This window comes from Amphibalanus amphitrite, unplaced genomic scaffold, assembly GCF_019059575.1.
Source record: "Amphibalanus amphitrite isolate SeventyFive unplaced genomic scaffold, NRLGWU_Aamphi_draft 000726F_arrow, whole genome shotgun sequence".
Lineage (NCBI taxonomy): Eukaryota > Metazoa > Arthropoda > Thecostraca > Balanomorpha > Balanidae > Amphibalanus > Amphibalanus amphitrite.
The window spans coordinates 216,629-288,717 of NW_024882220.1; the positions used below are offsets into that span (position 1 = coordinate 216,629).

General features: G+C 47.3%; 3 protein-coding genes across 3 annotated transcripts; 2 read left to right on the top strand and 1 right to left on the bottom strand.

Moving 5' to 3' along the window:
• Positions 1 to 34,807: 34,807 nt before the first annotated feature.
• LOC122365268 (chondroitin sulfate N-acetylgalactosaminyltransferase 2-like) lies at positions 34,808 to 37,869 on the top strand. Its single transcript, XM_043336307.1, has 3 exons — positions 34,808 to 35,572; positions 35,798 to 35,948; positions 36,415 to 37,869. Exons 1-3 carry the CDS (start codon positions 35,452 to 35,454, stop codon positions 37,742 to 37,744), a joined length of 1,602 nt encoding a protein of 533 aa, XP_043192242.1. The 5' UTR covers positions 34,808 to 35,451; the 3' UTR covers positions 37,745 to 37,869.
• A 249-nt stretch (positions 37,870 to 38,118) lies between these two features.
• LOC122365266 lies at positions 38,119 to 53,541 on the bottom strand. Its single transcript, XM_043336305.1, has 2 exons — positions 52,516 to 53,541; positions 38,119 to 38,157 (listed from the first exon to the last, which is right to left on the bottom strand). Exons 1-2 carry the CDS (start codon positions 53,539 to 53,541, stop codon positions 38,119 to 38,121), a joined length of 1,065 nt encoding a protein of 354 aa, XP_043192240.1.
• Positions 53,542 to 54,619: 1,078 nt separating this feature from the next.
• Positions 54,620 to 57,034, top strand: LOC122365267. Its single transcript, XM_043336306.1, has 2 exons — positions 54,620 to 55,645; positions 57,005 to 57,034. Exons 1-2 carry the CDS (start codon positions 54,620 to 54,622, stop codon positions 57,032 to 57,034), a joined length of 1,056 nt encoding a protein of 351 aa, XP_043192241.1.
• The last annotated feature ends 15,055 nt before the right edge of the window (positions 57,035 to 72,089 follow it).

Below are 72,089 nucleotides of genomic sequence, written 5' to 3' on the forward strand. Positions count from 1 at the left end.
AAACATGCAGACTCCTACCACCGTCTTTGCACAGGTCTCGCTCTTCAGGATCTTGCCCCATTACGATTTTGGCCCCCAAAGGAGATGCCACCTCGTCATTCGTAAGAACTCAATGAACTGCTTCTGCTTCTTTGTTCAATTTTCATTTCTTTCGTGTGCTTATGCATACACGTCTTCTCCCCTTGGAAATGACCAATTCCATGGATCTTTACTTAAATTTGGAACAATGTGGTTCTTAGTAAATGTGAGAATTTGAAAAGTATATTGACGATTCATTCCCGTAGCCTTATGAGCACTGCACATTGGTATCATTTATCTCCCGTATCCATTTCATCAGCCCCACTTTCGTCATTGTCGATTAAACATGGACTACCTTAAACAAACGACACCGACCCCACCTCAAAGTGAGTCAGTCTCTCTCATCCGCGTCTGCGGTAGCCGGCGGAACCAGCGGCTCAATTAATCCGACCGCCTATCTCTGTCGGTGACACGGTCTACTTCACTATCACATCGGAGTGCCGTCTGCCGCTGACGCACGGACCACCTCTGTTTATTTGCCGGTGTTCTCTGTCGATAAACAGCCTCGCGCGGCGACACCGTCCAACCAGAGACCCTTTCAGCGCGCGGCCGGCCGTATCAGCCGCCGCCGATCGGACCGCGTAGGTCTGTAAACAGACGCCCTGTCGGCTGCGACGGCTGGTGACGTTTTGACAGCTGTCCACCGGCGCTGGATGACGTGCGCCGTGCAGAGGGTGGGCTGATGATGGAGACCAGCCCGACTGACCACCGACCCCCTGGCGCCGCGGCTCGTCATCCCAGTCCGCAAACTCAGAGTACACACACGTGTGCGCGTGCTGGTTTAAGAGGCTTATCGCAAAACAAATATAACAAACTGCGTGAGCTCCAGCCTCTAATGAACCGTTGTGTAACTTTGAAAAGGTGTGTGCTGTGTATTTGTGATAGGCAATAAACAGTGATGTAGTGTAGGCAAATAAATTGAATAAGATGAACAAATAACTAATTCAGTCATGCAAATCGCTAGGTACGAGTATGTCTATGAAAATGAAGCACATTTAAATTTTACCCCGCAATCTATACCCTTACAAGTTACAACCATGTTATGTTTTTAAGAAAGCGCCAATATGCATACATTCAACACTGCAGGAACAAGCCATTGCCAGGGCACCATCAGCTTCTCTATAGCAGCTCAGGCCGATGAACACGGTAGCAGACTTCTTTTCAACACCGTGGGGAGCGTGCGGAGGCAAAATTCCTTCCTCCCAGCAGCGAAGAACTGAAAGCAGCCCTCTTTCATCGGCGCTGCGCCGTGCAGCCTCCCGCCGCGCGGTGGGTCACGTTTTCTACGCGCGCCGTAAAAACCGGCAACTCTCAGCCACCACAGCGGTTCGGCGGCCGAGGACCTCGGCTATATCGAGCTGCAATGGGGAGGATAAACACCCCCCGAGTCGCACCCCTCCCCTTCTCAGTATGGGGAGCTGCACGAAACGTCGCCAAGATTAATGGTCGATCTGTTGGCAAACAGAGGGAGGAAGACACCGGCGCCGGTGGACATATCAAATGCAAACACAACATCGGAGCCGAGAGGCATGGGACCGCAGCGGACGCGAGTTTTCTCAGTGGTGTCGTCTTACGTGCGTTGTTGGAGATGTTTTGGTTTGGAGAGTGTGCGTGGTAAGAACGCTGAATTAAAAAAGTTGAACATGGGCGTGGATATAGGCCCAACGCCCATTCAAAGCATACGTCAAGGCTATGTAACATTCAAAGCATACGTCAAGGCTATGTTAAACCAGGTAGAACGCTCCCGACGAAAAACTGGGGACAACAAAGTAACCGCGACTCTGGGGACCAAACAAACTCAGGTTCCCATGGTAACAGGGCAAACTTGGCATGAGTACGGATCTAATAACTCATTTTTCAACGAATTGTTTTAGAAAAAAGCAAAAAGACTTTTTGGACCACTACTAGAACGAACTGCAGTTTTCATAACCGACCAGAGTTTTTATCAGACTGGACTAAATAATATCAAAATCAAGTCCTAAACGTAGCGCCAGCGGCCCGGGCTGCTATAGGTTACCTCTAACGCTCTGGCCCCCAAAATCGTCACTGGCTTATCATCCAATGAGCGTCGAGTATTGTCGTACGCTGATTGGTGGGATTACTGCAGTTGTTGTTTAGAATGCTTACGATGCTGACAGCGCTAGCGAAGGTGTCTCCACTTTTCGTAATGCTAAAAGCCCGGAGCGCACCCCCCTGGACCAAGTTTTGACGGTGTGCTATAAGTAGTTAAAGTAGTCGCGCGTTTTTTACTATATGTTTTTTTTTAAGACCTTCCACGCCCCCCCCCCCTCTCTCTCTCTCTCTCTCTCTCTATCCATCTATCTATCTATGCATCTAATATCTATCTATATCTCTCTCACAATAATATTTAGAAACCATATAGGCAAACAGTAAGCTCGACTCCGGACAACCACGCACTCACCTTCTCCATCGTTGCAGTCTGACACGCAGCCAGCCTTGTTTCTCCGTCGTGTCCTCTCCTGACGTTGCTACATGTCGCGTCGCAGAGTCGCTCGTACCCCGAACAGACATTCTTAGTCACTTCCTGTAGCGGCCGTCTGCCGGATCAGGCGTGTGACACCGACTCTCACTTTAATCCGACGTGTGGAACGTTGCCGCTTTGATCGCAGTGTTAATAAGTCACCCTTCTAGGTGGTCTCACACGCAGAGCCGGTAACAATAGAGCGCTGCAACACTGAGGTGAGGTGTGTGCCAGGGAGGGGTGGCGGAGGAGGCACGCAGGGGCGTCTGACTCGCCTGTGTTAGGCAACTAAAGGGGTGGGTGCTGTGCGGGTCTGATAGGAACATGGTTATGTTGTGTGCCTATTGTGGTGTGTTATTGTGTGCGTCTGTGCTAAAAAAGCATGTGTGCATGCCTCAAAACAAATAACGTAATTACGATCATAATTTAATGCTATCAAAGGCGCTCGCAGTTGTCGAAGCTGCCAATCAAAGTTGGATGGGCTCGAAAAAAAACTCTGCCTACCTCTCAATTTCTTTGTCAGCATTCCAAGCCGAGAAAGACAAGTTGATCGAATTGTTCTCATCCCTTTTGTTCCCTGTAATAACCCCGAGATTATACGAATTCTTCACCCTTTTACGGTTCAGTGTGTGCATTACATTAAACGTCACTCTTCTCGTGGTCGGAACGCGAGGCATCTCATTTCTGGTGAGTCTGGGACCAGAAGAGGTAGGCATTTGCTCTCCCCGAACACCGCGCTCCCCTTTGACTCTTCTCCCAGACAGCCATCAGTATGATGCTCGTGGTGCGATGAGTTCACCTCATCGCCATTTAATGAAACGCCAAGGTAATTAACTACGCTGTTGTCACCGCAGCCATTCTGTAGCTTCCTGGATTAACGCCTAATCGTGTCGGAAGGCGGCAGCAGAATATGGAATCAGCTGCTGGTGCTGCCAAATGTTCTGCTGAGCTGCGGCATTTGCTGCGCGGCGCAGGCGATCAGCTGGAATTAGAAACATGGCGCAGAAACGAGGTCTGCATGACGAAAATCACCGCGATGGGATAATGTTATCGGCGGCGGGCGGGCGGTTTAGAGCCTCCTCGCTCACGCCTTTTAATGCAAGGGAAACTTCATACAAGCCTTCCGAAATTGCTGTATAAATATTTTACCAGGCCCAGTCGACGTTTCCACGGCGGGCGGTGCTATAACATTAACCAGGTGCTGATATCTCTCAGAGTACGAGTATATCCTCGTATCATGCCGTTCTACCAGCACGTAGGGAGTTTTCATGATCGTTCGCTAAATCTCACTAGGCGAAAAGCACGCCAAAAAGGCTCGCGCCGCGTGCTCACCACACGTGCGAAAACAGCGTCGGTTGCACATGTCGACCATCTATCACTGTTTGGTCGGCAAAATACCCAACTTGGTGACGTCACACGTGCTCAGAGGCCAGCTGGCGTCGTGTGCCGAGAGACGAATGTGACGCAGTGCCGAAAAAGCGGACGGGCAGGCTGGAGAGCGAGACAGTAGTTTGTTGCGGTAAAGAGAGATATATGGGGTTAGTTGTCACAATATGGTGGCTTGTGATGGCATTTCCTAATTTTACCGACGTTCTTATGTCGTTTTGAAGAAGCATTATTAAATTTCCGGAGGACTGCTGCACGTCATTATTATGTGGGCAGTAGTCACTCAGTGTAGTGCCGTTTAGTTCATAATGGCTCAGAGCTTTGCGTAAGAGGTGAGTCTGCTTTCGATCACAAAAGCCACAACTCAGTGAGAAACGCCTCGCCTCAAAATGTCAATAAAAATCAATGGGCTACTTCAATTGGGATAAATGGAAAAGACTAGGTCTTTTGGTCGGTTCAACTGGACCAGATTTTGTGTCGTTGGCGTTTCATGCAAAGATTGACGAAAAAAAGATGCAATTAATGACATGTTTCTGTAAAGAAGGTTTTTATTTATAATTATTCTAACGGCAAATCAATGCATTAGAAAAGCTGGTATATGCCTGCCATTACAGTTGGGACTTGGGAGGTCACGCTAAATAGCTGCAACACGACGCGATATGCTTCATTTGATGTTAATCTGTCTTCATATCTGTTTTTAAACTCAATTCAATAAAACATATTTATAAAATATCGGCCAGACCAAACTTTTCGAACACTCATGAAGTGATGAAGCCTTGTTCATGGTGCCAGAATAATACGAGCCACTCATGAACCATAAAAGGAAGCATAATTTCAGCAAGGTATGAGGGGCAGAAATGTTATACAGAGGGGTTTTGAGAATGGGATAAACGTTTTCCCAAAATAATATCATAAGACGAACGCTCACATTTTATCCAGATTGAAATCTACTTGTGTTTGAATACCCAGCAATACTGTCATCATCAGAAACCCAAAATAGACCGGATATATTTCAAAAGAAAGCGATGGCAAGTGATATCGTCTCCAATTCCATCGCAATATTTCGCCCTAAATCATACATCTTTGGCTAAGTATCTCCGGCTACGGGAGGCTCCGAGCCGCGATTTTCCTCTGGAGACAATGGCGGGCCTTTGGCGATCTATCCGGGTCGGCCAGATGACCCAACGCCTGCCATGGATGTCCCTTTCGGGGGACATTATTCATTGATACTGGATCGCCACCGCCGCGCCGCGAAATGAGTTTAATACACTGGGACGCCGGCTCGGCCAGCGACGGTTACTGGCGACGCTAAATCACGCCGGCATGCACGGGCGTCCCCAGCGCAGAGACAGAGGGAGGACAGGGTCATTCATTTCTCCGGTCAGAGGCGTCGCCAGTACAGATGAAAAGGAAGGCCGGAGTCATTCATTTCTTCGATCAGAGGCGGTACATACAGAGACAGAGGCTAAGGTCTTGCTGCTTTTTGCTGCACATATTGCCCCTTTGTTCTGCCAAATTAGAAAAATGCAGCGTTCATGCGAAGAAGAAAATTTAAATTACCCACTCTATACGTATAAGGGGTTTTAGCAATCCAAGGTGGTATGGCAATGTATGCATTAGTAGCATTTCTCAATTAAATTATATGCATGGGGTGGCATACAGAACACGTCTCGATATGCCGTTGGAGCATATTTTAACGCTGTGGCAGGAAGATTGCTGCTTTATTTAGCGCACACAACCGAATTCATTAGGCTGCTGTTTGGGGCCCGGACATGCATAGTGTATATTTAGGCGGCGCATTTAGCCAGTTCTGTATGCAAAAGGCGGTGCTGTTATAGCCATCCTAGGTACCACGGTAAAGTTAATAGGAATTTCCAACGGTGCCAAGCTAAGATTACTTACAATTTGTAAGGTAGGGTGCACCAGGAATTACAATGGATCCACATAAATGCATCTCTCTTACAGCGCAAGATATTTGGCTAAAGTCGGCACGCCCAGTTTTAAAGGTGAGCTTGGTGCTTCTGGTATTTCAATAGCCTGATTAAGTGTGTAAGTATATTGACATTGGTCTGACTTGAGTGTAAGATTATGTGTGAAGTGCTTTATTGAGGACATCTTTCTCCCTCCAACAACAAAGGATGCACAACGATGAACGAACAGCATCCAGCATCCACCCAATCGTGGTGTGCATCAGCAGGTGCCATTTTTCAAAGCACCAGAATCCTAACTAACGACTGGGGCAACTGCACAAATCAACAGCACATCTTAATCTTTCACGCGACTCCTGGCTGTATAATCCGGCGAGGCAGGGAGTGTTGTGAGTTGCCAATCGGTGGACCGTCCATCACCGGGGAGCAGGGGCGAGTCCAACAATTGACTCACTCGTGACAAGAGCCAACTACAAGACTACTAGCTACTAGACTACTAGTAGCCAACAACAACTAGAGCCAGCTGTCGAGCTGGCGAGCTACTCAAGCTGAGCTCTGAGGGCTGGCGAGCTGTCGAGCTGCGTGAGCTACCGAGATGCCAAGCTGCCTTCTGCCAAGATGCCAGCTGCTGAGCTGTCAAGCTGCCGGCTACCAAGCCGACCTGTCAATTTATCCCAGAGCTGCCGAGTTTCCCTAGAGCTGCTTTAGGTCCTTGGAGCTGCCAGCTGCCGAGACCCTTAGCCGTCGAACTGCCTAGCTTCCAAGCTGTCGAGCCGCAAAGTTGCCAAGCTGCCAAGTTGTCGAGCTTTTCGAGTTTTCCTAGAGCTGCCGAGGTTTCCCAGAGCTGCTTTTGAATCTCGGCGCTGCCAGCTGCCGGCTGCCCTCTCGCGCGCTTCCTCACAGGCGAGAGAAGACGTGCTAAAAGCTCCCCAAAGTTGGCTCGTATAATGGTAGGGCGACGACTAACTTTGATCAGATGCGGCGTGGAACGGCGCGCCGGCGACGATACGCGCGCGTTGCGCCAAGTTAGCCGCCGTAATGAGCCGATGCTTTTAGGCGCGATCGCACCCGAACAGTGATGCTTTTCAGTGACAACGTGAGCTCGGTAAACCAGGTGAATGGTTAAGTTAGAGATCAAGGTATTCGTGAATGTTGAGTATCCATGACAGGTTGGATGATGATGTAAATAATAAAACAAATTATTACAAATGCATTCAAATATATTCAATATATTCAACCTAATTCAATATACTCTGGTTGAAGAATGCTGAGAAGAATAAACACTCTTTTTCTTATATTTGAATTCTCTTTTTGAATATATTTGAATGCATTTGTCGTATTCGTGAATGTGGCTGAGACGGTATAAGGATAAGTATCGCTTTTTGTGAAAACAAAAGGAGAAGGCAGAGAGTGCGGTTAGCAAGCGGGCGTTATGATCAGATGTTGTGGTGGAAGCTAAAGTTACGACAGCTTTTACATAAATGTAATGCTTTCATTTCCATTTCATCCCTAACCGAATGTCAGAACTTTTGGCAATATATAATAAATAATTATAAAAAAGTTAAACAGCGTTGCCCATTCAAACTGCTTCTCAGTCATCGATACAAAGTACCTATCCTGCGTCATGAACATCGCTGTGCTGTTTACTTTTCATAGTAATGGATAGCTCTCTAAATTACCCCGTTCACTGCGTTGCAGCTCGTCAAACCAACAGCAAAGCCAAATCATTCAGGTCTCACCTCCGCACCGTAATCAGATGACGCCGTCGGGACCGACGGCTGTCGGTGGTGACGGTTGGCCGTTCCTGCACCCCTTCTGCCGCTAATCAGCCTGTTTGGGGAGTGAACCAGCGTATTTGTGTGTCTGCGTGTGTGTTAGTCAGCCGGGTTTATGAGGGGTGGGATGCTCCGCTGATTAACGTGAGCTGATTGTTGACGCCAGGCCGAACGGAGTGAAGAGGGGGTGCTTGGGGAGAGCGGCCATCGATGTGAGATAGCAGATACGCAGCTTGGAATTGGGGGTTTGTGGATATCAGCCCCGAATCTGAATCGATAGATGTGGAACAGCTGGCAAACCCAGAGCGTCATCAGTATCTCTATCTACATACAAAATCAGCATCTTAAATGGTATGAGAAAGCTGCATGAGTTTTTGCAGGGCCTCTCGTTACCAAACTTGCGCGAAATGGATTGCACTTAAAAGTGAATGAATTGTTTAACATGTGAATGTAATCACTGACTAAGTCTTGCACTGCATAGCATAGCCACAATCTTTGTCGACATCGACAATGAACAAAGTCGAGTCCAGCTTTCCATTGAGCACCAAGTGCTTCCAGTTGCCGCCCAGCCTTATCAACAGGATAAAACACAGTCCCAGCGTAGGTCGAGGCCATTCGGAAACTTCTGCTTCCTAACTGTTCTGAAGACCAAGCCATTCAGCGGCCAAGTTGCCCGTAATAGGAGCCGTTTCGTAACACTTTACTCAAGGAAGTCGCGGCGCCAAAGCTCCACGTCCTTTCCGTTAATGAAACTTTGGTAATCTGCAGTTTGCTGGGACAAAGCCATGCCATCACACAATGAAATCCTTATCATGACCATGTGTGTGCGCCCACTTCATTAATGAAGACCCCGTATCAGACGGCAGCCTTTCTGACAGCTCCCTCGCCACCACAAATTGCACACACCTGGCACGCACGCCCAGCGGCATTTTCCTTACAAACGGACCGACTATGCTCCACCGCATCCAAATGGCACCTAATCAGGCTCGTTTACCGCCATGCCAAACAGACCAAGAGCAATTTTCTCTATTCGCGTCCGCTGGATGACCTGGGGAGGCGTTTTCTGCCACCTCAGCCTAGTAGTCCCCCAATTGCACGCGATGTCACTGGGCGTCATTACAATTCGGCAAACGTCATGGGGCGTCATTAGGCGCGTCATCAGAGGTCATTAGACGACATCCGCTGCCTCCGAACGTTGTCAGGTGGGCACCAGCGTCATCAGGCGTTCGCCATCTCCGCTTCATGTCCGAGTGTGCAGTTCAAGCTGAAATATCCATCTCATCATCATGAAACCACGAGAATCTGATATTAGGATATAAAAGAAACTAAAAATGAAGAGAGGCAACTGCCACATATCCGGGATGTCGTCTATGATGGTTTCTGAAGTCTTAATGCATCACCGCCATGGCTTGTTGCAGATGAGGTTGATCCCCTGAACCTCAACAAGAGACCCACAGAAGGATTCAGCCGAATTCTGCTTAGCTTTGAAATTAACATCGTCTGGAGTGACACGATCATCATATCTGCACATGAACCAGAACATGATCACATTCGGACCACAATAGGACCAATATCGGACCATGATTGGTTCACTACTGCACACAGCCTTTGAACCACTGTCGAACAATTACTGGACAAACACACACCGCTCAGGTCAACTAACGACCGGCATTGGTCAGCTGTGACCGTTCCAGATTATACGTGACCGTGGTACAGCGCGGCCTCATCACAACACAGAGCAACAGAGTCAGCCCTGAGCCGCCTGAAAAGAGAGACAGGTTCTAGAGGTGACTCCCGACGCCACGCGGGACTGGATTCCACAGAAGGTGGGACGAGAAGGTCAGGTCATGGAGACGTAAGGGAGTGATTCGAAATGTTACGGCTCGCCGATGACATTTGGAGTGGCGTCTGGACAACATCGACATTTTAAAAAGACATCGCCGCTGAAATTACGTCCGGGTGAACTCAGACGTAGTGTGGGCTTTGATACTGGGCGGCAAGATTGGTGTCTTTTGTATGTACACATATCCTTGTCCATCCATAGACCCTCTGTACTACACCGGTATTATACATATGTACATAGGCCAGAGGTGATACTCGTATGGCCCATCACTATTTGCAAGCCTTCAACTGCTACTGCAGATAGTGGTTATCGAATATAGTCACACCGCGCCAACACTGTCCAGTGATAGGCATCCTGCAAAGAGGATACCGACATTGCATTGACCAGCACGAGGCCAGTGCAGCGCTGTTCCACATCATGTACTGAGCAGTATCGTGATGACCACTGATCAGCACCAACATAACGCCAGTTCAGCAATGTCAGGGCTGACTGCAGTACCCATCAGCAGTGACCCGCGCCGGGTCATCGCAGCGACCAGCGTCGCTCTGCCGGCCAATATCCCTGTCCCGATGTTCATTCCTGGCCGGCGGCCCACATATTGGCCAATTACGTCAACTATAGCTGCTATCGCTGGCGCTGATCAGGGACCAGCACCGCTCCGAGCGCGCCGGGTCTGCTGACGGCCACATTGGCCCGAGATGCGCCAAAATGGCCACCGGAAAAAGCGCTGACGCTGCCACCAGATATCGCGGATTAACTAAGACTGATTTGGTGCGGGGGAGATGCCCATCGATATTGATCTTGGTCGGCTCCCAAGGTGGTTTCGGGACTGGATGGCAGCATCAGGCGCGCTGGCACTACGAGGGACGCCCGGGGCTCTGACGGGCTCGGTGAAAAGGTGGGAAGGGTTCATAACAAGGGGAATCAGTTATTTATGAAAGTCGTTATTCTCCTGGGTCCAGTGGGACGACGCAACGCATTTTTCCGAGAGAGGCTTGTTCTAAGTGGATGCCAGCCTGTGGAATATTAACAAGGAAAAATGCACTCGAATATGAGTTTGGACCCTCTTCGGTGTATGGTCTGCGCAGGGGTCGAGATTCGGTCAAATCACTAGGGATTCACCAGGGATCTCTGTCGTCAGTCGTTGTCTCTTCTGTTCTGTCAGATGTGATGATCGACGCTGTTGCTTTGTCGCGACGGTGCGCAGAAAATGTTGAACTGAGCATGACATATGAGATTGTGACAGCGTAGCTTTGGAAGGACATTAAAGTAGCTTCAATTATATGATGACATATGGCTTCATTATCATTGCACATACCTGTTTGCTACAAAATTTGACAAAAGAAAGGCGTTACGTTTTTGCGTTAACCCGCGCCCCGCTGGGCTATTCAGCCATACGCGCCCTGCTGGGGGGGGGGGGCAGATTCTGCCCCCCCCCCTGTCTAACTTCCGAACCGATGGTCGTAGAAAGACGGGGAAAACGGCAATCGAAAGCTCTCAACAAGGCGGATCTTAAGAGCCCAAAATTTTTTGCTTAAGTAGGTCAGAGGTCAGGTCAAGGTCAGGTCAAGGGTACAAAATGCAAGTTTCTACAGTATCGGCCTTGCACCGTAGTTGCCGAAGAATGGACTGAGACTGATTGCCCAAAACGTGTTCTGAGACTACCAAGACAATATTCGTTGCATATAATGTCATTCAAAGGTCAAGGTCAAGGTCAGGTCAGGTCAGGTCAGGTCACCAAAAACAAAATACAGAAAAGGGCATGTGCGACACATGTTTTATGGGTCATTTTACTCATAGAATTCAATAGGCACACTCAATAAGTGATATAGACCACCTCTGGATGAATTTCAGGTCGAGGTCAGGTCAAGGTCAGGTCAAGTGAGGTCAAATTTTGAAGTTGGTTGTTAAGGCCCAAAAAGGTGTCTATCTGATGCAGTTTTTCACGACGAATCGAATGGTGCTATTTTTGTTTCCTTAAGAGGTCTAGAACTTCCAAAAAAATCATTTTTCAAAAATTTTGTGTGTCGTGACGTCATAAAATTTTGAATAACTCCCACATTTTTGAACCGATTCTTCTAAAAATTGGTATGTAGATGCACACTGACCACTTCTCTGACATATATTCCGGTTTTTTCGATACACTCAACATTTTGGATCTTATAACTATTTTCCCAAAAAATCAGTTTTTTGAAAAATTTTGGGCCAAAATCCAAAATTGTCAAAAAACCGAGATAGCCATTTGATAGACAACGTGGAATCACGTATAACCTTTTTTGTTACGTCTTGATTCCTTTAAAAATGAAGATGTTAGCGGCGTTTGAAATTTTGCCGTTTTTGCGGCGAAAATGGCGAACAAGACGTCACTAAAACGTCAATTTCTCAAAAATTTTCCGACGGATTTCGTTCAAATTTTCAGGGAACGTGTCAAATTAATGTATGATAAGGTACTGAAAGTTTGACGTCGCTGGCGTAACGCGTTTAGAAGTTATTGGCGAAAAACGGGAGGGGGGCAGATTCTGCCCCCCCCCCCCCCAGCGGGGCGCGGGTTAAGTTAATGTTTTTGCTAGTCAGCAGGTATATGTAGCTCAGCGTTGGACATGGCTTGTTGCGATTCCTATTACCCGATCCCATCACACCTCCCCGACCACCCTTCATCACCAGACGATCGCTAATACCCTGGACACCAGCCGGCTGCGCAGCTCTCCGCCCCAGGGGTGCCTTTCCGGCCGGCACGTGGGGCCCAGATGAGCGTTTGACCCTCTGCCGCCCTCACTATGATTCAGACACAGACGCGGGGGGAATCTCAATCTAGGAGATCCGAGCGTCACGCCAGGGTAATCTGTATGATGTCCGGGAGGCCGGCAGGGACTAACTAACGCAGCGAGGGTGGCCACCGCGCCGGCCGACTGTAAGGCATTATTTAATGCTACGTTAGGCATGCATCATGAGTTGGGTGCTCCCGGGAGATTCGATGTTATTGTGGCGCTGCAGTCACCATGCTAGAATTAGCAAGACACTGCGCGCAAAAGGCAAAGCACTACTGGTAAACTAAGACCAGGTAGTTAGTGTACTGGTTTTTTACAAGTGAAGAGCACAGGGTGACTTGATTTCCCAATGCCAATCAATCGCGTTGCGCCTTCGGAAAAATCGATAGTTCATTGTAAAAAAATCATGTCGGCTCTGCTCAATAGCCGATTAGTATTCAAGAATCAGCAACAAGGACGAAGAACATGGCACTTGGCAGATGCGCGAAAGAGAGGGAAAATATGGCGCAAAACTGGTCCTCTCCCATATCTTGTTATCCCTCGTGTTATTAGACACCAATCTGACCACACTCACATAATCCCATCCATTCGTCACGCTTGCTGAGACCCCGTGACCCACTGAGGCCGGCAGTGACCACTGGCCGCCCCGTGACACGCCCCCGACACCGCGGCGGTCGTGGTGCGGCAGTGACATGACAGGCGGCAAAAACGGCGCATCTGCCGGCGCCGCACCGACAGCCGAGAAATCGCCAACACGGCGCGTAAGCGGAGCCGCGCCGTGCCGCGACACTCCATGGCGCAGACGCGACAAGAGTGACGCGGCGCGGCGTGGGGCGCCAAAAAACGCCGCAGTCTCGTCGCGTACGTCGGCGTCTCGCAGTAACCGGAGCCGGCAGCGGGCGGCTCGGGGTGTCGGTACACTGACTGCAATTGATCAGTGTGCACCCCGTTTGACGGGAGGATTCATCAGGCCGCCCGACCCACGGCCAGTGACGAACTATGTAGAGGCAGACGGGCCATGAGAACACGCGTCCCGCGTATCCGTCGCTGTCCCACCTGCTGCATGTCTTCCGTCTACCTTTTCGCCCTCGTCTCTTACCTTCATATGTCTTCTCCTTGTCAACGACCGGACCTCAACGCTGGTTTGCGGTCTGCACACTCAGTACTCACTGCTGAGAAAAAAGGACTTGGGACATTGATCTTTGAGTCAAGCCAAACTTTGAGGCATTTATCTATGCTAATTAATTTCACGCATTTATTCATATTTTAGATTATTTCCATTTATTACATTTTTGTGACTTTGGAAATTGGTAACTCCCACATCATTTCCACATCTGACCAACCGTTCAATGGACAGGATACCCTCATTGTCTGCTGAATCTAGATGCAATTTATTAAAACTACAGAACAACCTGGCTGCCTTTCAAGTTGCTGAAACGAGTGAGTTAGTCTTTGCGTGTCCCAGTGTCGTATCTTCTCCTACCAAGGCTCTGCTAAAATGGACCGGTGGTTTATGACACAGGTCGACAGATGAGTACTAATACCCGCCAAATTATCACATGATTAACTCCACTTGTTATTCATACTAACCAACGATTAAGCGAGCAATCAAGCACTAAAGACACGGATCGATAGAAACTATCCCCGCTGGTCGGCGAAAATCTATATGTTGATTTTACTAATGCACTCGGCATGTGGGTGTCGAGCAGTCTCTCGGCTCCCGCTTGGAGCGGCGAATATCGCCCACTCAGTCGACACAAAGCACGGGCGAGCTCCATTTCACCGAGTGACGATCACCAAGAGAGGTGTTCCACCGGATCAGAGTATTGTAATCGGCCATATTTCCAGATTGGGAGCACCTCTGCAGCGCTCAGTGAGGCGGTGCGGTTCTAAAAACCGACCTGCTATGGTCCCATCAGTCAGGCGCTGACGAAGATGCGACGACCTCACAAAGGGGCGCGAATACACCCACCACGCTTCACCAGTACCAAACTCACACAGGCACAGCCTTCACTCACGCGCTGGAAGCTCTTTTGTATGATTGTGCAATGCGCAATCCTGCATCAACAAAATGAAATCTCGACAATACTTTGCGCGAACAGTGATCAACCAGCCTCATTTCACAAAAAGTGCCTTTTCCGGCCCCCTGCCTATAGGTCTATATCCCACAATGCACACAACTCTACACTCTACAGTCTACGGTGCTTCGTCTTACCCTACAATGTCGTTGTCACCAGCCATCACCAGCTGCACCAGTGACGTGCATCTGAGCACCTGCACCAGCTCGCCTGGGCACCAGCCCGCCATGGCGGCTCGTCTCCCCTGACACATTGCTGCTGCCGGCGGCACAATGCACCATTACTCTGAGTTACGGAGACACAGGGTGGACCGAGTGAGACCGTCAGATCGTACGGCGACCCCGGACCGGGACCGCCCACACACCGGAACACACCGGGTACACGCCGGAGCGCCGGGTACACACCGGGACACACCGGAGCACACCGGAACACACCGGAGCACACCGGGCACACTGGGTACACACCGGAACACACCGGAGCACACCGGAACACACCGGAGCACACCGGACACACTCCGGAGTGACCGGATTTTACCCCGCGAACAAAGGTGTACTGGGTGTACTTATACCCTGCACATAATAGTGTCATTGTCCCTGCATCATTTGATCAATGTCTTGCACAATTTGAATCGGAGTTTACGCCAACTTTTGGTCTGTAATCGCCCCTACAACAATAATTTCGTACAGATTCAAGTGAATAAGTCCAACATCACTTCGCTGAAGGGTACAAGGCTTGTGCCGCTGTGCCCTCGGCATGTTTCCTATGATATCGATGGCCTCAAAGCGACGAAGGTCTTAGAATGTCCGTGTGTCATCTCTTTGGTCTCTAAAGTCATTTGTGACTATACAATTTATCTCATATGACAGGCATTTCAGCCTCAAAATGTTACCTCAACATCAACAAACATGAACAAAATATTACCTCTGTCCCAAAGTCCAGTTAATGTAACTACTCAACATAACTGGCATATACTCCAAAAAGCATGGACCGAATTGCAAGCCAATCCAACTCATCGTCTGCGTCCCACACTAATGACCTGTTCGCTGCAGTAATTCTGTGCCCCCGCACCTGACCGACCTCATTTCCCTCCCACGGGTCCACATCGCGCGTTAACCTTATGCACGGGGTGATATCTGTCCGACCCCTGGGGCCACAGGGCCAAACGAGATAGAATGATGATGGAGCTTCCTCTTATAGCTAGTTTGGACGGCCATTTCCTGAACACATTTCTCACATCTGAAAATTCTTTTGACTTCAAACACTTTGTGTAGTTGCATAGCTACGCCTTAGGCATGGATTGTTTTATTTCGTTAATATTCCTAGGAACAGGTATTGCAGGAGGAGTATTTTAAAGAGCACTACATATGCATTCGAAGGAGCTTCCCTAGCATTACAAGAACAAAACGTCGGCCATGATTGGTTGTTCTTATGGCGTTGACGAGATCTGCAAAGAACTGATTTTTAAATATAGAGGCCCTCCTTGTGTTCATCGAAGGCGACGACATTCATCAAATGCTGCCCTTTATTTCCAATGCCGATTGCTCTAGAAGGAAAAGTTTGCTTTGGTCGCATATAATCCGATTGATATAAATAAAGATAAAGTTAGAGATCAGCCCCACACTATTTGGATCAGCCATCTGAATTGATGTCGGTCTCATCTCAAGACTAGCTATTTAATCGACTCGCCGCTTTTTCAACAGGCTGAAATGACCACATTTGTTCAAGCCAAGAAGGAGCCACTGACAACGCCGTTCGCAGTTACCATTAACAATCGTCCGATCTCGCCCACGCAATCATTTATCCGACGGTATGTAGCAGATTGGCTATTTCTCGATGGAAATGTTTTTAGTTTTAACCGGAAAGACAAATGACTTGGCGGGCGGCCAACTTCGGCTATCGGGCTCAGAGTCTGGACTCAGAGTCAATAGTTGCAGTGTCTAGCAGGGGACACGTTCCTGCTCAGAACGGCAGCCTTCCAGCTCAGGGGCAATCGATGGCAGATGCTCAACGGAAACCTTAGGTGACAAATTTATTTTATGTATAGATATAGATCAATATCTACATATAACAAATTACCAAAAATTAGAAATAAAATCAGTTCGAATTATGAGAAAAATAGAATCAAGTCAGAACCAACGTCAAGTGGAGTCTGCAGGCTTTTCAAAAGAACCGCGGCTTTTGCCCCAAACTTGTGTTGTTCATGGCTGGATTCCGCAAAACAAAGACCTCTCTAGGTTCACCCAACCACTAGGCCTAGCTCGTTAACGAAGACAAAACCACTAGTGGCTGTATTGAGTGCTTGAGGAATGGGAGCCACGAAACTGAATGAGCACACTGCAACAGCACAACCGCTAGAAAGAAAGGACTGACAAGTGACTGAAATGTGAAGGAACTTCTGAAGAGTTAAATAGAGAGAGAGAGAGAGAGAGAGAGAGAGAGAGAGAGAGAGAGAGAGAGAGAGAGAGAGAGAGAGAGAGAGAGAGAGAGAGAGAGAGAGAGAGAGAGAGAGAGAGAGAGAAGAGGAAAGAGAGGGGGACACTCAGACAGACAGACAGACAGACAGACAGACAGACAGACAGACAGACAGACAGACAGACAAGTCAAGGAGTAAATAAGGGACAGTAAGTCAAGGAAATAAGCAAGTGAGTTGTCAGCGGAAAATGTCTGTTGCAATAAAATCCAGGTAAATATGTACGCATGCAAAAAGTAGGCATCTGTTCAAGAACACGGGAAGGTGAAGGTATTGCTATTTAGGTGAAGGCATTGCTTATTAGGTACACTTTTTCGGAGACCATCTTGAGTTGAATGAATACCACGATTATTAAAACAATTTTTCCTGCATAAAGAAAGCAAATATGTTGAACGCACGTCATATGCGAACCCGCGTGGCTCCACTTCACTGGTGTGTCTAGGGGGGGGGGAGGAGGGATGGGATGCCAGGAGGGAGTGCTGCTGGAGGGGGGAGGGGATGTTTAGAGTGACAGCTCTCTCACTGAGTTGGTCTGCACAAACACAGAGTCTCTGATCCCGGTAAACAGAGATCGATGATCCATGAAACATCAGCCGGACAGGAGACGTACGGTAAATGTCAGCGGTAGTCGATCTTTCGAGGGTGGGTGGTGGAATGGGGATGGAGTGGGGTGTAGAAGAGAGTTCAGTATTTTGCGAAAGAAAGAAATACACAATGGAGGGGAATATGTAGGAAAAATTAGCTACCGGTAGCCCTGACGCCGAGCAGCAGTCGGAAGGAGATCGAAACAGATGATAAGCTTCAGGTATGAATAGCGATGCTATTTTAGGTTTGCAAACATTGACTAGAGTTCATTTTAGCTTAATCGAAAGAATAAAACCTGAACCCAACAAAGCAAACAAACAAAGCGAAAAAGGACCCCTCTGCATGGCCCTAAGACCTCTCTGATTGTCCCTGCGCTGCTAAGCAGCCATCTGGCTAGCCCTCATCATCCGGGCGACAGTCTGGCCGACACCCGCTGCAGATGAACAGACGTCACCCCGCGTCAGTGACCGCCAAGGTCACTCGAGGTCATCAGGGGTCAGTCACACTCCACTGCTGCAGACGGACACTCGGGTGACAGTAAGTGTTAAAACGTCGCCCTGCCTGGCGCCAGCTCCGCGACACACCATTTATTACACTTGCAGTGCAATGTGTCAGCTGTTTGGCTATCTACCGAGGCAGCTACTGGAAAACTACTGAATCATTAGCACAACTGGGCTGATTGAGATTGTATTTATCAGTTTGGCTACATTCGGTTTCTTTCTTTATGATTTCTCTTTACGCGTAGGCATTCTGCTGAATTTAGCCACTCTTGCTGCAAGTCAGCTTATCTTAATGAAACGAATGTAAAATGTGACAGTCAGTCACATTTTGTGACCGTGACAGTCCATATAATCAGACAGACTCAATCGCATATTTGGCAGGCTGGTGGCCAATGCCAACTTGATGTGTTCAACTTCAGACCTAACTATAGTTAAAACAAACATGACATAATTTTCAATGAAGTCGACTCAAGCATCATTCGCCAATTATCATACTGCCACAAAATTTCAAAAATATACTTGGCTCTGCACCATTGCAACTGCAAGTGACATTCAACTTCTGCGCACACAAAAACAAAGCCAGCAGCAGCAAATGAAGCACCCCTCAACAAGTTTCGCGCTTTCATCTCATATGACCCAGCGGCTCACATTATTCAAATGCAGTTATTGCCCCCATGCATATTTCAATCTTTGCATTTTGATCTCTATTCAAACTGAGTGATATATGCAAATCCGATGAGCATTGTGATGGGATTGTGGCTTTGTCTGGCGTGCTCACTGTACGGAGAATAGAAATACCGCGGCATGAGAACCGTCTGCATTGTCTTTCGCTTGGACCAGGTGAAGTTGAACTTTGGAGCTTACTTCTTTAAATCAAACAGGCGCATTTGAGTTAAAGAATCATATATATATTTTGATTTTTGCACAAATAGTTGACATGATAATATTCATAAAAATGCAAATATTTTTTTAATGATCGGAAATGTTAGCTTAAATCATGAGCTGGATCAAATTCCATGTGCTAATGAAATTTGACGTGCTATCCAAACTTCAAATCACCAGAATAACGCAGCAAGTATATTCAAATAAACTCATATATCCTCTCTTGGGAAGTGCTGGAGGTGCTCACTATATGTAGGGGAAGTTGGGGCAATGCCGGAGTTGGGGCAAAGCCGAAATTCGAGATATTTCGAAAACCGTACGACATGGATGCCACCTGTCAGTGATGCTCTGAAGCTTAAGTGACTACCAATTATCGCATGTTTGTTACCAGTCGTCATTCGGAATACTTCGGCTTTGAGGGCGCCAAGAGCGTTTTCAAGGTACGTTTCCTTTGTACTACATGCATCTTCGAAGCTGCATTTCCTACTCATTATGCTACCGTTTGTCTGGCCAATTCGGTCAAGTAATCTTCAGCACGTCTTTGCATAAGTGTGCTGCCTATTTGAAATTTATACAGCACGTTGAAAAGTTATGGGCCTGCAAATGAAAGTATGGCTGGCTGGGGTAATGCCGAAAACGTGCAATTACGCGTGTTAAAGCACGCTACGTGAACTTTACCGCTGTAGAATAGCAACGCGTATTTTTAGTCACACAAATTACACTTTTAACCGACACAACGGCCTGTTACCATAAGGAATGATTTACCTGGCCTTTTCTTATTATATCACACAATTATAACTTCCAGTGTGCACCAAGCGTCCTCAAGCTCTTAAAACGCTTTGACGAATTCTGGATAAAATTTGAGATAAAATAGCAAAACATCCATTTCGGCATTCCCGTAGATCATTTCTCCTATTTTCGGCTTTCCCCGCAGTCCGGGGCAACGCCGAAAAAGTCACTTCTTTGATATTTTTAGTTTGTGCGCTTAACGGTATGCGAATTCGTCAAAAGCGCTTGGTATGTTTGAAAGGCAAAAGACTGGCCTCTCGAATGACGCCAACAAGAATAGCTTATGTTGTCTACCTTGCGTGCTACAGGCGTCAGAAAAAAAGTATTCGGCGTTCCCCCAACTTCCCCTAATAAGCAATTTTCAGCCAACAAATGCGACGTGCCAGTTTATACATATCTCATTTAAGCGGCAATAAGTCACGTTATCAGTGATGTAACTGAACCAACACATTAAAACCTGGAGCACCGCCGCCACTTGTGTGGACGTTATTTGCTGGCAACGTTTAATAAACTTGGTAATTAACGGATTTAACTGCTTCCAGAAGGGCTTATCAGGAGGCCGGTGCCACCAGCAAATTACTGGGTCGGCGCAATGTCCGCACGAATTACGCACGTGAGTCAGAGTTCCAGCTCTCTCAGGCGTCACCCCTCCACCCACATCCCCCTCATCTGGGGGGGGGGGGGGTGAATGACTCACACACGCAGCGGTGTGCTCTCTCACCGACGCAGTAATGTAAGAACTTCCGCTGTCTTCAGACGTCTCACTCGCCCATTCACCAGGCACTAAATGACAGCCGAACTCAATCTATTGGTACTCCGCTGCGTATGGTTCCAGTAACACACATAACACAGATCGAGTGGGTTCCGGATCCGGATTCCTTGCATAGCGTTGCACATGCCTTTGAAGCGACGCTCGGGCGCTGCGAGCGCCTTGTGCATGCCATGTCTGCGGGAGGGGACACTGCATGGCTCGAATGAGACCCTTGAACGGGAGGCAGACTGGAGACTTTGCGTTTGTCTGAACTTCCGGCAGCGAGTCTTCACCAGCTTAAAAAAAAAAACAAGCAAATTGTATCACATTATCTATTCAAACAGTACACATGTTCAGCATTAGCACCGAAAAACTCTGGCGTTTTCCATTAGTACCATCAGTAGCAGAGAAGCCCATGAGAGCCAGCCAAGAGCCCGAAGAAAAAACGAAGCACAAACAGACCACCGAAATGGTGCATTTGTCTCTGACGCGCCACAAGGCAGGGTAACGTCGCGACTGTTCCACGACGCAAACTCCAACATGGCGTGAGCGCTAGTGTGCACTCCACTCGGACTATTGGAGTGTCGGAGTTGGAGAAGAGCACGATTCTAGAAATTAGGTCGGATCAGCGATGCATCGTCGTTTCGTTTTGGCATCGATGGGCTTATTTTAATTGCCTTTGATCTACAAGCCGATTTTTGTAATAGAAACACTCAGCAACGCATCGCGAGTAAACATCATAAGGTAGAGGCAGGTATCAATATAAACGGGCCGTCATACGTGCATAAACGGCATTCAGTACCGTTTAGGACGGTCAGTCGGCTCGACGTTAGTTCCGGCGCCTGCCGAGAGGTGTCGGGGCAGTCGCCGGCGATAATTACTGATCCACGGTTCCGCAGTAGACGTGGGCACCAGCCGCGGCCTTACCACTGCATTCAAAGTGACACCCAACAAATGAGGTGTCACGCCCCAAATGAAACCGGCAGAAAAGCTGACTGGCAGATGCAGCCTTCCGGAACGGCTGGACCGTGCATTAATGGCGTTTAATGAAGCACTTCAGAGGTGCAGGGGCCGTTCCAGATGGGTGTTATTACTAGAAAATGCTCGAATCTTCGTCAAGAGCGGAAAATGGATGCGGTTTAAAATGCTGGCAGTGACGTAAACTGCAAGTGCAGTTCAACTGCCTTCATGACTAAGAACGTAAATATATCTTCGCATACCTACCATGCATTCCTACTTACTACCTATCTAACTTACTTCTATAGGTCGCTATAGGTAAGTGTGTTGCCTACTTACTGAACATAAGCTTTGAAGCGTTCGTGCGAAGTAATTATACCTATCACGACTCGCGAGCAGTATGGATAAGCTGAATGGTTCAGTCCGTTTGCTTATCGGTCTGCTCGCATTGGCTTCACATACCAATATTTATCTCTTTCTCTTACAATTCGACACTCATTTTATGGCTCATTTAACTAGCATAAACCTCAAAGCAAAGCGGCAGGCACATCTTAAAAAATAAGCGCAGAACATTCGGCCAAATGGGGCCGCTTTTTTGCCGGGGCGAATCCATCAGAGCGTTTACCAATACGCCAGTCCGGCCGGGGGCGGCGAGAACCATCAGTAACGCTCCTCCCGGTGGCAGGTTTATTGGAAGTACAGCTGTCGACAGCCAGGGTGAAACGTCATTATAATGGATCGCCCTCAGTCTGGCGCCACTGATTAAGACGAAGCGAACTGTGACAAATTCGCACGCGCAGTGACAAATTCTTACGTGCAGTGACAAATCTGCCCGGAGAGAGTGCCACGTGGGTGGGGTTCGAAGCAGAAAGTCAGTGAGTTGAGAGTTGGTGTTTTGACACTTCATGATGAATCTATTTTACGTTGCAATTGTCAGGGCATCATTTATTATGGTTGTGCATATTGAAGTGAGATGCAGTCGTTTATTGAAAGAAGGCCAAGATTGTTGACTAAACTATCGTCATTTACCAAAGTAGCTTTTCTTGTTCCTTGCCTTGTACTTCACTGTTGTTGTCTAAAGGCCCTGTCTGGCTGTCTGGGATATTCAATTCTCAGTTCAATCAGTGTGCGTGTGCGTCGTTTGTCTTTCTCCAAGAGGCGGTGGTTCTGCCACGTAGCCGGCACCATCGAGCCCAAACACCCATTGTTAGAGCGTGAGAACATTGACAGCGAGCAAACAGCCCCGAGAACAAATTATCGCCGGCGCTCCGGACGCTCAGCGCTCCGCCGTCCGACACCGACCTTTTATCCGACAGCAGACTGCTCAGTGTTTACGGCGTCCTTCTCAGAGGTGATTGGTTACCACCTCGCCCCGACTTTCTGCTGCCTTTGTACACATGTGTAATTATTCACGGAAATTCCAGAGGATATGCGTACACGTGTTTGCTTCGTTGCACTGCACAATTCGTGTTCAATCGGTGCACGCAACGGTGGTGAGTAGTGATTCAGGCTGCGTGACAAAATCTCTGGCATGTGATTGATTCACCTAGTTATCCATAAATTTCCGTAATAAGCACTGAACTTGCTGGAGCTCCCTTGAACATGAACAGTGATTTTGCTTTAAAAAATATCACCAGATTCAGTTATGTAGGCATGCATATTGCCGTCAAAATAGCCAGACACTTAGGGGTAAAATTCACATTTATCTCTTTCAATTCAAAACTTACTTACAGTCGGAAAATTTTCAGTGTAATGCACTCAATGATGAGGGGGAAAAGGAACTCTGTCTCGTCTCTGTAAATACATGCTACCGAAGAACGTCTATAAGTAAAAGGTTATTATGCACACATGAAATCCCTACAAGTAAAACATCGAATTAAGTAACATTTTATACGTGCAATTTTATAACATTGCCATTTAAAAAGGTAGAAAAAGCGTACAGCAAAAAACGACCACCAAGCATTTATTTCTCAGTGAACCCATTAAAGGTAATATTTTCCATTGAGTAGTGTCTTAGCACTGAAGCAATTAGGGTGTTTCTTAAAACCGTTATGCCTAATACAAAATTCGTGTGGCAGATATCCACATAAGAATATTTTCGAGAAAATCACCGGCGCTGGCACGCCTTCCGGCTGCCGAATCAGGCAAATCTGGGGCTTTTCCACGTGATATGCCGCACAGCGCTCTCCGCCACCAGAATGCCCGCCGATATTTCTATTTCAAATTCAATCACAGCTACCCCGCTTTGTAATACAATAACGTATGAGCGGCAGAAATGCGAACGGAAAAAGCAGAGCTGAGCCACATGGTCTGTGATGTTGGTATGCTTGGCTGGCGATGATCGTGATAGGATGGTGTCGTGAAATGAGAGAGATCAGCGACAATAAATGGCTGGATAAGTGTAAGAAGAGAATGTTTGTCATGGTAAAATGTGCTATTTCAGGAAAAAAAAAGACGTGGAAAAATGAGGCGGATTTGAAAGGAAGCGTGCAGTTGCATCAGTGTTCGAATCAAAGTTTTGCTTTTACGTGCAAGGTTAGCATTTTGGTATGTGCCAGTTGACCAATCAAATCCAAGATTGATAGATAGATAGATAGATACATAGATAGATATGTAGATAGAGAAAAAGAGAGAAAGAGGGGGAGAGACAGAGAGACAGACAGACAGACAGACAGACAGACAGACAGACAGACAGACAGACAGACAGACAGACAGCAGACAGACGGAGACCGAGAGGGGAGGGAGGGAGGGAGCACGAGCGAATGACGTGAAAAGTGGAAGGCGCGGGGAGTCGCCACGGTGACTGGGGGAGGCGACTGGGGAGGCGGCTGGGGGAGGGCCGTACAGCCAGCGGAGACCCACTCCCCGGGGACCGTCGAGTCTGCCGACGGACGGAGACGGACGGCAGCAGATGGGGGCCGTCGGCGGTCTCCGGCGCGTCGGCGACGAAAAATGCCGCACGCGCCTGTTTTACAATCGCGCTATAATGGGAGCGAGGGAACGAACAGAGAGCTCCAACCGCCCTCGGAAGGCGCTGTAAACGATGAACGAAGCTGGAATGGGTGGGCGAGACGGAACCTGGAGGAGTCAGGCCATACGTGTATCGGAATCTTCCATAAATTGAATCGATGAAAGTGGAAGCGCAATGAAGTGATAGAAGTGGGATTGATGATAATATTGCTTATTGTTTGTAATGGTTTCATGCCTTTGCCGACTGGGGTTGTTTATTCAGTCAGCTGATGCCGAAAATCATAGCTCATCAAAACAATCATGCATCTTTCATTCACTCACAATTCATCCTTCTCCGTTTTTAGAACGCTCTGCTCCTAGTTACAGAGCTCGCGGGTCGTTTTCACGCCATCAGCCGGTACAAAGTAGCGCACCGTTCACTGCCATCCAGTGTTGGTCGGACGGGGACGCGCGGCACCCAACAGACCATGTTTACCCGCCCGAGCCGGTGTGGCCATTTGTCGAAACCTCTTCAGTTCATTGCACATAGATTTCGGGAGCGTGTAGCGCCACTCCGTCCATCGCTCAGTGCCTGGCCGGCGCGGTGGGCGCACCCGGCTTATCCGACACAACTTCAAACAATACATCACGGCGCGGTCGGTTATATGCCGGCGGCGAATTATGGCCGTAAAATTGGGGGAGATTGCGAGATGTGCGCTGGCAGCCATCCGTCTCCCGAGTCGCCGCGGAAATACGGCGACGAAATTATATTCACCACCGGAAGACGGAAAACAGCTGGGAGATTGGCGCAGAACGGAACGATGCTGATCGCTCTTTGGTCGTTTGATAACAGCTCTTGGGCGATTTTTTTTTTGCAATATGATAAATGCCAGTAAATGACAATAATAAGGCTCAAGGAAGTATCACGTGCACCAAATTTTACACAATGCTATGGTATGTATAATACCATCGGCCTAAATATGATTTGAAAAGCAACGAGCCACCATGTGAAATTATCGCGTGTGTGCAGTGAATAAATGAATAGTTGATAAGTGAATAGCTGATTATATTCGTGACAATATAGGCACCGGCCTGGAGAGGCTCTCTTTATCTCTTTGCATCATTTTATTCACAGCTCGCTGCACACTTAAGCCATGGAGCAAATGTATGGGATAAATATATGAAGTACCAAAAGTCAAGTCCCTTTATTTCCTCACACAAAGGCGAAACACTTTGGTGTAGTAATAACTGAATCGATTAGACCATAAACATAACTTAGATGGCCGGCCATAAAATACACGGGCTGAATGTAGGCGCAGAGGCGTCCGGGTCCCATCCTGAGCGCTGTAAAGCCAGCCACACAGAGGGTGTCTCCCGGAATACTCACCGTAGGTGTTGATCCCCGGGCTTGGCTTGTTAAAAGCGAAGGTCAACACACAAAGACTAAAACGAATTAACTGTAGTCCGGTGATATATGATGAACTTAGAAGGGCTCGCATGGCCCATGACCGCTTAAATTGGAATATAATTACAATCAAAAAGTAAAACGAACAAAAAGGGGTTTGTATCCATTCAACCAATGCCAAGTGCTGTACCTAGTACCTAACCGACTTGCATGGTTGTTGGCTAGGCTTCACTTACAAACTGTTTGTCAAATGCCTATGCATGTCCTGCAGCAATAAGTAGGCATGCTGACTTTCGCTCTCAGCAAAATACAGCATCATTTTTAAAACCAATTCTTAAAGCACGCATTTTCATGTTGCTCCTGACTCAGTGACATACATATATCTAGCTTTAAGTAAACTCCGGTCTATCACTTCTGCCTATCCACCGACAGAACCTACAGTAAGACCCGAACACCCGAGCACCCGAACAACCATGCTAGGAGGAGGTCTAACCGAAATTACCAACAAACTCGCTCGACCTAATGCTGCACCGAGGAAAGTAGTTTATCGCTCAAGTTGCGTCTTGCGTCCACGTTTTGTGTCCTTATTGCAGTATGACGTTAAAGGGACCCTCCCACCTTAACATTAGATTTGAGTTGAGGTAGCCAAAATGGGGTCCCTGGCTCACAATTACCAGTTTCGGCACTCACAACATCGAGAAATGCCTTAACTCGGAAATATTGAATTTCAAAATTGCAGCATTTTGATTCAGAGGGACTAATGCATAGGAATACCCCTCTGAATGTGTGACGTCAGCGCAGATATCTAACGATTTTAAAATGTTTGACAAAACGTTTTGTAGCACGCGGTGGTATATGCTGCTTTGCGCGCAACAAGTGCCGCACTTTCAGCTGCCAAACTATTGCTTCCAAATAAAGTCGCTAGGAACAGCGGAGATCCCAAAAAGTAAACAAAAGTAAAAGTCTAATATCTTGAAAACCGGTGAATATTTTTCGGTGAAATTTGGTAGATATTCGTTTTCGCTCTTTCTGAACCGAGCGACATCACTTTCATGCCAATTCATAAACTTTTTTGAGTGTGGGAGGGTCCCTTTAAAAGTACAGCGACGGCAGCGGTCAGGATCTGAGGCAGGATAACTGGGTGGTGTAACTTCTGGAAAGCATGTGCGGTTGCAATAATCGTTGAACAATGTTAGCAATTGACCAGGCAATTCTTTAATCACTTTCCACGTCCATAGACAGTAACCAAACGCTCTTCTTATAAGTGAGCAAAACCGCATGCGCAATCGTACTTGCATTTTATTTGGAGTCTCTCTTTTAGCGAAGTCCGATTCTGGGAGGTCCCCGGGTCCCTCACGCCACTCTGCTCAGTCCAGCCAAGTACAGCACAGGTCTGACCGGGCACTGTCGTCACTGCCGGGACCGGGATGGGTCATGCGTCACCACCGGTTGTCACTGGCCGCACCCATTCGTCACCAGGCGCCACCAATACGACAGTCGAGGGGTCGCCCTGACCCATTACCGCTCGGCGGCCCATTTGTGTGTGGAGGTGTCGCGAGCCGGCGACGGCGGCGGGAGGAGGCGAGGGCGGGGCGGGGGCGTCGGAGGGGAGGCGTTAGTTACCCTGATATACCCGGCCATATATTCTGGACGGCGACATGAAATCTGCAGTCTCGCGGCCACATGATCAAGCCCCGTCAGAATTTATGGCACTTCCGGACAGACTGTAAAAGTTATTGTAGGGAGATAGATGTTCTGGGGAGATATGATGAGCTATGAGGCTCCGGACAAAGAATAAAAGCAGCGCCTGCTCCTAAGTTACTCATAGTTTGCCGTCATTGTAAGATAGCGTGAATTGCTCTTTTTACGAAGCTTTATGAAGCAGCTAGGAATTATAATGGAAAGATATGCGGCTATAAATTCGATAGAATTGTAAGCAATATTCACCTCGTATAGATCTCGGAGCATTCCACTGGGAATGGCTTTCGTAAATTATTTTCAGAACCGCTTGTCTATACTATACTGCATCCCAACTGTTTCCCGAATTTCCTGAGACCTAGATTTTGCTAAAGTTACAAGGAAACAAAATTTGATGTAAATTATTCGCCATGCACTATCTGAGAGCTTTCAGTTAGGCATAAAGGCTTCCATCCGATCGTCGAAGCAGGTCGTACCTCTATTCCCTTTCTCTCTCTCTCTCTCTCTCTCTCTCTCTCTCTCTCTCTCTCTCTCTCTCTCTCTCTCTCTCTCTCTCTCTCTCTCTCTCTCTCTCTCTCTCTCTCTCTCTCTCTCTCTCTCTCTCTCTCTCTCTCTCCTCTCTCTCTCTCTCTCTCTCTCTCTCTCTCTCTCTCTCTCTCTCTCTCTCTCTCTCTCTCTTTCTCTTTCCCTTTCTCTTTCTCTTTCTCTCTCTCTCTCTTTCTCTCTCTTTCTCTCTCTCTCTCCCTCTCACTCTCTTATTCCCTTTCACTCATTTCCTCTCTCTCATCTATGATCTCCCGCTCACCACCCTCTGACGTGTCGTCAGACACGTCTTCCCCTCTCCTCTCTCTCTCTCTCTCTCTCCCTCTCCCCTCTCTCCCCCTCTCTCTCTCTATCTCCCTCTCCTCTCTCACTCCCTCTCCCCTCTCTCTCTCCCCTCACCTCTGCGGCGGACCGTCAGCGGGCTCACCGCCGCACCTGTTCTCTGACGTCTAATGATGACCTCTCCACAGCGCCGGTCTACGGCGATTAATCTACGGCCGGCCACCGACCCGGCCATCGCGACTCGACGCTCTCCGGCGACAAGGGACACGTCCGAGGGCACCCAGCGGCAAATTGCCAACACCAGAAGCTACTTAATCTGACGCACGCCGGCCAGAGAAGCTCCACGACGATTGGGGATTAGTCGCGGCCGTGACCTTGAATGAGGTGGCGCAAAAGTGGCGAGGAAGCGTTTTGGGATGATCCATAGGATGATGAGATGGTTGAGCGGTGAGTGGTGGAAGGCTAGGAAGAGAGAGTCTAGGAGTTTCAGTTCAACTGAACCTTAGTGAGAATGGGATGAACTATGCCAAATGATAACCATGTCATAATGTCCCAAAAATGTGTTAATATAGAAAGCAAGTCAGTGAAAATTAACAAGGTGATTCTAAAAACAATCATTGACAGTACACTACCATTCAAAGTATAGCATTTTACACTTCCTTCATCAACATACTGCTAAAAAGCCCACTCACACCAAAACACACTGCCGTTCTCTCCTACGCCACGCTACTCGAGTGGCTAGCTAATGCCCACTTCCCACCGTAAACACGACCATTCGGCGGGCGCGGACTGACCTCGTCGGCCGTCCGTGGTCCCTTTAGGACGCCGGCCGGCCGGGCGGCACCTCCCGGGAGGGGTATAGCACCGGCTCAGTGATGGAACTGCAGGCAGGGGAAGGCGCCGGCCGACCGACAGCAACTTACGAGTCGGGACCTACTCAGAGTTAGTGGAAACTTGAGATTAGCTGGACGCTTCCAGTGGCTGGTCGGTCGGCTAGGTGACGACGGCTTGCTGTAGAGCTTATGACATCAGGTACGCTGTCATGTATGAAGAAAGATTAACAATTACTCTGGTAGCATGCCGTATAAAAAAGCATTTGGAACCTAATTACCCAATCTGTAAAATTTCCAAAACATTTTTTACAAGGGCTGTAATAAGCTGTTCAACTGGCGATACTCTATGCAATATTACGTGAAGATATCGATAAATTATTGTCATGATCGATCTGGACGAAACGGTAAAAGGGTGAAACAGCGCAGAGGATTCCTTAGCTTCCTTAGCATTACAGGGTTGTATACGACTCAATCAATAGCAATCAATTCAATCACGGCAAATTTGGGAAACCAATCAAATCAATCAAGTCAGAGCAGTTTTCGGGAATTGATTCAATCGACTCAAACGCGACAATGAAAGGAATCAATCAACTCAATCAAACGACTCAAACCAAGATATACATTAGGTTTTTTGCCCCACCAACTTGGAAAAGTGTCCATAGCAGTCTGGTGTACCTACCTACCTACCTACCTACCTACCTACAGAAGAAACAAAAATATTGTCATTTAAAATTATAAATTGCCATGCCATTCTAAGTTTCTATGTAATAAGGAAGGATACCTAGTGATGGACAGGTGGATCATGATATTGAGGTTCAATGGGTAGAATTGGAGCAGAAGTTTCATTTAATGGGTGCAAAATAACCCAGTAGTTGACTTCAACAAACGCCCCTTAACCCAAATCACCACCTTTCACCTAAAAGATGTCAATTTACTTTTGGCCATATTCCAGCTAAGTCATCAGGCCATCTACCCCATGTAAAGCCCCCGTCTGTCTCTTATGTGAGTTATGCGGAGCTCTTCTGAATTGAACCCTGAACATAATGAACCTAGCTAGGTTACATGCCACACTGACACCATATTGATATGAAAGTGTTGAAAATGTGCTATAACTTTGACAACTTCATTAGGTATGCTTTATGAAGACAGCAGGAAAGCAGGTAGGTACCTACTTACCTGCCTAGATGTGTCACTGGCTACCAACAGTACCAACGAAGGTAGATAGGTTATATGTGAAGAATTCAAAACATTTTATTGCAATACAATTTGAAACTGTTAGGACTGGGGGATAGGGATGAGCATTAAAAATATATTTAAAAGGAAATGGAAAGGACAGGGACTCTGGAACCACAGGATAAGTTAAGGACAAAGGAAGAAGAACAAGGAAAATTAAATGCCGTTGGTGCGACTGCGAAAAAACAAAGAAAACGTTTTGCCAAGAAGTATGCTAAGCTTTTATAAATCCTTATTCTTCGTCTTTTGATTTTTTGGTAAGATGACGTCATTGATTATCATGTAGTATGGTAGATCATCATAAAATAAATCGGTTGTACAACACCAATTTCGTTTTAATTATTATTTCAATTGAAATAAAACCACTTAATAATATTCGGTAAAATATTTTAAGGAAAATGAAAAATATTAAATATGTTATGCCTAGGCTCTCAGGAGAAAAGGATCAACAAACGTTCTGCTGCAAATTAAACAATGCAGCAAATTAGCTATTAATGTAAACGTAATTAGCGAGACGAAAACGGCGCTTTTGTTTCAGTTATTTTTGTAGGGGTTTCAGATATTTATAGAGTTCAGTGGGTTGTTTCTGAGGAGATTTGGAGATGTGAATTAGTAATTAATCACACTTTATTAGTATACAGGGCCTTGCACTTTATCATCTGGATTAAAAAAAAATTCCTGCTGAGTGCAGAAAGGTAGGTAGGTGCATCGCCAGGTTCTATCACAGGATTGGAGCAGTTATTGCAGTTGAAAGTCAAAGTTGGCTGTTCATGTTTAGGCCCTGTTCTTTATTTGGCCATCTACTCCATATTGCAGTTGTGATGACAAGCAGTTTTCAGTGTAGTTTTGTGATCTTTGATGTCATCAATTGGTGTCATTATTTTTCGTCAACTAAAACTTATTTCAACTTTCCATTCAATCGACTCAATCATACGAGTCACTCTAATTTTCGGGAATCAAATCAGTCAACCAGTCGCTAAAGTCAAACGAGTCAGTCAACCAGTCATCTCGAAAAGTCAATCGACTCAATCCAATCAACTCAAAATACGCGCTGAATCAAATCAATCAATTCAATCGACTTGATTGGTATACAACCCTGCTTAGCAAGTGATGTGTTAGCCACCTGGTAAGGCAGTGGAGTAACTATTACTTCCAGCATCCGCCGCTAGGTGGCCAATCAGCTTGCGCCTGCGGATTAGGCTGTACCGCATGGCACGACTGAATCACTTGTAATCTGTCATTTCAATTTAGACCGAAACGTATACATTCTGAGATAGACACTCCTTACACTCTCCCTGCCATCTCATCCCGGCCATACTACAGCATAAACCTACCTCTCCGTTTCAAGTCTTAGAAGTAAGTAAAACATCCAAGAACAACAGCCTTCCCGCAAAAGATTGGTAACGGGCACAGAAAACGTTTTCGTGAGTGGAGGCACTTCGGCATTTGCGTGCAGTCATACTGTGAGCCATGAATGACAACCCCAGATCTCTCTCAGCTCAGATGTCGTGTCGAGCAGTCAATCTTCGATCTCCAGCTGTGGTTCCAGGCCAACAGTCTAAAGATGAACCAAAACAAAACCTTTATCACTCTCATTGGAACCCAGCAAACTCTAAAAAAGACTGAGTCATTCTACGTCTCACTCTCCGGTAACGACATTCGGCCAAGTCAGACCATCAAAATTTTGGGTGTGCTGCTCGACCGACACCTGACGTGGGATCCCCACATAACCATGGTTGTGCGTCGCTGCAACTCCATCCTCGCATCCCTCCACAAAATCCGGCACCACCTCACTCCTGACGTCCTTAAACTCCTAGTCCAAGCCCACGTGTTCTCACACATTCAGTATTGCCTGTCCGTCTGGGGAGGAGCCGCCAAGTGTCAAATGCAGCGCGTCCAAAAGACGATGAACTTCGCCGCCAGACTTGTGACCGGGACGCGACGGTCCGAGCATATATCGCCGGCGTTGGAGTCGCTTGGTTGGGAGAGAGTGGATGTGATGCTGCGCCGCCGCCGCCATGATCATGTTCACGTCCAGAGAGCCCTGTATAATGACCAATGTCCCCCAGCGATGTCGGCCATGTTCACCCGCCGGGCCGAAGTGTCGTCACGTGACACTCGCGCGGTAGCAGCCTGGAAGTTGCAGCTCCCGAAGTGGCGGCTCGCAAGAACTCAGCGGGAGTTTGCATATAGAGCGGCAGCATCGTGGAATGCGAAGGACACCGCCACAGGCACCTGATTTTAGAATGTCAACCTGCTGATGTCAACTTCCTACATGCGGATGATGCGTTCGCGAGTGTTTTAACCCTCGCACGACCAGGCCATTTCTCATAACACGAACGACCAGGGGGGGGGGGTTGTTACGACCCCCCCCTGGCGTTTCGAAACGGAAGGTCGTAGAGCTTAGCGGAAAAAAACCAACGGATTGCTCTCAACGAGAGCTCGCGATTGGTGGTATATTTTTTGGTCCTAGGTCAATATTTGACCTACTTTTGACCGGTCAAAGGTCAAATTATCGGAAAAATAGACTTTTTTCAATTTTCGGCGGCGATTGCGGCAAAACGGTGGGAGATATCGACTTGAAACCTTCACTATCGTGTTCCTTGATCAATTCTCTATCGTTTGGTATGTATTTCGTTTCCCTAGCTCTAAAGATGGCGCGTTGGGAGCGCCGGAAGTCGGCAAGGTCACAGTCGGCGGCAGAAATTCGAAAAATCAAAATTTAAACTTTTGAAATCTGATTGTATTTTTGGATTTGGGAGGTCCATTTGCTCCCTATAGAAGCTAATATTGCTGCATATTCCCATTGAGGTGACAAGAATTAGCAAAATAGTGGTTTGGGCGCTTTTCAAAAAAAGTACCGGACGCTGTTCCTCTTGTGACGTCATAGCTCCGTGACCTGACCTGACCCGGTCAAATTTCTTATACCATATGATAGCCAATACTTGCCCCAACATGCATGGGAAGTTTCATCACGATCCATCAACCGATGTCCGTACCACCGGCAGGAAACCTCGGGCGTTGGCACTCAGTTTGTGAAAATCCGGCCGGAGGCTGTACCTGTTATGACGTCATAACTCCGTGACCTGACATGACCCGATCAATTTTTTTCGGCAAAAGATGCGCAAAGGTTGCCCCAGAGGGTATTGAAAATTTCAGCCCGCTACGACAAGCCGTTTAGCGTGCACTTCGAAAAAACCTCAGGGGGGGGGTTGATACAACCCCCCCCCCCCCCCTAGGCGTTCTAGGATTAATGTAATCGTGTTTTAACGTAGCTTTTGCCATTGTATCAGTATCATATATTTTTAATTGGGTCTCATTTAGCTCCTATTGTCACCATGACCGGATTCTTAATACCCACCCCGTGGAAGAATTCTAATAAAATGACTTTGATGACTTTGACTTTGACTTTGAATGAGGTGAGAATACCATGTGATTTCTTGGCAATTATCTTACCTAATGGTTTCCCATGTGTGTCAAATGATGTTATTATTCCTTCGGCTCAGAATTTGATAAAAGGGGGCTCATCATTTATGTATTTACTCTAAGCATGGTCGTAGTTCATGCCATTGCATTATTAGTTGTACGAGTACGTACACAATACCTAATTGTCATTAATAATTTGTGATTTATTCCGAGTAATTACTTATTCCTTCGGCAAAAGCTATAGGTACCTAAGCGATGAATATTTGTCTTTTAGCCTTACTGTCACCGAGATGTTTCAGCCAACGGCTGATAGAAAATGTGCTTATATCTGGCTTTATCAGCTGGGCTTAAATCACCTTATTTTGAACTTGTTTCAATAGCATGTTTATTTATGGAAAATTACCAACTTCGATGAACTTCCCAGCGGAAAAATCACGTCTGTGCTGTCAAGGTGTGTCAACATCCACACGCGCTTCTCAGAAACAAAGACATTTTTCAGCCTATTGGCGCCTTTCGTAAACAGTATTGAATGGAACTCCCCTGTCCCGTGCCAATCTATATGTTAATCTCCCTTCCTGCCCTCTCCCCGACGCTAAACAAACCAAATTTGCAAGGTGTTGTGAGACGCGCGCCCTGCCTGCTGTCGCCGCTGCCTCAGAGGGAGGCTACCCCTGACTGCGCCGCCCGCTCGCCCGGGTATCAGTTCCCTGTCCGTCTCCCCCGCTACAGCGCACCAACTCGTGAGGCTGTATCAGAGAGCGGTCAAATTCTGCCCCTGCCGCCGGCCCTGTCACGATACAAGGGCTCGGAGGGTCCGTCTCGGTAAAAGAGCAGATTTCAACAAGTCATGGCCAAAACGAGACTTCATCTGACTTGAACAGCACATAAGGCAGCCTGCTTTTCGTTCCACACACTCATGAACCAACAACGACAACGAATTTAGCATGGCAATATTTTGCACAAGCATATGTGTTCGGCGTCATGACAGTTTTACAAGAACAGCGCACCCAAAGCAATCGGTCACACATACCAAAGTCACACGCACAACACACATAACATTATTTCATTTTGATAATTAAACACAGACATCTCCACAGACGCGCTCATGTTGACACTCCCTTGAGTACACACAGCTGACACCTCCCTCCCTATCTAACCGTAGCTTATCCGGGATGTTATCGGCCTCAGCTGTTGCCGTGACGCCGGCACAGAGCTCACACCTGAAGGAAAGCCTCAGTTCCCATCTGTGGGTGGTCTGAGAACCGCGCGACGGCTCTGCAGAAGGTCTGTGACGCAGAGAAATGACGTGTCGGTGATATGACGTGCGGTGAGTGATGTGGAGAGAGTAAGGTGATGTTAGTGGCTGAAGACGAACAGGATTTCCGTTGAACGACGGACTGAACGTTCTTGAAACGAGAGCCTGTGCGATTTCTTCAAGAAAGGACGAGGAATTATGCCATGGACGCTGAAGTGTTTTCGAGATGACCGGAAGTAATTGATACATAGCTGTTTTAAGACAGTTGGCATCCTCTTGATGGATTTTACAAGCTGTATCACCGAAGTGCTTCTTAGAGAAAAGCATTATCTTGCTTGCCGGGACTGATTCTCAACGAACGAGAGCATCGTGAAAATTTTGAAACATTGATGGGAGAAAAAGTTATCAGTGCCCTTGACGACACACCTACTCGCAACTGAAATCAAGTGACAAGACTGGCAAAAAACTGCACACACCGAAGCATATTGAAGGAGCAAAGAAATCTCATTTCTCAAACCACGTCTGTTGCGGACGAACATATGCTCGTCAGCCAAAATGGTACGCGGCCGGCTGCTGATAGGCTGTTTGCTGGTTCCGATATTCGTCACAACCCTTGTACTGTTTGTACTGATAAGAAGGACCACCTTCTATCGTGAACGAGCCATTGCAGCCAAAGGTAAGAATGCTTATCTTTTGCATTGCTATTCTTTGTAATAACACTTACAAACATGCAATGTCAACAGTAATCATTTGACTTCCGGTTACGATGGCATAAGTAAATTGTGCATCAACGGCTTCGACAATTTTCCACATTTGGAATGCATGACAAAACCAGATACAAATTGATGTCTCGCTATTATATCCACACAGCTAACCAAAACATTTTCTTTCAATGCTGCAGGTGACCACGAATCACCATATTATAAAGAGCTGCAAGAACCTTCTTCTTCTTCTTCGGCGCCAGTGCCGCTTCTGTCTACAGAACAATACATGAGATTATCGAACATCGGACACTCAAAGGAAGCATTTCCAGGCTTCAGTGGAGACATCGAGTAAGTTTTGAGCAGCGCGGTGGACGCTGGCGACGGCGGAATAAAATGGATACAGATCAATGATTAGTGTTTCGTACAAGCATCAAAAATGTTAATTATCAGCTAGGTAACCAGCAACAATTTTGAGCTGAACCACGCTCAACGTGATTTGAAGTGCATTCGTGACCGTTTATATCCCTAGCTTAACGTTACAGGACATTGGTACATTAAGTTCAAATGCTTGAACTTGTGATATGTTCTTATGGCTCATACATATACGCTAAGTTATGCATAGTGACGCAAATGAGACATGTGGTATTTCCTCACGTTTCATTTGTGATCAGTGGCAGAACATTGCATCATATAAATATTGTGCCGGCTCGTAAATTTGTATATCATATGTAAAGTAACATCAGTGCGTATGCTCATTGCTCATGTTCATTTCCGTGTCCTGGTCATAACGTCTCTCCCCGTTTCCTGATCGCAGGCCGTCGCAGTACCCATGGATCCAGCTCCACTATGGTCACTACCGGCGACACCTGCTGGAGGCTGGCTACGGGTGGGTCAGCCGACCGATAGCCGCGGGGTACGAGGCCACTGAGATTCAGCGAGTGGTCCACGAAGCTTCCATGGTGCTACCGAAGTCGCACGGAGCTGCCGGTACCGACTGTATCGGCGGCCGCCTGCGCTATCTGCCAGGTCTAGGAGTCGAGTATGAGGTGTACCTCCGGGATCGAGCGGCACGGAACTTCGGGGATGTGTCCCCATATGACGACGAGTTGACCTCGGAAGAGATCAGCTCTAAGCCAGTGCTGACCCACCACAAAGTGCTCCTGCAGCGACCGATGGGAGAGCTCGAAGTGGAGTACGTTGGCAGGACTTCCAGCCAGCTAGTGCACATTATCCTGCCCTACTACAACCGACTGGAGGCGCTGGAGAGGTTCCTGTCGCGCTTCGTTCAGATGGCGCAGAAGCCGCAGCCGCTAGCACTCACTATCGTCCGGTTTTCCAGTGGCTTTCCGAGGATGGACGCAGATGAGGAGGAAAACGACCGACAAAGAGTTGATAAGCTGGTGGCAAACGCCGCGCGGGAGCTGGGAGGCGCGTTCGTTCCTCCGGTGAGACTCCTGGAGGCCGACGGGATGTTCTCAGCCGGGAGAGGCTGGCTGACAGCCACGGAGGCGACTGTAGAAGACGGGATCGTGATGCTGGCCCATGTCGATCTGCTGTTTGGGGAAAGTTTCCTGCAGCGATGTCGAGCGAACACAGAGTCCGGCCGGAGGGCCTACTACCCAATTACGTTCAGCACCTACAACCCGCGCGTGGTGTACGGCGTGTTCAAGAGGAAGGTGCGCTCGGTGGTGGAAAACTATGACAGCGGGCGGCTGCACCAGCCCGAGCTTGGCTACTGGCTGGACGAGGACTACGGGGTCTCGTGTCAGCACCTGTCCGATTTCCGCAGTTTCAGTGACCCGTTCGGCGGCAGTGTAGATCACGATCTGGACGTTATGTTGTACGAGAGGTATGTGAAGAGCAGGGTGGATGTGATACGAATGCCAGACCCAGACTTGGTTCAGGTGCATCATAGGGTAACCTGTTTTAGGGAGATGGGAAAGACTGAGTACAACGCGTGTCTCAAGGCCAAGGCCATGAACGAGGCATCTAAACTGGAGTGGGGTCTGTGGGTGTATAAGAACCTGGGCGATACGGACGAAATAGAAAAGTTCTTGGAGGTAGTCAACAAATTTGGGTTTACAGTGCCTCCGAAGGAAGGCATTATAGTCCCTGCCAATGCTACCAAGGACACACATGTATGAGAGTTATTCTTTTACATCTAGTTTCATTTTATTTTGAATTTATGCTCAATAGATATTAATTTATAGAGCTGTTTGTAGCATACCGTCAATGCCGTGCATGAAGTGAATATAATGTCGATATTTTACGCCTTTGGATTTTCAAACAAAGACTTCCACGCCGTGAAAACGTAGGTGCCTCCAAATGTCAGCTTCGTCCCTTGGTTCTCTGCCTCAGCGTCTTATTCGGTTATTCCACTACTACCTTTTTGTACCGTCGTCGTAGGGCCCGCTATCTGTAGACAACATGAGGCCAAATTACCCTTCTATGGGACGGAATTTGATTAGGCGATATGCATTAGCCAGCCAGTCAGCAAGGTGCGCCAATGAAGTCAGACTCAACTCCGGGGGATAATCCCATTATCCACCGGCCCCCGCTGGAACAATGAACGGAGGGAGGCGGGTGGCCAGATAGGCCGACACGGCACGGACTAGGAAAAGGTGCCCGGGGTACATCTCGCAGATTTACATCGCTATGGAAAGCGATGCAAATCTCCTTTGTGCCGAATCCTAAGAGAGCACGGAATGGTGAAAATTTTCTGTTTTCCATCAAAATGATATAAATATTGTTTCATCAACTAAATCTTTATTTTTGCAATTCTCGTTTTACGGATATAATCGTCGTTCTTCATTGACTCTGTTAACATCAAACCCCAAACGCGGATGAAGATGCCGTCAAAGGACAAACTAAAAGGATAATTCGATGACCTTTACAGACTCGGTGGTCAGCGCAAAGCCTCGTCGTAATGTCATTCTGAGCAATGAGTCACTTCACGTCCACTGGACTTCAAAAAGGCTTTAAGAAGGTTCTGCGTCTGAAAAAAAGCATTTTACACCTTTCTACTTTACTGTGAGCCGGCCACCGTATACTGAGACACTAGTCGGATCCAAAGACACTTCTGAACCGTCACATTCAAACTGAATGACAAATAGCATCGCCGTAACTTCCCGGGGGATCGGTGCCAATTTCTTCTTAGCTCCCCGCCGGCGGAGACGGCGGCTCGTAAAGGCTGACAGCACGGCGCGGCGTCGAAACAAGGGCGTCCGTCGCGCGTCTATCAGCTCTGTAAACACGACAGTCGTAAAGCGGCACCCGTCGGGGCTGTCGCTGCAATCAGTTCCGCTTCCGGCGTGACGGCCGCCGGGATTCGGGACTGGCCCGATGCTCCGGTGCTCCGGAGATCCGGAGATCTGGAGGTGTCACGCGCTCGGTGAGGCGACGAGGGCGGGTGATGTTTGAGATCTGACCGTCGCAGTGGTAACTAACCCTCCTCGCTGTTACTTCAGGTAGTTAGGTAGTCGGCTGGTCGGGTGGCAGACTGAGATTGTCAAGCACAAATCCTATCGTATACTTCTGGCTTACCGCTACCCGTAGATAGGCGAGGAATAGCGAACGATAGCAGCACTCACTTGATTTGGTACGCAAGCCTCTGCGACTCTATGTGAATCCTTTCTGTGGAATGCGAGTCCCTATCTCAAGTGCGCTAACTCTAGAACAAACACCGGTTCTCAGACTGCGAGAGCTCCGTCTGGCTAACTCGATTGTCTGTCCGGTGAAGGGAGGGCAGCCTGCGCGGTCCCCTGACGACCTGGCGCCATTTGTCGACGCTAATCAGACAGAATCAAGCCAGACTGTTATCCAGTTTGGCCACGGCCAGACGGGGGACTTGTTTTCGTGCGTGTCACGGAGACTGAAGTAGCCGAACGACAGCCGCCCAGACGCTCTAACTCAATCGGCGACGAGTGAAGTTGGTCGTCCGTAAAACGAGAGGAGGATGGCGAGCAGGGGTGACGGCTCTCACACAATCACTGTGTTGGCTTGGTGAGGAGACGGCTTGATTGCAGTGGAGTTAGCAGTCGGTGGATTTCAAAATGTTTTCTTCCTTTTATCACCTGTTTGCATCCGTTTGCTCCAGCCCTGTCTTTTTAGCTTAGCTGTAACTTGAAAGGGACATCACTCATTTTTTTACTGCAATAATTGAATCGTATTAACATGCTACAGCGATTTATCTAAACAAACTTACACTACCTTAGCCAAAATGGAGCAACAGACGACAAATGTGTTATTAGATGGAGACATATCTGATATCCAATTTGCCTTTCTCTGCAGGGCGTGCTTCGTATGGTACGGCCTCCATGCGGAATTTCCCTCACCCGTCCCGGTATCCAATAACGTAACAATGACAAAGTGCCAGCTCCCGTTACCCTTCCCCATCATTAGTGCGAACTTGGCGGGTGAACGTCCTCTCTCGACAGCGAGCCGTGCTGGTGTCGGCACCATCCCCATCCCTGGGGTGTCCCACCACACCAGGCCGCGGAGCCGCGCCGGGAAGTCTGCGGGCCGCGGTCGATTGGCGCACACCACCTCCCCTCGTCTCCCTCGTCTTTTCTCCCCTCTCGGAGACATCCGGCGGCCCGGAACGACCGCCGAGTGGCCCGAGGCGGAATGTTACCGAGTGGGGGTCAATTTCGGCACCCCCGGCCGGCCGACGTCGCAGTCAGGCCGGCCGACGTCGTCTTATTGGGTCTCCTAGGGGACCATTACGGCGACAAGTTGTTTGTTCGTCGTTATTGCGTTTAGCCGTGTCGCCGTGCTGTACGGTATAAATGGGTACAGTGGAGCAGGGGAAGGAGAGACTTGATGAAGGAAAGAGACGTTAGCATAAGATTTTACTACGCTTGTAAGGCCAGATGGAATAAGAAACAACTCGTGAAACAATTTTTTACTTCTCTTGTTGAGGTGACGTAGAAGATGCGCTCTGCTTCCGAACAGCCTGGTGCCACCGAAACGCATAGGTAGGTATAGCAAGCCATTGAGCAATGTCCGTTATATGTATTGCTGTGCTGATTGCTGAACCCTCAAAACCCCGCGAAAGGCTTATCTAGCAAGCGATGTGCGAACTGTGAACCTCAGCCACTCCAAGCTCGATTACCCACTCGCCCCAGGTGAACTTACTTGGAGAGACCGGTGACTCGCAGGTCGCAGCATAGCCGCAGTTTCGCTGCCCCGGTACAGTGGACGACATATCACCCTCGGGTCGACCCCGGCTCGGTGGACAGTAGCCCTGCGGCAAGCACAGTGGCCGGCCTACGTCAGCACTGTCCACCGACTCCATCTTTAATAACCGCCGGCGCCGGTCGGGCCTGTTATGACGACCATTTATCAGGCGGGCCTTTGTTGGTTTTCGGTGCGCCCGGTCGGCCGGACCCTGAATAGATATGTGACCGTTCGCCAGCTGTCGTCTGCTGTAAAAAGACAGCGGCTGGTCAGAGTAGGGCCATCTCCCCATATACCCAGACTTTCCCTAGGGGAAGAGAAGAACGGCGAGGGACTCTTCTCGGGAGTGTGGGGGTGCGGATCCAGCCAAGACGGAGATTGAGCGGCTAGGTCGGATTATAGGTGAAATGAGCAGATCAAAGGTGGGGATTTCCGCTGACGAAAGTGATCTTTTGTGGAAGCGTGCGTGATATTTGCTCGGACGGAAATGGCTGTCAGGTGAGGTCAAGGAATGGAAGCCACTTGGCGTAAAAATTGGTGAATGTAAAGCTATATTGGTTAAAGACGCTTTAGCATTGAAGACCCATTAGTTTTTGGTAAAACAGCATAACATTATAGGAATGATTTCATATTTGCTTGAGATATTAACCATTGTCTCTGGAAACCTAATCCCGATTTATGTGATGTTCTGCACATACCAGACATACAAACATCGTTCATACCGGCCCCCGGTCAACAGACATGGTAGCCCAAATCTAGTCGGATATGAAAATTCTTCTAAATCCATAGACTTTAATGCTAAATTGACTATATTTGAGAGGGTTTTATGAAGATACATGACCAGATACAGAAAAAAGCGAGATGCTATCTTGTAGATTAATTCGTCTACTATCTGCGACTTTTGAAGTGTTTTTCAATCTGAGGTACGGAAATCGTGTTCCCAAGAGACTGAAAGTAGCTATGCTTTACATTCGACCCAATGGCAAAAATTCGGAATCTGACGAAATTGGCCATTTTTACGTCTGATTTATGAAAATTTTAGACAGGATATATAAAAACCCGAGATGCTATCAGGTGGGAAATTTCATCGTCTTTTACCGCTTTTTGAAGTGTTTTTTCGATCCGAGACCGGCAAATCGTGTTCCCAAGAGACTGAAAGTAACCCTGTTCTACAGCAAGGCAATGGCAGAATTATAATATTTGATGGAAAATATCTTAGATGATAATAACCTTACCACTAATTGCAATGCTTCATTGGAAAGCTCAACACTGGCGCTACCATCGGTCTTTGCATTGCTATTTCACAGAACAACAAGAAATAACGTTTTAAAGCCATTGAGGATTGACTTACTTTTCATCGCCGGGCTCGATCCCCATCACCACCAACAATTTTCCGGGAAGTCAGGATTTTGCAGATATTTAAGCAGAATTGCAGAGCTGTGTTAATACTAGGGCACTTAAATACACATTTTAAGAAAACTGCTTTTTTTCTTAGCATGAGTTAGGTCTCAGAAACAGCAACATGTCGATATAATTGGATATAATGAGGAAAAATAAGTGCAAATGATCGCGCAAGAGAGTATCCTTAGCTCCCTAGCAACCACCTAGCAACGTAACGCAAAATAGTAAACAACCCCTGTTGATATCAGGTAGGTACTCAGCCTTGGAAGCACACTAGACGGTCACCAAACTGGGCTCCATACTGAATTTTGCATACCAGAACGGATGTTTCCAACTAAAATTATTTTTTCGCGAAATTTATCTTTGTTGCCCTACTATTTTTCGTAAAACCGAGATATACAAACTTCATGATATCAAAAATAATATTGTGATAATAAAAACCGCCATATAAAACACGATAATTGCTGAGATCATGCCAACTAAACTTGGTCCTACCCCCTAATTCAATATACCCTGGTTCATACATCATTTTGACATTTTATGCGACTGTAATTAATCGTGTTTATATTCTGGGGCATTTTAAATGAAACTATAGTTTGGTTGTGAGACCTGTAGACTTGTAGACTGTCGGCACTTGGAACTCAGTTCCTCCCAGTCCCAATTCCAGCAAAATTTTCTGAAGTCAGAAAACCGTATGGTACCGTTCCGCCCGCGACAGACAGTGAGGGAGAGCTCCAGTCCCTCCTCCTTCCTTCCCTCTGGATGGCCGCCTCTCAATCTCCCGAATCTAAATGGGGCCTAAAATAAGCAATCAATAGCCGTCGGTGCTACTAGCGGTCAGCAAATGGCTGATTTCGCCGCCTGCGGGCAGAGTCCAGTGGCAGCGGAAAGGGGAGGGGAGGGGAGGGTGTGAGGAGGAGGAGCTGAGAGAGTCGAGAGGAGGAGGTGAGAGAGTCGAGAGGAGGAGGAGGTGAGAGAGTCGAGAGGAGGAGGTGAGAGAGTCGAGAGGAGGAGGTGAGAGATTCGAGAGGAAGAGTTGAGAGGTCGGTGAGAGGTGTTGTATGTGTGGGGGGGGAGGGGGGAGGGGAGGGAAGAGTTGTTGAGCGAATTATTGGGCGAGTGTCAGACTTCCTAATCCGTCCTACTGGGTCGCGTTATGTAAGTTTGTAGAAAAAATTACAGTGCCTAACTACTCGTAGCGAATTAACGGAGAGAAGTCGCTCTCATCTCGCTCTCTCAAAAGTGCGGATTTAATCTGCAAAAGGCAATGCTCGTTCACAGAAGTGGCGTGGCAGGTGTGCAAAATTATATGATTGCGCCCAGGTATTGCTTATGTAATGTATTTTCTCCTAGCTCGCGTTGCATTACTGGCACATTGACACTAAGGTTAACACGTACAGAAGGGACGAGAGGTGCGTGCAGCGATTAACTTGCAGTTGGTTTGGGGCTGTGACTGCATCTTATACGGCCCTAACTGTTGCTGTTCCTAATCCGTCGCTCAATGATGTATATGTGATGCGCATGGTGACGGCGCCACTAGGGATCGAGTCCCAGGCCCTCCCACTCGCAGCAACGCGTTTTACCGTTTTTGTCGCCAAAATTTCAATCATGATATGCCGGAAGTCGAAGCCTCCAAAGTTCACAATCCACACTCTATCTTCACTTATCTAAAAAAAAAAAACATAACGATTTCTAGTTTTCTTAAACACCAAACAATTTTCATATCATGCTCATCTGCTTCTGCAATCCTCGCAAGTCTTATCCAACCCAGTGCAATGCAGCGTATTGACCGATGTGTCAGGGCTCAAGATGCTGCACTGGTTCGGCTGAAGACAGCCATCGGAACAGTCATTTAGCCGGAGAGTCGCGCTCACTAAATTGGCATGCCGTTGTGTGAACGGCGCGGCAATACTGACGCGGCGAGACGTTTATTACACGCTGCCGCAGCGAAACCAGAATCCGGGCTAGGGTCTGTGGCACCTCGGTAGGATGGCTAGCTGCAGTTAGCCAAGCACGGCTAGCCGGCTTGCCACGCTGGGTAACTACGGACAGCTGCAACTATACATACTTATTTAACTACGTCTTCGTTCAGTTACTATTCAAATATAAATAACGGTGGCGGCGATTTAATTCGGGTTGATATTTTCCATTTCCGCGGTCAGTCATTCTTCTTTTCCGTCTAAAGTGTATCTCCTTGGCATATCAGCCAATCTAGTCGTTCGGCAGAAGCCTCGGGTTGTGGAGCCGCGCTCTCACTCGTTGATCTACTTGTTATCCGCGGCTACTCGAGAGCCTGATGCTAGACGAGCAGGGACATCACGCTCGCCAATTCAGGACCACAGAACCGTGAAATTGGGACACGCCGACAACATATCATACCACAAACTCAGCCAGAAGTGGACTAGAATGACGAGAAAAGAGCATAATTTAAAGACTTAACTGTGACTTATATTTGTAACCAAAGACGAAAGGAAAAAATAACTGCCTCCGCATATCGTTAACGTGACCATCCCATCTCAACATTAGATTTTAGTTGAGAAAGTCAAACTGGGGTCCCTGGCTCACAATCACCGGTTTCGACACTCGGAACGTCGATAAATGTCTCAATTAGAAAATATTTTATTTCAACGCTGCAGCACTTGGATTCAGATTTTATGAATTCGAATTATGAATTTGTGACGTTAGCGCAGATCTAGCGATTTTAAAATATCATGCTAAAACCTTTATACCTACAGCTGGGGCATTCCACGTCAAATCAAACACCGAAATCCGTCATCCCCTTCGATTTTTCTGAAAATTTGTAGGCAGACTGGGCATGGTTCAAAACTGAGTTACGTATAATATTTTCGAAATTTGATAACGTATCGCTGAGATATAGGTCATCGAATATAGCGAAAAATGCCACACATCAATTTTTTAAATGGCTATAACTCTGGTTCCTTTTCTGGTATCAAAATGATATTAACAGGGTCTTATAGGCAATTGATAAGGCTTTGATTTTTAATTATAAAATTAAATTGAAGTGACCTTGAAATGCATTTGACCTTGAATTAAAACAGAAAAATTTAAATAGCAATAAACACGTCACCTTCGATTTGGGTAATTTTTACATATTATGTCCGTCACAATGTTCCTAACCATCTGTGAAAAAAATTGGAGTGGGCCATTCATAACTTTCGCGGCAAACGCCGTTTTCATGCATCAACATCACGCAACCGCGCGTGACCTTGAAAGACAGAGTCAAGACATGCTTGCTTGTGCACACTTTCTGAAATGAATGATTGCTGATTAGTGATATCCCAAACTCTGCGAGAATGGAAATGCATAGTCATCGTAGTCAAGCATTCACGTTCCATAGTAAAAGTGTCTCAGGCAAACGGTATTTTGCGGTGAATTTTGAGCCGTGTGGAAATGCATCATGAAGTAAATTCAACGAAAACATTATCACGCAACGATATCTTCACGTCTTTTGATCTTCACTATACGAAAGAACATACATTTTTAGTATGTATGGGGAATTTCTAGTTAATCCAATAATAAATATGGCAGTTAGATGCCTGCTAAGTGTAACATGTCGCCGGCTGAGGCGGGCTCGGCCGATGCGGGAAACGCAGCAATCACAATTTTGTGTTTACACGTTCATATTTCAATTGTTTACCAACCGATTTTCAAAATCCTTTCACCATAAGATTGCCTGTAGATTTCTTAGTCTTCTCACAAAATTTGACGCGAATCGAACGTAATCAGCGGTAGGGAGCGCGATGTAAAGACGGAACCGTTCCGTTCCGTCCCGGCACAGTCTACAATTCAGGCGGCGCGTAGCGGTCGGCGCCGGCTGCCGAGTCGCCGCGTCGCTGCGGCGACAGGATGTTCACTTTACACCGCTATTACTAGAACAGTTGTGAACCGATTTTCTTATTGCTTGCACGATGAGATGTCCAATTCAATTCTTGACAGGTAGCCATAATTAATTTCGCATTAATCTTATGAGATATTGGTGAAAAACAGGAGGGGTGGGGCGAAATTCACTCTTCCCCCTCCACTGCGCGTGCTAACATACGTTTGCATATGTGCAATTTTCTTCAAAACTGATGAATGGCCCACTCTAATTTTTTCACAGGTTGTTAAGAATATGGTAGGCAATAAAATATATGAAAATGAGCCAAATCGAAGGTGACGTGTTTTTGCTATTTCAATATTTGTGCTTAAGAACAGAGTTAAGCAAATTTCAAGGTCATATATTTAAGTAGGTGCAAATCTAAACAAATGCTTAAGAAATTACCTAAACAGTAAGGTTTATTTCATTCAAATCAAACAAGTACAACCAAAGTTATGGTCGTTCAAAAATATAAAGATGCAACATTTTGTAAAAAATTGATGCCCTATATTTAGAAGACCTGTGGTCAGAATGTGAAAAAAACATCAATGTAATGTCCGGGGCCACAAAGGAACTCGCTCACAAATTTATAATGAAATCGCTGATGGTAAGGTGCAAAACAGCCGATTTTTGTTCGATTTGACGTGGAATGCCCCAGCTGCTGTGGTGGGATATGATGCTTTGCGCCCAACATCTGCCGCACTTTAAAGGGACACTCCCACCTTAACATTAGTTTTGAGTTGAGATAGCCAAATTGGTGGCCATGGCCTGCAAATACCGGTTTGGGCACTCACAACATCGACAAATGCTTTAATTCGGAGATATGGAATTTCAAACTTGCAGTTTTCGGATTCTAAGGGGCTAGTGCATTGGTATGCCCCCTTAGAATTTGTGACGTCAGCGGAGATCTAACGATTTTAAAATCTTTTACTAAAACGTTTGGTAGCACGCGGTGGTATATGCTGCTTTGCGCGCAACAAATGCCGCACTTTCAAATAAAGTCGCTAGTAACAGCGGAGATCCCAAAAAGTAAACAAAAGTAAAAGTCTAATATCTTGAAAACCGGTGAATATTTTTCGATGAAATTTGGTAGATATTCGTTTTCGCTCTTTCTGAACCGAGCGACATCACTTTCGTGCCAATTCATTAACTTTTTTGAAGGTGGGAGGGTCCCTTTAAAGATGCCAAATTATTGCTTGCGAATGACGTCATAGGAACAGTGTAGGCTCCAAAAAGTGAGCAAAAGTAGAAGTCTAATATTTCAAAAACCGGTGAATATGTTTCGGTGAAATTTGTAAGATATTCATTTTTGCACTTTGTGAACCCTGATACATCACTTTTGTGCCTATTCATGAGCTTTTTGAAGGTGGGAGGACCCCTTTAACACATTTGCAGATGATATAGGCATTCAAACCATCACAAAGTACATGGGAGCAGATTGTAGGTGAGGAACAATATATTCCTGCCCGGTGCCGGGATGATTCAATAAATGTCACCGATTTTTTTTTAGCGAAAACTCCGAGGGCCGTTAGGCCCGAGGGCATATTTACGTCTGGACAACGAGTTGCGGGGAAAAGTGCTGATTGTGTTGCAGTTTTAGGAGCCGGTGATTAGGCTGGATTTTTGGGTTACTTTTTCGTTCCGATTCATGTATTTCATAGTGTTTGGCTTTTGAATATTTTAGTTCTTTCAGATAAATATTACTTGCCTTACAACTTTTGTAAAAACGTTTCATTTTTTTATAAGCCGACGTTCAGAGTCCTAAAAATACATCAGCACTACAATCATTGTAAACAAACAAATGGAGCACCACTTGGCTCTGTTCCAAGGCCATTTTTTAGTTTATCTGGTGGTTTTCTTGCTCTTGTACGTCGTTTTGTTGGGTGTTTTAAATCCCTTAAGATTGACTTATATCATATTTAAGAAGCATGTTGACTGAAAACAATCTGAAGTATCCAGGAGGCTGACAGAGGTCTTGATTACTGAGCAATATCAATATCAAGTTGAACAAGTTATGAAATTTTGGTTGATAAATTGTTAGTTGATCGGGCTCATATATCAGCAAGAAAAAGTAAAATTAAAAGAGCTTATTGTCCAAAAACAAGCTATAATATTGCAGACCTTGGAGCAATGCTGAAGAGCACGCTGAGCAGGATCATGCCAGAAAATGTTGACTGATGAGCGCGTATTGATGTATGGTATGAATATTGAATGATAACTTATAACAGCAAGATAAATTAGTGCTAACTATCAAGTTAAAATCTAGAATGAATGGACTTGGGCAGTTTTACTATGCTTAGATGCTATGCAGATTGTAATGTGCATCAGGTACTCAGTGTCTGGCGAATGAAACATGCGATCATTCCATTGCTACTGGAGGAGAAAGCTTGGATCACTAAATCCACTTTATGTTGATTTTGATGTTAATCATCATCACTGTATTTCTTGAAAAAAGGATTGTAGTAAAATTGTCAATGTGACAATCCATGCAATGATGTGATCATATTATGTGTTCATAGTCATTTGTGATAGTCATTATTGGTCCAATATACAATGGCAAAGCTCTCAGTCTCAGCGTTTCTTCCTGTGGATGGCCAGCAGTGACTCAGAGCTTAGAAGTATTAGTTTTCTTCACAGGGCTGGGATAAAAAGTACTGAGGGTATTCTTCCACCAAGGAACTCTACTTTGACATGGTATGAGATGTAGGCACAAGTAGGTAGGTGCTCCGTTCCTATAGTCAGTAGTTGTGTATGTTTAGTCGGGTTAGCTTAGATCAGATTGTTAGTTTTTTAATTTGCCAAATGTCCATAAAAATGTGACCTGAGCAATGAGCATACCTGAACCTGACTAACCTGACAGCTGACCTAACCTCAATGTCAATCAACACACATATTTGCAGCCTTGCCAAGACCTGCATGGCAGTAGCACCCAGTTAGAGGTAGGTACTCACTACTCACCCTAACTCAATCTTACCTGCTAACCTTCAACTTGCCAAAAGTTAGCTCACATTGCCAAGCTGTGTCCAGGAAAACAGTCAACTGAGGAACTGGCTCATTGGGTGGCTGGTGTGAGTCTGTGCATTTAAAGTGTTTCTTCTCTGAAGCTGCTCTGCACTGCTGTATGTCATGTTAGATGCTCAGAAAATGTGGGAAATGATTACTAAGCTACTTTAGTGCTTTGTTAATGCTCGAGACATGAACAAGTACAGATCCTGCAGGGTACAGCTATGAGTTAGGTGCTAGGTGAGTATGTTATGTGAATGTGCTGTTCCCTGTTTGACCGTAAGTATACAAACAAGCACAGGGTCACAGTTATATTCAATCTCCACATAAACATACAACAAAAACGGCCATATAGCCTAACTCCGAACACACCACAGATAACTTAAGCCTTTGAAGTCACAAAAAAGTTTTGATTAACAGGACAGGTTTACAATATATCCTCTGTCCTTGGGGGATCTTGCTGACAAGTTGAGGTATGATGACTGAACTTCAGGATTGATCAACCTTTTCTTAGCCACTGCTTATATACGAGAAAGACCAAATGCTTGTTTGTTTTGATTTACAGGACATGTATACAATATATCCTCTGTCCTTGGGGGATCTTGCTGCCAAGTTGAGGTACGATGACTGAACTTCAGGATTGATCAACCTTTTCTTAGCCACTGCTTATAAACGAGAAAGACCAAATGCTTGTTTGTAAACTGCGTTGAAAATTTAATGATCCTCCTTCAATTCTGACATGAAGGCACAAATGAAATAGTTCCCTCTCCTTTTGGAATACACAAAGCAAAATATTTAATAAATTTTAGTGGATGGACAAGAGCAAATTCGCTTCATATTTTGTAACAAACGCGCTAAAACTGCAATATAACAGCACTATATGCTTCTTGACCAAATGCAATAGTATTAAAAATTTAGCCCTGATGGCATTCATTCTTGGTGGAAACGTAATTACAAAATATTTTGTAGTAACTATTAGATTCCGGCCGAAAACAGTGCACGGTTTAAAAAAGAATCATTCCAATGACGGTCCATTCTTGCGGTCCTGAAATCGCCACTATTTCCGGCCTCTCCAACGCAACTCGTTGTTCAGACGTAAATATGCGGCCCGAGGTGCTTTTGCTGAAAAAAGCGAGGTGACATTTATTGAATTCCCGGCCTTAGGGCTGGAAGCTGTCTCCCATACCTGCCAAAAAGCTCACAACTACATGATAGTGACGTCAGCAGCCGTGTGGTTCAACGTGTTTAACCACACCCCTTGAACCACACGGCTGGTAATATCAAAGCATTGCATTAAACTTTGAAAAGTGTGGTACAGTGCACGTGCCGTTTAAATGCCTGGATGTCTCGATTTAATCATGCAATGTAGCAGGTATGGGAAAATGCCAGCAGCCACATACATTGATATTTACAGTCACGCACGTGGCTATTTACCCCGTGTGCATAAATGACACACTCGGTGTTGTTCATGACTCGTTTTTTTGTGGCTCATCCTCCAGATGCTCTTGCGAAGTCGGGTCAACGTTTGTAAAGGATGACGAAAGTTGGTGAATATTGAGACAGTATCAAATGACAAAGTTCAAACGACTGCTTAAGCGGCGTATGTGGAAAGAAATCGGTCCGCAATTTATGGGCCCCTTAGCATTTCCATCTAATTACCGTCGTCTCGCTGTCCCATTTGGTTCTTTCATGCATGGTATCTTTTCATTCAGGTATGTCTCTGGTACCATAGAGATCTTATATACATAGAGATGACACGCATATGTTAAAGCACTTGATTTCGTGGCGATTCAGTGGGTCTTTTTAAGCAAGGTTTTCTGGGGTGCCATGGCCCGTGACTTGCATTTTGTAAGGATTCGGTCAAGGAGATTGTGTTCACATCCGCTTATTTTTAAGTACAGTTTTCCTTTTTTTGTCTAGCTGTGACGCTTTCGAGCGTTATTATTGAAATGAAATTAGGCATGTTTTAACCTTATGCTCGTATCAGGTACTGCATGTATCATTAACCCTCGCCGTCCGACGGGGGGCGGCGGGTGCCGCCTCCCTATAGGGTTTTTCACGATAGCTCCGAACACGCAGGCGATAGAGAGCTGAAACTTGGCATACCTGACCTTTGATCCAAGCCGCATCTTGTGACACCAACCGCATTTTCAGGTCAGGTCAGGTCACTGACCTGTGACGTCATAAATGAACCTCTGCACAGTCCTCAGATGTCGCAACTTCGCAACGCCGTCAGTGCCAGAGGAACTTTCACAGGGAGATGAAACTTACAGGATGTAGTATCATCCAGAGGTCTCACAACTTGTACATATATCTCGGATTTTCCCTAAAAATCACATGAGGTCAGGTCGGCCACGTGACCTCACCATTAGGTATAAGTCAATGGGCAAAAATGAAAACTGCTATGTTAGCGCCGAGAACTATCTCAAACTGTCTCCCACATGGAATCGTGATTTCTTGCACGCCTTGCAAGGTCCGATGCTTCACTTTTGCATTGTTGACATTGCGTGGCGTCATTTATGGTCACCTTGGTCATTGATTAAAGAAAGTGCGGTTTTGAGGCTCATGATTACATATATAACTGCAATGAAAACCGTAAGACGGTTTGACAAAAGTCAGTTTGTCAGTTTGGCCAACATGTCTTATTTTCTTGGCCCTATTTTGAATATAATTGACGTAATGACATGATGTGGAGATGGAATTAAATTGATGAAATACTAGGACTTACTCCACAAGGAGATCGAATGGGTCGGAGCGCTTTCAATATGTATTATACATATCGTCGTCAGCGAATCAATAACGGGTCGAATCGAGTCGGGTATCGAAGAGGTTCGGGAGCTGCGCGGCAGAGCGATCACATACTATTCGAATTATGCATTAAAGAGAATAAAAAACACGTGAGAACAATCATGATACACTAGCTGCTAAAATGAATTAAAATGGGGTGCTAAAATGCATAAATGGCACGTATAAAAATACAATAAAAGGGGGGGGGGGAAACAGGATACCTATGGTGATAAAGACTGAGTAGAAAAGACTATACAAAAATGAGTGCAAAAACTGTAAAAGGACGAGTACAAATATAAATACATACAAAGGCCGAACTAGACGTAAACACTACTGACAAAAACGGCGGATTATCGGCAGCCAGCGGTCATGCAGCAGGGCACCCGAGTTCCTGTTCACGTTTGCGTCATTCGGCGACACCAGGACGGCTTCACGCCGACCAACAGTCCGAATATAGGCCGATTCCAGGAGAAGTCGCATCTGGTGATGACTGGCTCGATTCAAGATCTTGATGGCATCGAAAGCAGGTGAGCAGTCTCTATGGGTACTGAAGGCCGATGTATTGGCTCTCGAGCGGACTTCTCCAGTCCAGCTCTCCCGGTGTTCTCGGAGTCTCGTGCCCAGCTCACGATCTGTCTCGCCGATATAGACCATTGGGTCACCGTCCACTTGGCAGGAGCACTCGATCCGATAGATGACGTTGCTCTGTTGTAGCTTAGGCAGATGGTGCTTAGCCTTGCTGCAGAGCAGCGAGCCGATGGTGACTGAAGGCTTGGAGACGAGCTGGATCCCGATCTTGCTGGCCTCCCGTTTGAGTTGGTAGAACAGGGGGCCGGCAAACGGAACAGAGACTCGGACAGGCGCCGGGTGTGAGTTCGCGCTAGGTGGCGCTGGTAGGGCCCTTGCCTTCAGTCTGAGATCGGTCCGAGTCTTCTGAATGGCCGAGTCGATGAATGATCGTGGGTAGCCATGATGATGAAACTTCTGGCGGATGAAGTCAAGCTCCTGCTGGCGGTCTCTCATGGACGAACAGTATCGGATCGCTCGAGTGCAGTCAGATCGAATGGCCGCTCTCAGGTAGCGGGTCTCGGTGTAGGAGCTGAAGGCAGGCACTTGGTTGGTGTTGCAGGACTTCCTGTAGACCTTGGTGCAGAACTTGTCGTCTCTTCTAGTGATGCAGATGTCAAGATACGGTAGCTGTCGGTTTACTTCCAAGTCAGTGGTGACATTGATGCTGGAGTCCTTGCTGTTCAGCTGGTTGACCCACGTGCTGAGGATGTCGTCACTGCCCTCGAACAAGACCAGGTAGTCGTCCGCGTATCGGCAGAAAGCATGGACCCTGCCACCACAGTTGGCCGCCAGGAGCTCCAGATCAGCCTCCCAGTGACCCATGTACAGGTCAGCGACCACCGGAGAGTAGCTTTTGCCCATGGCTAGGCCGGTAGTCTGCCTGAACCATCGCTCCTTGTCACCGTCTTGAATGACCGCATGGCAGTTCTGGATAGAGATGTTCAGCAGGTCAGCGACTGCGTCGGGCTTGAGACAAGTTACGTCGGAGAGGGCGTCTCTGTTGTCTCGCAGCTGAGTACGAATCAGTGAGATGGCTGTCTGAGTAGGTATTGACGGGAACATCGCCTCCACATCCAGGGAGACGAGACGGCAGCTGTTGACCGCATGCGTCATGTTCTGTAGCATCTCCAGGACTTGCAGTGGAGAGCTGATCGAGTGTGGAGGGCGTGGGAGGACTTTCAGACACTTCGTCAGATGCTTGGTCAACTCGTAATCTGCACCGCGGTGGGCTGGGCAGATTGGTCTCAGTTTCAAGTTGGAGATCCAGTTGAGTCTGTCGTCGTCGGTGCTGGGAGGTGATGAGTATTTGTGAGTTTTCACAAGTCCATAGAACGGACCGCTGCGGCCATGGGTCTTGGAGAGGCGGCGATAGAGTTGGTAGCCTTCTGGGTTGTTCTCCTTCAGCATGGTGTCACGTCGCCTTCCACGAACAGCAGGTCCGGCCAATGCTGTGAGCAGGTGCTCGTTAAACCTGCCAGCAAAGGCTTCCGCTGGATCACTGGTTACCTCCTCGTAGACCGGTGACTGGAGTGAACGTAGAAGGGCTGCTGTGTAGTCAGACTTGCTTATCACCACCAGAGCCTTGGCCTTGTCTGCTGGAACAATCACCTTGGAGTCATCTCTGGTAAGTGATGATAAGTGATGATCATGATAAGTGATGAAGTAAGTGATGATCATCTCTGGTAAGTCTTTGAAGTCACTTACCAGAGATGACTCCAAGGTGATTGTTCCAGCAGACAAGGCCAAGGCTCTGGTGGTGATAAGCAAGTCTGACTACACAGCAGCCCTTCTACGTTCACTCCAGTCACCGGTCTACGAGGAGGTAACCAGTGATCCAGCGGAAGCCTTTGCTGGCAGGTTTAACGAGCACCTGCTCACAGCATTGGCCGGACCTGCTGTTCGTGGAAGGCGACGTGACACCATGCTGAAGGAGAACAACCCAGAAGGCTACCAACTCTATCGCCGCCTCTCCAAGACCCATGGCCGCAGCGGTCCGTTCTATGGACTTGTGAAAACTCACAAATACTCATCACCTCCCAGCACCGACGACGACAGACTCAACTGGATCTCCAACTTGAAACTGAGACCAATCTGCCCAGCCCACCGCGGTGCAGATTACGAGTTGACCAAGCATCTGACGAAGTGTCTGAAAGTCCTCCCACGCCCTCCACACTCGATCAGCTCTCCACTGCAAGTCCTGGAGATGCTACAGAACATGACGCATGCGGTCAACAGCTGCCGTCTCGTCTCCCTGGATGTGGAGGCGATGTTCCCGTCAATACCTACTCAGACAGCCATCTCACTGATTCGTACTCAGCTGCGAGACAACAGAGACGCCCTCTCCGACGTAACTTGTCTCAAGCCCGACGCAGTCGCTGACCTGCTGAACATCTCTATCCAGAACTGCCATGCGGTCATTCAAGACGGTGACAAGGAGCGATGGTTCAGGCAGACTACCGGCCTAGCCATGGGCAAAAGCTACTCTCCGGTGGTCGCTGACCTGTACATGGGTCACTGGGAGGCTGATCTGGAGCTCCTGGCGGCCAACTGTGGTGGCAGGGTCCATGCTTTCTGCCGATACGCGGACGACTACCTGGTCTTGTTCGAGGGCAGTGACGACATCCTCAGCACGTGGGTCAACCAGCTGAACAACAAGGACTCCAGCATCAATGTCACCACTGACTTGGAAGTAAACCGACAGCTACCGTATCTTGACATCTGCATCACTAGAAGAGACGACAAGTTCTGCACCAAGGTCTACAGGAAGTCCTGCAACACCAACCAAGTGCCTGCCTTCAGCCCCTACACCGAGACCCGCTACCTGAGAGCGGCCATTCGATCTGACTGCACTCGAGCGATCCGATACTGTTCGTCCATGAGAGACCGCCAGCAGGAGCTTGACTTCATCCGCCAGAAGTTTCATCATCATGGCTACCCACGATCATTCATCGACTCGGCCATTCAGAAGACTCGGACCGATCTCAGACTGAAGGCAAGGGCCCTACCAGCGCCACCTAGCGCGAACTCACACCCGGCGCCTGTCCGAGTCTCTGTTCCGTTTGCCGGCCCCCTGTTCTACCAACTCAAACGGGAGGCCAGCAAGATCGGGATCCAGCTCGTCTCCAAGCCTTCAGTCACCATCGGCTCGCTGCTCTGCAGCAAGGCTAAGCACCATCTGCCTAAGCTACAACAGAGCAACGTCATCTATCGGATCGAGTGCTCCTGCCAAGTGGACGGTGACCCAATGGTCTATATCGGCGAGACAGATCGTGAGCTGGGCACGAGACTCCGAGAACACCGGGAGAGCTGGACTGGAGAAGTCCGCTCGAGAGCCAATACATCGGCCTTCAGTACCCATAGAGACTGCTCACCTGCTTTCGATGCCATCAAGATCTTGAATCGAGCCAGTCATCACCAGATGCGACTTCTCCTGGAATCGGCCTATATTCGGACTGTTGGTCGGCGTGAAGCCGTCCTGGTGTCGCCGAATGACGCAAACGTGAACAGGAACTCGGGTGCCCTGCTGCATGACCGCTGGCTGCCGATAATCCGCCGTTTTTGTCAGTAGTGTTTACGTCTAGTTCGGCCTTTGTATGTATTTATATTTGTACTCGTCCTTTTACAGTTTTTGCACTCATTTTTGTATAGTCTTTTCTACTCAGTCTTTATCACCATAGGTATCCTGTTTCCCCCCCCCCTTTTATTGTATTTTTATACGTGCCATTTATGCATTTTAGCACCCCATTTTAATTCATTTTAGCAGCTAGTGTATCATGATTGTTCTCACGTGTTTTTTATTCTCTTTAATGCATAATTCGAATAGTATGTGATCGCTCTGCCGCGCAGCTCCCGAACCTCTTCGATACCCGACTCGATTCGACCCGTTATTGATTCGCTGACGACGATATGTATAATACATATTGAAAGCGCTCCGACCCATTCGATCTCCTTGTGGAGTAAGTCCTAGTATTTCATCAATTGAATATAATTATTAGCATGAGGCTTACGGTTTTCATTGCAGTTATATACTTGGGTCATTAGAGTTTTTCATCAATAAATCCCCATCAAATTGAGTTAGCGAGTCGGGAAAGCCACCAATATGTAAACTCAGGAAGACCTGCCGATTCGAGTAATATGTAACATGAACTCTTTCAACCAGCTTCGTGATCTGGGGGAGCTGACCTGCCCTTGACCCGAGGTCAACACCTCAAGTTGACCTCACCCGAACAAAAAGTATACCATTCGACGCGCCTGAGCGAGACGAACACGATGATGCCAAAATCGCGGCTCTCCGACCGTTTTTTTTTTGCGAAGTTATGAAAAACTGAACCTTGGCCCTTGGTCACTTGACCTGACCTCATGAGACCTTAAAATCGGGTACCAGTCCCTGCGTCTTGTAACGGCGCAGACGCTTGTTTTTTCCGCGACGCTCTAGCTTCATCAGGGGCGAAACGGCGGGAGAAATCGTACCCCCCCCCCCCCCGGCCGGCGCGTATGTAGAAAACCAATAGGTCCGGCGAGGGTTAATGTAGCATTGAGTGGGAACATGCAACATATGTATATTTGAGCTTGCACCGTGTTCCGAAAGGTTCAGAACATCCGTTTTCACGACGGTTGACCGAAAGCACCAAACTTGACCAAATCTCAAGGAACCTACCCTGAAAATTCCATGAACCTGACCCAAATGACCTTAGACCTGTAACCTTTTTGGGGGGGACCATGTCAGGGGGGCCATAAAACATGCATCGCACAACCCTAGTAAATAGTAAAGTTGGTTCATGTGCTGACCCTTGGTGACCTGACCTGTGACCTGACATGGTATTATCAGTGACCTCTAATAGCAACATATGTACTAGGCAACGTACGCCCTATTTTTAACGTACGCGAAACATTTTATCTTTGACCTGACCTGTGACGTCATCGGTGACCCCGAGGTCAATGAAATTGGAGTTCCGTCGACAAATTTGACAGGGCTATCGAACATCGTTTGAATGTTACAGATCCGTCCAGTAGTTTCGGAGATACGGGAGGGGGCAAAAAATGCCCCCCCCCCACCGCGCGGAAGGTGGCCGGGAGGCCCACCGCCTGCCGGGTTGATGAGAGCCTGAATGCGAGAGAATGTTTTAGGCGAGCTTTTAAGGAATTCAATAAAAACACAAAATGAAATCATGCTACAAATTTCATTGCTTACCTCAGGAATGAAATCAGCCAGGAACGAACAGCAATATTTTTAACCAGTAAAACGCCTTTTGGGGCGACCAACGGAGCGAGCGAGAGGGTGGGCCCTGGACAAGCGAATTTGCAAGGGACACCTCCAACTAACTTGTGCACTGCACCCTACTAACCGGTCCCTAGCGATGTGTCAAATTTGAGCGCAATCGGCCTAGCCGTTCTCGAGATCTGGAAGCGGCACCCTGCACGTGCACACGTGCAAAATGGGTCACGACTGACTTGTGCACGGCACCCTACTAACTGGTCCCTAACCATGTACCAAATTTCAGCACAATCGGTTCAGCCGTTCTCGAGATCTGGAATCGACCCCTGCACGTGCGCACGTGCAGCAGCACCCCAACTGTGGCACATGGATATGCATTGCCTAGTGGGTGCCTACCTGCATACCAACTTTCAGCGCAATCGGCCAAGTAGTTACCAAGATATTGCAACAATTACAAAACTGACACCTCTTCGTTTTGCACGTGGCACGTGCATAAGCGGTCACCCACATGCATCGAGAATAGGCCAGTGCTTGGTAGAAGGAATGAAGCTACCCTAGAAAAATCATCGAATGTAAATCGGTCAAGTGGTTGCTGAGATATAAGCCTCGCAAAAGCGTAACCACGGCCGGCCGGCCGCTCATACTCAGAAATTTCCCTTTATCTACGAAAAACTACGCTTGCTTCGCTCGCTACGTAATAATTTCTTCAGACTAACAATGCCTCAGCCATATTGGCACGCTACTGGCTGAAAATAAGTTGCTTAAAAAGACCCACTGAATCGCCACGATTTTAAGTGCATGTCATCTCTATGTATATAAGATCTCTATGTCTGGTACGCCTTATGGTGTAATGTTTTTGTGTGTTTTTCATCCAAGAGATGATAAGACATCGTCATCAGCTGTAGGTATCTTTGAATGTTTATTGATAAAACAAATGCACGTGACGTCATGTAATATGATCCTCAGCCTTTATTATTACACTTACAACAAGATATAGATGCTTAAAGGTAGTGTGCCACCTTTGAAAGATTTCCCGTTTTATTTTTCCTAGGATAAGAAGCTTCTGTTTTTACCTAATATCGCAAAAAAAAATCAAAAATGGGCCTGGAATAGTGCCTTTTTCGCCTAAAAGTTTATCGGTTTTTAGATATGTATAACAACTGTAGTGGGCTCACCTGCAAACAGGCGTCGGGCAACAATCGCGAATGCGGCGCACTTGTGGCAATAAGCAAAGGTCATTATAGTGTTACGACCATACGACGTACGGGAATGAGTTATCAGCTGTCTAATCGTAGACAACACAATGTCGAGCCTTAAACTGTAAGCCTGTATTGGTATTGTTTCTTAAATTTGGCTGTCGAACATTAATTTGTGGTTTGAAATATGATTTTATGTAAAATAATTGATATGAAACAGCCGTCTCTTAAGTTATGACCCCATTACACCACACGCAAGTGGCAGAAATGACAATGATCAGCTGACGCATTTTTCTTGGCCGAAGTCAGAGCGCGCGGCCCGACGCACCACGCGTATTTGGAAATTCCGACCTCGACGAGCATCAGAAGCCACCTAACAGGCGTGTTCGAAACCGCAGGAGATGATGATGAACGGGTTTATCGAAACTTGATTGGATGAGCCTATCGGTAATAGCGATTTTAGTGTGTGCATTTATTGTTCATAGTGGTGTGAAATGTGGTTGGGGTACGACCGACAACCCGTCGGGGCGAATTTCGCACTGGGGTACTCAAAATTTGAAGAATTTAAGACGTTTCCATAAGTTTTGAAGGTATGGATAAGTTCTAAAAATCCGGTTCTCCTTATCCGGGTCATTAACTCCATATGGTCCAAGAAAGCTGGCACACTACCTTTAACCATTACGTAATGAGCATCGGAAAGACTACACACATCAGAACCTGACAGCCTGCTCAATATCTATACCCAGCCACCCGTTGACATTACGCGGAGGACGTCTTACTGCGGGCTGCTCCTGGACGCCAATACGCACAGGACGAACACGAAAGAGTTTCCCAATAGCGCTGCGCACTGAAGGGTAGCTGAGACCGTACGTCCAGGCCTCGACGACTACAAGAAGCATTCGCATCAGGTGGACCAGCTGGTTCAATGCCAGCTGAGGACGCCAGCGGTGGTTGATCCTGAATCCAGTGCCGATGATGTCCAAAACGAGCACCGTCAGGATCACCTTGACGATACGCTTGAAGGACTTGAAGCGCAGGACGAAGTTGCTGTTTGTGCGCCCGTCAGGGGAAGCGGGCCGCCGCCTGTTGCGCTGTTCATGTTGAAAGCCTTTCGTGGCCGCGTAGATGAAGAGCGCTGTTGAGGTCAGGGACATCAGGAGCTGGACCACCTCGAAGAAAGTCGCGGTCTCCAGAGCCACCTTCACCCAGCGACATTCCCTGGCAGTCTCTTGGACGCCAAGCACGCGCTGGTCAAACTCCTGGCTGGTTTCCAGGCCGAGCTGGTGGCATACGAAGCCGTGCAGACTGACGATGGGTATCCAGCTCCAGGATATGAACAGCATTCTCTTCATCCGGGATTTCATGACGACGTAGTAACGCAGTGAGTGAACAATGGCCACAAACTGGTCAACAGCTAAAAAGAGCGTCGCCGCCTTGAGCGACAATGCGCTTCCGAGTGCAGCGTATTGAAACGAAGCACACAGAGTCGGAGGCACACCTTCAGGAAACGCAAGGTCCAAGATGCCAATGGAGAATACCAGAGCGCCGAAAATAAGGTCACACACCACCATGTTCAAGACCAGGAGTGGCATAGGTTCCTCTCGAAGATGAGGCTCCCTTGCAATGGCGATCAACGGTACGGAGAAATTCAGCATCAGCAGGATTCCAACCAACACCTTAAACCACACCAGCATCATGGTACTCACGAAATGGGTCTGTTGATACTTGATACCGTTCAGTGATCACTGATTGGGACGCGACGAGACGTCAATGCAGCCAAAATAAAAACGTTTTATCCCGTCTGATTTCCAAATTGATTCGCTTTCGAAATCGCCTCGATCTGGCCAAACTTGCCTCCCAACCTGTTCTCATATGCTATTCTCCCTGGTGATAAGCAGCTACTGTGCTTCCGATTATATGAGACACCTATATAGGTGTCGTGTTTTGTGTTTGAAGTCGGTTGGCAAGGCAACATTGATCCGTAAAAGAGACTTTTTGTCGTTCAGAAATGTGCCCATAACCCTTTGAGAGGTGCTTGATCATTAAATAATATGCTTCGTCTGCAGCTGGGAAGTGGGAAGCTGCGAGTAGCTTACCCGCGCTCTTTTAGGGAGGGGGAGGGTCGAACGGAACCCTCCTCGGTTTTTCGCGGATAACTTGCGTAGAACGCGACCGATCGCGACGAAACTTTCAGTACCATCCCCATTATCAATTTTACACCTACGCTGTAAATTCCATGACCGTGTCCCAGATGACTTTTGACCTGTGACCTACTTCTCAAGACCATGTTTGGCCGGAATCGCGATTCGGCGTATGTCAGCTCGCATTAGCCGCGCGTTTGCAGTCTTTTCGTGGTTTCAAGCGTTCAAACAAGTGATATGATGTTGTTCCCAATTCCCATGCAAAAGGGTGGGTGTCAAGGTCATCTGAAGGTCAGGTCAGGTCATTGACCTTTGATGACAGCGGCTCACTTTTTCGAGTTTTACATGTTTCTAGGCTAGTTGTTGGAGCTGTTTTCGAATTCATCAACCATTTGAACATTTACGAAGTAGTTTTGGTGCCTTCGTAACATGTTACGAAGCTATCAGAGGCACTTGCCACCTACTACGAATACCCGGCAGGACCCCTACTGGTTGACCTGACCTGATCTGACCCGGCCTGGCCTAAATGCATGAAGACATCATCTGTGAACTTACATGATATTCGTGATCAGCACCCCAAAAAAAACCACAGCAGCCACACAACCTTCCAGGCGGTGGGGGGGGGCATTTTTTGCCCCTCCCCCGCCTTTAGTTTTTTCAATATATCTCGAGAACCGCCGCGCCGATCGTCACCAAACTTTCAGTACCCTCCCGGGAGCAGCTAGCGCACATGGTGACCAAAAATTTTCCAAAGGCTATGATAGGTTGGCCGCTAATGACGTCAGGGTGACGTCATTTTTGCCATTTTCGACCCAAAAAAAGTTTCGCGGGAAGAGCTGTCAGTCCTACAGCTTTAGAGATACGGAAAAATGTTTCAGACATAAAAGGTGTGGAATCAAAAGGGCTACAAAACTGCTATTTCGGTTTTTCGAATTTTTTGAGTTTTGACCCCCATGTATCAAAAAATAGATTTTTTGAATACAATAGCAAAAAAAATCCAGATTTTTTTTTCGAATTTCAAAAAAAAACCGGAATATATGTGATAGTCCCTACCGCCTTCTATCTACATACCAAATTTGAGCTCGATACCTCTTTTTTGGCCAAGTTATAGCGAAAAAAACTGTTCAAAATTGATGACGTCAAATTTTCAAACTCAAATTTTAGCAATTCTAGACCTCGTAGAGCAAAACAAAGACCACCATTAGACTCCCCGTGATGAGCTGCATCGAATCGATACCCATTTTATGAAAAAGCATCAACTTTGAAATTTGACCTTTTTCGACCTGACCTTGACCTGACCTCCACCAGAAAGTGACCTAAACCGTACCTGATGGTCTTATAACCAACACCATTGAGTTGGAAATGAAAAACTGGCCATTAAACATGCATCGCATAACCTTAGTAAAGTTGGGCTCATTTTTTTAATTTTTTTTTACGCCGCCACCCATTAATAGGTGACCAGGAGTGCCCCCACCCTCGAACCCAGCGACACACAGTAGGTACCCTTACGTTAACACCAGAGAAAAAAAGCAATGTCGCGGCACTCCCAGCTAAGAAATGGAAAAGAAATTAAAGAAGACAAGAAGGGAGCGAGGATGTAGGCATGGTATAATCATAAGATAGAAAGTGTTCAGTGAGCTCATAAGTCATTGACTGACCCTCCAATACAATCCCCAATAAAAAAGGTTAAAGTGATGTGGTGACCCTTGGTGACCTTTGGTGACCTGACCTGTGACCTGACCTGGTATGACCAGTGACCTCTAATAGCAACATATGTACTAGACAACTGACGACTTATCGCTGATTTTCGACAAAATGCGTTTTACTCGGTGTTATAGCGCTTTCCCTAGAAGCCCCGTGAACGGTGAAACATTTTATCTTTGACCTGACCTGTGACGTCATCGGTGACCCCAAGGTCAATGAAATTTGGTTTCCTTCGACAAATTTGACAGGGCTATCGAACGCCGTTTGAATTTTCCGGATCCGTCCAGTAGTTTCGGAGATACGGGGGGGGGGGCAAAAAAATCCCCCCCCCCCCACCGCGCGGAAGGTGGCTGGGAGGCCCACCGCCTGCCGGGTTAACGACGTTCTAACAGGTCCCGATTTTCTCGACTTTTGGGTCATTGGCCGGAACTGGAAGGTCAACCAATGACCTAGGACCTTCAAATTGGGTATCATCGGCTTCCTCTTGTCGCAGGCAACACGCTCGTTTTTTCTGCAAAGCTCTAGCTCGATCAGGGGTGAAACGGCAGGGGGAGGGTCCCAACGGACCCCCAGGCCCACCCCCAACCCTTATACGTTCGAGGCTGGCAAAACACCAATACGGGTGAGGGGTAAGTGACAAAGTAGCAGATAGGCAAAACTGCCTTTTGTCGTCTCTCTCTCTCTCTCTCTCTCTCTCTCTCTCTCTCTCTCTCTCTCTCTCTCTCTCTCTCTCTCTCTCTCTCTCTCTCTCTCTCTCTCTCTCTCTCTCTCTCTCTCTCTCTCTCTCTCTCTCTCTCTCTCTCTCTCTCTCTCTCAGCCTGAAGAGCATCCATCGAGTTGGCTTCGTGAGACGGCAGGCTCGTTCATCGTCAATCTAGGCACTGCTGAGTAGGCTCCACTGGTCGTTCGAAGGCATTTGAGCACACGATGGAGAAGCTATTCAGTTTTTCCCCTCATACTCACACTCACGACCAATGTTGCAGTGGCTTTGCACAAGTGTTCCGCTTGGCGTGTCGTTAAACGAGCTACTCTAGGTAAAATCCACTTCAACATCCAATAAATGTAGGTAAATCATTTCAGTGTAACCTAAAAAGCATTCGGTATAAAGGAAAAGCTCAGCTTGGTGTATGCGCACAGCGCAGGTGACACCTATGCCGCGACATTGTGATCAATAATTCCTAGGCAACGCCGTCGGTACCCTAGGTACCGCCGGCTATCCGGCGGATACGGCGCGCCATAATGAACCTCGTCTGTATCCGCACCGAGCGACATGGAGGTCAGAATGAACCGAGACGGTCACCGAGGAACGAAAACGCGCTCAGACATCCACCAAGGAACGGTCTCCATCCCAGGCGGTCCCAAAGGAATGGTGTTCGTGTGATTCGTGGTCGTTCACTCTGATCCGGCACGGCAGACCAAAGTGCTCGTGTAATCGTCCAGTTCACTAAGAATTGCGTATCTGATCGTATCGTTTCATTAACCGGAGGACCAAAAGAGTTCTTTGATGAATGTCTATTTCTGGATTACTCGTCACACACTGCACGTCAATCGAATCGTACGACACCGGCGCCGTTGCGCCGGCGGAGCCGCGCCGTCGTCGTCGTTTCGCCGCGAACTGCCGAGCCGGCCGGCGGCGGCCGGCCCGGCGCGTTGAGGCCGGTCAGCACACATACATATGTGCTCCAGATGACCCCCCAGGCCCTGCAGAGGACCACGTGGACGGCGGGCTCGGCTGTGCCCGCCGCGCGCTGCCGTCGCTGTGCGGCACGGTACGTTTTCTCTCGAACAAATGGCTTTGAGCCTAGACGGCCTCGAAGGAACGCAAACCATTGGCTGGAAAGGGGCGTGGAACAAGCATTTCGGTTCTAGAAATATCAACTTTGATTTGTATGTTCGAAACACCATAAGATGTTCCGTGATTGGCTTAAACCAAGAGCATGTGGTAGGTAAAAAGTGTCTAGAATTCTTACACAGTTTTTAACAAGCCGTGTCTTTCGATGTTATGTGGAGACCGACACTTCTTACTGATTACTTCTTCTCGTGCTCATATGTCCGTCAGTCAAAGTTTTTTTTTTCTACATAAAGCTGGAACGGCAAAAGCGCAAAACATCTTATCTCACTAATACTGGATTTCTTCGTATACAGAAGGTCAAAGATAAACTACCCAGAGGCGGATCCACCTCAGAGTTTTGGGGGGAGGCAAACCATAACAATTTATCGATTCTTTCCATGCATCGTCCATAGGCGTAATGTTAAAATTATGCCGTTTGGGGGGGGGGGGGCAAATACCCATTTTGCCCCCCCCCCTGGATCCGCCACTGAAACTACCTAACAGAACGTTTTGTAACGAGTCAGCCGATTGAAAGTTTCTTTTGATTTTAAAGTTTATTTTTGGTCACCGATTGTCTCCTGTTTCCCTGTGAGTATCACTCTAATATTCCCTCCAATAAAAAGGGGACGACCGTCCGGAATATCAAAACCGGCTCGAAACAGGCTGTACGTGAGCGAGACGCCTGGGGAAATTATCTGGCCAAGTCTGCTCGGCGTAGCATTTTATTTAATTTGAGGGGAGCCGATTGGCCCCTCCAACCGTCTGTGAGGACGCGCAGGTCGCAGCAGCAGAACCCTCGCGTGACTTGGGACACGATACGTGCCTGTACTGCCCAGACAGCCGCCATCTTGGCTTTGTTTTGTCAGGTGGGGTAAGGAGATGAAAAGCTCGCAAAGAGAAAAACTGAAAGAGAATGCGAGGGAGTAGAGGAACCGTGCATGATGTTTTCCACGGTGTATTAGGTACCTATTACAAGGTGATGATAAAGGAAGGACGCCCAATTGTCGACGGAGAGGTGTAACAAGCCTTATTTAGGATATGGTGCGAACTGCCAATATATTTTCATAGTTTCAGTCAACTCATTGATTGAAATATTTTTGAAAAAAAGGTAGGCCAGCCTGAAGCTCATTCAGACATCAAATTTCAGCAGAATTGCGCCCCATCAGTACCCAATTACACCTGAAGAATTATGTGGGGTCCACAGGCCACTGAGCGTGATTACGCTCAAATGGTAAATAAGACGTGCCTTTTCAGAGCCCCCGTCCGAATACATACGGCCCACTTCCCTCGGCCGTGCTTCATAAGGAGTGTGGCGCCCCTCGCCCGCCGTCCCTGCGTTTACCAATAACGCGGCCAACTCGCCTCCATTATCGCTGGCCCGTGCTGCCCTCCCCTCCGCTCTGCTCCTCTTTTCGTCTCCTTCTCTTCATTTTCTTCTAACTCTCTTCATTGAGGTAAGTCTCTCTCTCTCTCTCTCTCTCTCTCTCTCTCTCTCTCTCTCTCTCTCTCTCTCTCTCTCTCTCTCTCTCTCTCTCTCTCTCTCTCTCTCTCTCTCTCTCTCTCTCTCTTTCTCTCTCTCTCTCTCCATCTCTCTCCAACGACAACGTTGATGACGACGTCTTAGACAAGGTGCTGACAGGGAAGTACTACTCACGGCACTCACGAAGGTATCATTCGCACTCTCGCATTACTTTGCCCCTTCTCTAAATTCACTCACAGGATCGGTCCGTAATTACGAGGGAGCAACGCGCCATGTCCCTTCCCTACCGTGGCGAATAGCATAGAGCACATAAGACACAATTGTCGACATTTTCAATAACACTCGCAGTAATTGAGCAGTACAGTAATCGCCACGCAACTTGGAAAGTAGATCGCTCTTAAATGTACAATACAATACAATACAATAACACTGATAAGTAAGTCTGTCTGAAACTTTCAGTGCAGAATGAAGCACCGGTCACTATTTGTGGATGAATGTCTGCAGGGAGGAAGATGATATAACGCACGGGGGAGTGGGGTGGGGAGGGGAAACGTTGACAGGCCTGTCAGTACGGACGCGGCTCGGATTATCCCCATGGAGCTGACGTGCCACGGTGTGTGTGACAGATCCGGTAGGGATAATACCCTCGTGCTGGATAAATACGGTCTGGGCAGCTGGCGTGCACCCATAGACACACGAAGGATTGTGATGTGAGTTACAATAATTGTGTTGTGGAGGTGACAATAAGCCTGCTCTGATAAATTATAATTACAATGGGTATTGAGTGTGTTTATTATCAGCTTTAGCTCGAAAGGCCTCCAACTCTTGAGCTCCAAGGACTGCAAGTGATATGTATACATATCAATTTCGTGGCCCGTCTAGTCCTGCATGGGTACATCGAAAGCTGTGAGATTACTGCTGCATCGCAACATCCTTGACCGGTTCGAGTAGCTAAGAGCTCACACCAAGATATATTCTCCAATCCCAGTTTCAGCCCTTAACTGATGGATTTGATATTGCTTTTCCTGCAGCCTTTCACAAACCGAAAGCATATCAACGCTTAGAAGGCTCAATATTTTCACACGCACCAGCTCCTCCAGTGCTGCCAGATGGGGAAGGCTGTAATCCTCCAGATCAGCTACAAAAATCCTCCAGATTCCTCCAAATCCTATTTGTAGATATAAAAAGGCGGTCTTGGACGCTGCGGGGGGCTATACCCCCAAAAAGTTTCACCAAATTCTAAAAACTCATCGGATTTCGAATCCTTTCGCACTGCTGTGCAGTTTAAAAGATACGTTTTCTTTAAAAGTTGTTTAGTTTTCATTTTATCCGAAAAAAAAAACGAAAATTTTCGTCGATTTCGGGCGCTGCAGGGGGGCTGGGGGCATTTGCCCCAAATGTCCCCCTTAGATCCGCCAGTAGTTTGGTACCCTCGTAGATATAGCTACAGACTGAGACATTCTGCAGTCTCACGGTGATAAAGGACGTGATATATCCTAACGGGTAGGGCGACGCTGGGCAGGAAAATGCCTTTTTAGTCTTGAATGTGTTATATTTTTCCATGAAATTGAATGTAATAATCGGGCGACAAATCCTCCAGATTTTCCTCCAGAATCAAAAATCCTCCAAAAGCGTAATTTGTCCGCAAATAGAGTTCAAAATCCTCCAGATTTGCGGAAATCCTCCAAATCTGGCAGCACTGAGCTCCTCTCAAATTGATGCTTTTATACTTACCCGTGCGACGCACGTGCGTGCTCCCTTTCGACGCCACCTTTCTATGGGTGTTGTCAATCAGGGGAATCGCGTTTGTCAAAGTTTAATTTCGCGGATTTCACGCTCGACAGCGTCCGGTTGACGAAGTGCTCTGTCGCTGGGTCCGGCACAATACTGGCCCGGGGAGCGGCGAGGGGAGACCAAATTAGAATCAATATAAAAAGCCGGACGCGCGACGAAAACTGATGACGATTTTCCTCGGGAATCACGTGGCTGTCACCAAGATATCGACTCACGATCGGAAGCCTCTACCTATATGATGTTTTGCAATGTTGTAGGAATGGTTAAATTCAAAAACTGTTTCAAGCGCAGTGATGTGAATGCTGATTGCTGAGAATTTCTTGAAAGAAATTTCAAATTTCATTAAGACTTTACAGGTTACGTGAAGTCCAACATTATTAAAAAGCGATGAGTCATTTGATGTTCTGACTTCCAGACTACATTTATGTCACTATGCAGCTAGCTACATCGCTTCAATAATACATCCATCTTGGCATAAGATTTACAGTTTTAATAAATCCTTTCAGCAGAAGCGGAAGAAATCTGGCCGGCGAGTTTTACGCCGCGTACGCCCGATTAGGCCATTTTCTCATTAGTTCGCTCATAGCTAGCGTCATCGCGGACCGTCCCGCGCCAGATGGTGGGGTGTCAAGAGGAATTCTCCACGCGCGTCGCACCCCGTCAACGACTCAGCCCGGCCTGTCGCTGCCATTATACGCGGACATAATGGATGCGCTGTGCGCGCCTGTTGCTGGGAAAATATCGGAGAAACGGTGGCGAAGCGCGACAGCTGATTGATGCAAATGTAATCACGATCCACGGCCGGCACGGACAGATGACGTCATCACGTGACCCGTGGACATAATTAAGCTTTTTTACCCTTCACCGGAAAAATGAGAAAAATGTCACTCATTTAGTATGAGATAGCCTTTTGTCGGAGTTTTAGATGCTCGTGCTCTTTTATCTTATATTTCTTATCACAACAGCATTCCTCCCTAACGTTTCTTTGTGTACCTACCAGTCTACCACCTACCAGTTTTCTATATCATTTTGTGCGGACAAATCACAATCATGCTTCATTATCGTGATTGTATGACGATTTTCGGAATGCTTTATAATTTTTGAAGATTTGAAGAGCGTCTGAAGGTTTTATAATTTATAGGTTCCAGGAAGCAGCGAGTGCACTCCAGCGGCTCTATGAGTACTGTAAACTAAGTGAACACAAAAATAATGTATTGTGGCCGACGCCCAATACCTAAGCCACTTGCTGGTCCTCAGAGCCGCAGCGTTCGGTTCTCGGTGTGGCTTAGTTCTGCCAAAACACTCAAGTACCCGGCCACTGCGGCGCTGAAGCACTGCATGCCGCATTTAGACGTTAGGTGACATGACCGCGCAGAGGTCAAATCCGCGGTCACAGCTGCCCACATTAGCGAGTGACAGCCAATAGAACCGCGACAGTGAACGCCCATTGCACAGTGTTTCAACAGGCGCTTTACATAATTACGGTCCGAGTTCGCGGCGAAATTCCTGTCCGCTTCATTTCCTTTCTCCGAACGGCAAACGGCGCAAATTGGAGCGAATTCATCTCTGCGGTCTCGACGGGAATTATTCATGAGTGAGGCAGCGGCTGTGAAAGGTTGAACTATACCTAGCGTCAATTATCATGGACGATTGAAGTGGGTTTGAGGTTACTCAGAATATTAAAACGTTATTAACGGAATCGAAATTAATAGACATTCCGCTGAACATGATCCGTTTTAGAAAGGTTAGGTACAAATGCCAAACGACTCCATAGTCTTGAGCAGATTCTATTTCTGTCGAAAATATTTTTGAGGCATCAATGAAGCATGCATAATTCATATTTTAACCCTCGCCGGCCGAGGGGGGGGGGGCGGGTGCCGCCCCTCCCATAGGGTTTTTTCGCGATAGCTCCGAACACGCTGGCGATAGAGAGCTGAAACTTGGCATACCTGACCTTTGATCCAAGCCGGATCTTTTGACACCAACCGCATTTTTGGGTCAGGTCAGGTCACTGACCTATGACGTCATAAGTGAACCTCTGCACGGTCTTCAGATGTCGCAACTTCGCAACGCCCTCACTGCCAGAGGAGATGTCACAGGGAAATGAAACTTTCAGGATCTAGTATCCATTATGAGTCTCACAACTTGTATATCTCGGATTTTTCCTAAAGATCATATGAGGTCAGGTCATTTTCGTGACCTCACCATTATAAGTCAATGGGGAAAAATGAAAACTGCTATTCTGGCGCCGGGAACGATTTCAAACTATCTCAAGCACACAGAATCGTGATTTGATGCACTCCTTGCAAGGTTAGATGCGTCACTTTTGCAATGTTGACCTTGCGTGACGTCATTTATGACGTCATCAAGGTCATATTAGTTTTTCGTCAATAACTCTTGATCAAATTGAGCTAGCGAGTCGAGAAAGCCACCAATGGACTCAGGAAGACCTGCCAAATCGAATGATATGCGACATGACCTCTTTCGACCAACTTCGTGACCTGGGGGTGCTGACCTGACCTTGACCTGAGGTCAACACCCCAAGTTGACCTGACCCGGACAAAAAGTATATCATTCGACGCGCCTGAGCGAGGCAAACACGATGCTGCCAAAATCGCGGCTCTGCGGCCGTTTTTTGCGAAGTTATTCACCAAAAACTGAACCGTACCTTGGGGCACTTGACCTGACCTCAGAGGTCACCGGTTGACCTAGGACCTTAAAATCGGGTACCAATCTCTGCGTCTCGTAACGGCGCACACGCTCGTTTTTTCCGCGACGCGCTAGCTCCACCAGGGGCGAAACGGCGAGGGGGGGGTCGTACCCGCCCCCCCCCCCTCGGCCGGCGCGTATGTAGAAAACCAATAGGTCCGGCGAGGGTTAAAAACGAGAGGGCTACCGCAGCCCTAATGTGTTTCACAAAGTTCGAAATAAAGCTATTGAAATGCACCAATGGTAAAGAGCACGTCATACTCGATAGATCAAAGCCAATAAAACATGTCAAAAATGCTATTCCCTTGCGACCAAGCTCCACAAGTTTGTCATTTTCTGATTATTTCCCCTTCCTCATCCATCTCCGACTCTCCCCTAACTGAACCGCCGCGCCGTGGATGCTGCCCTGTCGAAGGGAGCGGCCGCGCGCTGTATGTAGATATCAGCCAGTTCCGTCTCTGAGGGCGCCTCCCCCGCAGAAAGACACCTCGTCTGCTGCCGGCGGCCCCGGTCCCTGGGGCGGCAGCCACCGGCACGTGAGTGGACTCAAACGACACGAATATGCAGCCAGTCGGTTCGGCGTGTGAAGATCACAGGCGGCGGATGGCACCGCGCGGCGCGCTCGTCCATTAGGTATCAGCCGCCGCCGCCATATCAGACTGACGCATGGATGGATAAAAAGTAAAAACAGATATGTATGAACAAGAAATAGTTCTTATTGTTACTGTGGAGTGTGGCCGATTTTTAATCAGATTTGATATGGCATAGAGAGTAAGCCTGGAAATGTTTATACCCACTGTTAACTAATCTATTTCTATTTCTTGGGATTGGGATTGACCGCGCACGGGATTGACCCTGCCCTGCGGCTCGCGATTGGCTGTCTGGAGGAGGAAACCGTCAGACCAGGTAAGGAGGATAAGGTGAGCAAGGGCCGGTGCATGCAAGTGGTTTGATCCTATCCTGATGATTGATAGAATGTAAGACTTAAACCTTCCAGGCGGTGGGGGGGGGGGATCATTTTTTGCCTCCCCTTTTGTTTTGTTTTTCTTCTCGATATACCTATCTCCAGAACCGCTGCGCTGATCGTCACCAAGCTTTCAGAACCCGCCCGTGAAATGTGAATAGCTTTTGCACATTGTGACCATTTTTGCAGTGGCTTTAATAGGTTGGCCGCTAATGACGTCGGAGTGACGTCATTTTGCCATTTTCGACCCAAAAAAAGGTTTCGCGGGAAGAGCTGCCAGGCCTATGTACAGCTTTGGAGATGCAGACAAATGTTTAAGCATAAAAGGTGTAGAATTAATAGTGCTACAAAATTGTAATCTCGGATTTTTGAAATTTTTTGATTTTGACCCCCAAAAATCAAAAAATATATATTTTTTAAATATAATAGCTAAAAAATCCAAAAAGTTTTTTGAATTTCGAAAAACGGAATAAATATGATAGTCCCTACCGCCTTCTATCCACATCCTACCAAATTTGAGATCGATACCTACCTCTTTTTTTGACCAAGTAATAGCGAAAAAGCTGTTTAAAATTGATGACGTCAAATTTTCAAACTCAATTTTTAGCAATTCTAGACCTCGTAGCGCAAAAAAAAAAT

What these genes read in the sequence shown, in the direction of transcription:
- LOC122365268 (XM_043336307.1), top strand. Translation starts at nt 35,452, where the DNA reads ATGGTACGCGGCCGGCTGCTGATAGGCTGTTTGCTGGTTCCGATATTC. An exon ending in ACGAGCCATTGCAGCCAAAG is followed by an intron (nt 35,573 to 35,797) that starts GTAAGAATGCTT and finishes TCAATGCTGCAG; the next exon opens with GTGACCACGAATCACCATAT. An exon ending in GGCTTCAGTGGAGACATCGA is followed by an intron (nt 35,949 to 36,414) that starts GTAAGTTTTGAG and finishes TCCTGATCGCAG; the next exon opens with GCCGTCGCAGTACCCATGGA.
- LOC122365266 (XM_043336305.1), bottom strand. Translation starts at nt 53,541, where the DNA reads ATGCTACAGAACATGACGCATGCGGTCAACAGCTGCCGTCTCGTCTCC. An exon ending in GGATCGAGTGCTCCTGCCAA is followed by an intron (nt 38,158 to 52,515) that starts GTGGACGGTGAC and finishes TCATTGTTCCAG; the next exon opens with CGGGGGCCGGTGGATAATGG.
- LOC122365267 (XM_043336306.1), top strand. Translation starts at nt 54,620, where the DNA reads ATGCTACAGAACATGACGCATGCGGTCAACAGCTGCCGTCTCGTCTCC. An exon ending in GGATCGAGTGCTCCTGCCAA is followed by an intron (nt 55,646 to 57,004) that starts GTGGACGGTGAC and finishes GTGTTCCGAAAG; the next exon opens with GTTCAGAACATCCGTTTTCA.